This window comes from Fundulus heteroclitus, chromosome 3 (genome assembly GCF_011125445.2).
Source record: "Fundulus heteroclitus isolate FHET01 chromosome 3, MU-UCD_Fhet_4.1, whole genome shotgun sequence".
NCBI classification, from domain to species: domain Eukaryota; kingdom Metazoa; phylum Chordata; class Actinopteri; order Cyprinodontiformes; family Fundulidae; genus Fundulus; species Fundulus heteroclitus.
In genome coordinates this window covers 40,702,336-40,774,424 of record NC_046363.1, presented here as the reverse complement: position 1 = coordinate 40,774,424, position 72,089 = coordinate 40,702,336, and the positions used below count along the sequence as shown (strand labels likewise).

Genomic DNA, 72,089 nt, shown 5'->3' with positions numbered 1-72,089 from the left:
TGAGCTAAAGGCAGGGATAAGGGTAGTCCTCTGCGCCGCTGATTGTTCTGTCCGAGTCTGTGTGCACGTGACACCTGTGTGAGCACATGTTCCCACTCATTCATTCACTTATTATTCATCTGCATCCGTGCCGCTGCAGGTGCTTCAAACCCAGTCCTTCATTCAGAAAAATAGGCTGTGGTGGAAAAACAAAAGGAAGGATGTTGCACTTCACCGTGGCATTGAATGGACGCATTGTGTCGCTGCAATGCTACATCCACCGCACGTTTCTCACACTTTTCATTTTATTGTTGACCAAAGGCTCAAGTTCACAATGTTGGGAAACAATGACTGAGCTCGCTTCCACTGAGCACATAACATTAGCTTTGCAGTAACACAAGTCAGGATTATACCATTTTGTGATGACCAGCTATAACAAAAGTAGGCAGACTCAATAGATTCCAGTTGTGAAGATAATCCTTCACTAAATATATGACACCGTTAAATGTCATTTTTACCTAAAACTCCTTAATGGTGTAACAGGAAAGAAGAACAGTATGGTCTCACTAACTTACAGTACTTTACAAAAGTATCCATGCCAGCAGAGATTTTTCACATTTTATCACATTTCAGCCATAAATGCCAAATGGTGCATCATTTTGAAGTGGCGTAAAAATGATACATGGTTTTTAAATGTTTTTACAGCTAAAAATCTAAAAGGTGGTATGTGCATATATGTTTAGCCCTTGCAATACATTTATAAAGCTCTAGGTGCAAAGCTCTACCAGCTTTGCACCTGTTTTTGTTTGCAAAATAGCTGATGCTCTGTCAGTTTGAGTATCTGTGAACAGCAATTTTCCTTGATTTGACTAATCTAACACATGAATTTATAGAAACCAGGGGTCAGTAAGTGTTAAAACACAAAGATCTATTTGACCTTTGGGATTTGAAAGTTTGTATAGTTTGAAATGTCACGTGACCTTTTGGGGAAAAAAAAAAGAAAACACCTATTATATAAAATGGTAATTTATTGGTTAAATTAATCTAAATTGTGTTACTTCTTTTAGGTTTTTGAACAAATCATTCCCCAAATCTTTACTATTGGAGAAATAATCCATTTTCTGAGAGCAATGCTCCACAACTGTGAGAAAGTAAGACAAATAAGTTTGTAGTTTAAAACCTAATTCTAATTTCTATTTAAAAAAAAACTCATATGCACACATGCCATTTTGTATAACGAGTTACATTTTTGGTCTTATCTGAGCAGAGCGCCTTCTAGCACGTTTTTAAATGTTTTTTTTTTTCATCAAACTTTAAACTGGGCATCTTATAGCTCTCCTTCCCAGTGGCTTTCTTCTTAGAAATCTTCAATAAAGACCATTTTTAAAAAGTTGCCCAGCTAATAGCTACAGTTTTAAAAATCTGTTTTAAACTTCTCCACAAACCATTAAACCATTCCAGGATTTCTACCGTGTTTGCACTCTTTTATTTACCAATAAGAAGGCTTCTGAAAGCGACTGGTTCTTCCACATTTTATTTAGGGGTATCTGATTAACAGGGTATTAACAACTGTATACATGCAGGATGCAAGTCAAACGTTTCACATTTTTTACTCAAAGCCATATAAAATAAATAACCTTCTGCTTCATAGGTATTCACGGCTGTGTGTCGATCTGCTACATGAAATCACAGCAAAACACATGTACGTTGTTGGCTGTAATGGAATAAATTCTGAAAATCTCCAGAGGGAATTAATACTTTTGAAAGGTATTAATTAGTTTATGAGAGGCAAAAACAGGTCAATCTTTGCAACAACTCTGCTCTGATAAATGGCATAGCTAATGGTGTTCCTTCACTTACCCTCCTCTCATGCAACATTGCAACCCCTTATTTAGTATCTCAGCTGTCACAGTGCTTTTAATCCCCATCCAGGTGTGCAAGGTTGCGGACGGTGATGCTGAGGGTTAATATGTAATTAGGATTGACTTGGTGAAATTTGTCGTCAATGACTCCACACAAATCCAGCACTGACTCAAAGACACAAATAACACCTACCTAACATGCAGTTTTGCCTTTCCATTCTTCATAGATGAGTCACAGGTGTCCCAATCAGGTCCCTGGTGCATCCTCCTAATCTTCGTGGTCTCCCTTTCTCCACACCCAGGACACTCATGACCATATGTGCCAACCTCTAACCTCAGCTTGAGTCACCTTGCCCTGGACTCGCCACAGCTCAAACCCTCGGCTCAGCGGCCTCGGCCTCCAGAACTCCCTATGCTTAACCCGCAGGCACGCTATCCTAGGCTAACAATGCCATTAGCGGTCACTATGTGATGAAACTGAAGTTTTGAAAGGTATTACAGTAAATGTTGAATATTTTAACCCTCCTTTCTTCTTGTATCTATAATAAGTGTTTTGTAATAGTTTCGTCTTACTAATGCGGAGGATGACTTTTGTGGTCAGACTTGACAGAAAGCAACACCAGGAATTTTCTAACTTGAATTTAGCTGACATTTCTTTGTTAGTGGTGGTGTGATTTTGCTTTAAGTGACTGATGAGCTGCCACGAACATACCAGAACTGACTAATGGTCAACAGAAACTGCAGTGGCAAGTGAAAGAAAGTCACTTGATCTTGGCTGTAATACTGAGCTAATGGCATATTATGTTGATACATTTAGTGCTGAATAGCTTACATTACTTTGACTTAAAACAATTATTCCATGCAATGGACTTATTTGTCCATTTACATTGTCCAAATAAGTCACAGCAGAAAATAAATTATCTTAAAATTTAGGTTTTAATATTCCTTTTTATTTTGTAGATCACTTATAACAAATTATTTTGACATTGACAGTCATACAAACATGAATCGAATACAAATATTAGCAAACTCCTTATTTTATTAAGGGGGCTGTTTTCAAACAGAGTGGTGTAGAAATCCACATCTCAGGAGAGAAACTACTATGAACATGAGACATTGACATTATTTGCATCAGAAATTCTTATTATTAATATGTTCTGATATAGTGCTGCAAAATTTGCTTACGACAACGTCCTAATAGTCCCGTAAGTAACTGAATTAAAGAAAACTCGAAAGCTCACAGTTGCAGACTATCTGATAGCTTTCACCAGAGTTTCACTCGTTTTAAATTCTGATCAAAGCAGCACATCTTATCTCAAGAATCTATATGAAATCATAAATTAAAACAAATAATTAATCAAAGATGTTAAAACACAAACATGAGTGAAGGTATACACTCTGAGATAGAATGTTGGAGTAGTAGTTATGCCTAATCATCTTACTGTACTCAGATCGCTAATTAAATCTACCAATTAGCTCCATGTTCACATTACAGAGACAACTTACAAAAGCTTCAGGTCAGAATTAGGTTTAAAAATGTTTTTTCCCCTAAAAAGCTTTCATCCTGTATAAAGTTGATCAGTTCGTCATGTGTCAGCTTCAGAACTAGCTTTGATTGCTTTAGATTTTGAAGGCTGCAATGCTTTTCTCAGCAGCAGACACCATGACGGTACCTTAGTTCTGATCTTTGTATGGAAATCAGAATGTGGGTTTTAGGCTTTGCAACTTCCTGGTTTGACGTTTCAGCAAAATCATTTCAGTAACCTACAGCGAGTGGTGCTCAGAAATCTGCAAATGTAATGAGCACGCTCATTTATCAGGCCAATGAAAACATGCATACACAAGTGCGTCCATAAAGCAGCAGAAACGTGTTCACAGACCCAAAACGGAATCTGTGCGTGTATCTGTCTAATAAACAAGTCTATAAATAACACAAAAGGAAGAGACAAATGACATCTCTGCTGTGGTTTCATGTTTTGTCGCTTGAAGATCCTGCAGATACACAAACATCCCCAAAAGTAATTACCATCTTCACAGGACAATGATGACTGACGACTCCACTCAAACGACTGCAGACGTAAAGGGGGATGGATGCATTGTTTCTGCTTTCTGCTCTGCCTGCTCCTGATCTAAATTAAATCAGTTGAAAATGTATTTTCCAAATTTCAAAATTCCAAAAAGAAAATGAAATATTTTATAATGTATGAATGTGAATGGTAAAATAAAATTTGATGTTGAAGGACACATGTGACAACAAAATGTTTACAAGCCAAACTTTACATACCCCCAACTTAGAAAAAAGACTAAACAAATTTATTTCCAGGAAATGTCTGTTTTATATATTTGCTGATGTCACATTTTTTACCATATACATGTGTATTGATAGGCTGTCAAGGCAGCAGTTCCACATATATAATGCATTTTTTATTCACCTTCAGCTGTGGTTATAACATTTGGAGCAATTACAAAACTCTTAACATATTTTTACAATGAATGAACACATCACACTATATCTCGATTGGCATAATTGCTGTGGGTAACACAATGTATGACTTATTTTTGAGAACCAAACAGTTTATAAAAGGTGAAATATAACTTTTTCAGTACTACAATGACATTCAGTTGGACTTTCTGTTAAATGCAATATTATTATTGGTCCCTTTTCCACTGAAGGGACTTAGTATTTCAAGCCCCATGACTTTACCGGGGTGAAATCTTGAATTTAAACACCACTGCTTCCATTGCTCAAAAAGACTACGGCCATTTTAAATCAGACTAACAATGTTTTGGGAAGTTATGCAGAAAACTGCGTTTAACCTTCGATGCAGCAGGTGGCGGTGACTAGAAAACTAACGCTTTTTTTTGCTGCTAATAGGAACAGTAAAATATGCTTACAACACACACACACCCACGCACACACACACACAGATATATATGTATGTATATATATATATATATATATATACATATATATATATATATATATATATATATATATATATTACCTTGTAATATTATCACATTAAATATTACATTTTATATTCTGGTATGTGCAGTTATTCACAACAAACCTACTAAACCACCACAAACAGATAACTGGTAGCAGGAAATCCCAGGGTGCCTGGCCACTTTAAGGCAGTGGTAACTGGGGATTCCCACTCCAGCGGCCTGGTTAGCTTAGCAGCCTGAAAACGCTGCTCGAGAAAACTTCAACTAGGCTTAAATTTTCCATTACCTGAGAGCATAGATGAAGTTTAATGTGTACATTCTCTCTTATAAACATCTTTATTATTATTTTTTTGTGACAAATAAAAGGTATAAAAATAGTAATTTTCTAGATTCACCTCCTTACAGCTCCTGGTGGCGGAATGCGTTGCTGCACACAATCCTGCTCCTTCAACAATCATGAGGAAATGAAGATCTACCTCAAGCCAGTCGGTTTTTCTCCTGAACGTAAAGCCCCAGGAAAGTGAAATTAACTGAGTAAATTTATATCGAAACACGCTGTGGGCTTTGAAAACCCCGGGCTTTTCAAAAGCATGGGGCTTTCCACAAGCAATGGAAAGGCACCTATTATTCTACTCTTTTGCATGTCTTGGTCTATGTATACACGTTATAAAGCTGCAGCATTAGAACCCTAACAACAATGAACAAAACACTTTCTAGAAGCTAGCTTAATAAAAACAATATCTGAAATGTTTGCAAACTTTTGTCAAATTTTGCACAAAACTCATTCATTCATCCATCCATCCATCCATCCATCCATCCATCCATCCATCCATGGTTAGTGGGTCTTCTCCCTACAGGGCATACCCAGAAAACCTTCCAAAAGGCAGGAGCCATGAAGACATCCTGAGCTGCCTTAACTAAATCAATCCTTTAGGTGTGGAGGAGCAAGCCACTCTACTTCCAGTCTCCCTCCGGTCAGCGTGTCTCTAGGGCCTGCCATCCTACAGAGTTGCTTGTATCCAGGATCTTTTCCTTTCGGTTAATATCCATGCGTCATGATCACAGGTAGAGGTGGGAACACTGCAGATTAAGCCACAATCCTCTTTCCAACTCCCGCTTGATGCCAGCATCACTCGCAAACGTGTCACAATGGCCGCCCTACTCTTCCGCTCGAAACTAAGACTGACCCTGACCTGAACGGAGCAATCCATGGTAAGAATCATTATTGTTACTTAGATACATCAGTAATATCAGTAATGACCAAGGCCAAGGACCCCAAATCCCTTTACAGTACATTCAGTCATTCGGCCGTTGATACACACACTCACATGCTGACAGTGGTGAGCTGTAGCCACAACTGTCCTGGGGCTGACTGACAGAAGCAGGGCTGCCATACAGTCAGCGCCACCGGGCCTCTGACCACCGGCAGCAGGCATCGTTTTCGCAGTGGGCTGAAAACTGCGGGGGACGGGGCCTTTCAGTCTGTGTCTCCTACACTATGGAGTTTACCACTGTAGCTTCACTTTGCTGACTCTGTATAGACTGGTAAAAAAAACAATTGAAAAGAGGTTTTGTTTCACCAGGCTTTTATGTCCTAATTTTATTGTGCTTTTTACATATACATTTTTGTTTTATCTACATTTTAAATGTTTCTTTTCCTGTCCAGTGCCTTGTGCCTTTGAACAGGCGCTTATAAATAAACCTTACTTACTAAGTGTCTTGCCCAAGGACACAACTGAGACAGACGGAGCTGAGGGTTTTACCCGGCAATCCCCCGGTTACAGGATGAACTCCTCGCTCCTTCACCACTGAGGCGACATGAGGGGACGGTTGTGGATGAGTGGCCTTTTATCGTGGCCAGCCTACGGCCGACCTGTGCAACAATTCTGCGGTTTAATCCGCATTTTTTACCCATCTTGATCCATCACACCTGCGAGTTAGGATGAATTATTTCGACAAAGGACAAATGCTCACTAAGGCAGATTTAGACATATTTGTGAACAATATTTGAGAGAAATAGGTCTATTGTGTACATATAGAAAAAATGTTTTACATCTTTGAGTTGAGCTCATGCAAAATCAGAGCAAAAACTAAAGTGTTGAGTCTATAACTTTGTTTCAGCATAATTCAAGGGCCATAGCCTTGAGCAGAAATGTTGATTGATGTAATAATTCAATAAGCAAGAGTTGCTTTTGACACAATATCGGATCAGATTTAATGGGAGTGTGTAAGTCTGGAGGAAGAGAGAGTGACTCTGGGATATAGTGACCTGAAGGAAGGAGGTCTCATTGTTTATGACGGTAAACAGGAAACTAAAACACACAATGAAAAAAGTTCAAATCCTTTGATTGTCAAAACTGTGAGAAAGACTGGCTCCGGGCTTTCATGAGCCACCTGTGACTAAACCTTAATAGATGTATACTCATGTTCAATAAATTGGCATATGCATTGTGGTGAGGATTAAAAGTACCTTTCGAAAATAACCTTTAAGGAGAGTTTTAAACATACTTTTCATGATGCTCACATTTCTGAATAATTTCTTTAATGGTTTTGATTTAATATTGCAATTATAAACATTCATAATGACACGTGTGCATATATATATATATATATATATATATATATATATATATATATATATATATATGCACACGTGTCATTATGAATGTATATAATCATGGGATGGGATGATGAATGTGTGTTTGAGAGAGAGAGAGTATGTCTGCACTCTGAGAATAGCTCCTGAGCAGGAAGTCTAAATCCAGCCAGGACCAGGAAGAAAAGTGTGTTAGAGGAACAAACAAATCAGGAAATGTTACTAACCCCCCCAACCCTACCCCACCCCTCGCTCCACATGTTCGTCAGACACACACACACACGCACACACACGCAGACCATCTCAAAGATTCAGCGACAAGTAAGCAAATACGTATTCACTTTTAGCATCACCCTGTTTGTTTGAGCATCTATTGGATCTGCTTTGAAATATATACACACTATCTCGTTGGAATAGAAATGCCACTGGGGCAAAATAAAGTTTGCAGTCTGGTAATTACTGCACCGAGAAAAAAAAGTTATTTGGTCACTAGAACATTATCCACATGCTCTCATGTGAACGAAGTTAATGAAAAGTTGCGTGTTTAATATTTGTTGGACTCCGTTGGGGATATTTGGAGGAAATGGCTTGGTTCTATTTGCTTTAGGTATTACCAGGAGAAAAGAAAGCAGGTGAATTTTAGAGGAACCACATTTGCATACATCTATAAAAATGAGCCAAATTAGTGTTGCACCGATACCGATACCAGTATCGGCCGGGGCGCCGATACCGCACTAAAATGGTGGTATCGGTATCGGCGAGTACCAACAAATAGGTCACAGATACTATTTTGATGTTTGTATGTCACTTGAACGCAGCCTTCTCTCTCCCGACACTCACTAGTTCTACTGGATTCATTTTGTATTAGTCTTTTTTCCTGCTTTAATAAGGTAGCAGCTTGACAAAGCATGGTAGCAATTATTTTACATCCAAGTAGTATGCTGTTCTTCATATATACACACACACATAAATTTCAAAGTAATGGTATCGGTATGGTATCGGTATCGGCTGATACTGCACAGCCAGGTATCGGTATCAGGGCCAAAAAATGGCATCGGCGCAACACTACAAATTACCCAAATTCACCTGCCTAAGGTGGACTGTTCCCTCTTGGTATAAAAGCATCTTGTGGTTAAGTTTTATACATTCTGAATATGCAGCTTTGATTCCATCAGCCAATCACCAGAGCAGCCCTCCCAGTCCTTTACTTCAGCCTATAGCTGCAGGATTTTTCTAATTGAGCTGCACTGAATGAAGCGGCTCGCACACAGAAGAGGAAGTTGGGTTCATTTTTTCCCTGAGGAAGCCTGCGTGTGTGCATGAGACAGGTTCTCAGGCCCGGCCCGTACTTCCTCCTTCTCCTCCTCCTCCTCCTACTCCTCCTCCTCTTCTTCTTTTGTTGTTTGTTCCACCTCCAGCTGGACTCCAGACAGGAAACAGATGCTGTCCCCCCTCTCTTCCTTCTTTTCCCCTTTTTTTCTTCCTCTACTTTTTAATCACCCTTCCTTACTTTTTCTCTCCCACTCCATCTTCACAACATTTCTGCTTTTCCTCGGTTCTTTCTTTTCTCTCAGACCTCGCATCGTTTTTTTATCTCCTCCATCTTGTATGTCACCTATCCGTCTTCCTCTGTCCCACCCCCTTTTCTTTTTGCGGGACCTTTCCTCCACACTTTCTTCATATCTTCCTTCTCATTCCTAACCATTGTTTACTCACCCACTCCTCTATTTTTCCTTGATATAAAATGTTTACTTTTTTTTTTTAGCTTTTTCGCAACTAAATTTGTGGTACACCTATAGAAGCTTTGGCCCTACATTATCAATATACATGGCAGTTTTTGATTTCTTCTTTTAAGTCAACAAACATACTTATTCTGTCGAAAATGTATATTTACTTTGAAACGGTCCAATCACAGTCCCAATTTGAATCAGATAATCCATGGAGGAGCTGAAGCTTAGGGTGGTGGAGAGAAGGCCTTCCAGCCTCAAGGACTTGGGGCTAATTGGAAAAGGTGAAAAGTCATACAGATCAGTGGAAACATGAAGCTAAGGGGGAGTTTGATTGCTATAATGCTAAAAATGGCTTTCCTATTGATAATAGAGGCTATAAATCACTTTTACATGCACTTTTTTGTTAAAGCAGAACTTAAGGCATCCCTTTTTTTTCATAAAAATTATATCCCATGTGTAATGTCGAATTACCATTTGTCAGATGTCATTCCAATTTAAAATCTGCCAGGGATATGAATAATTTTAAGCCTATATTTAATAATAATAGAAGATGAATAGAACTGAAGTGAATTTTATTCTCTTTACTTCTTTTCTTTTTCTATGCTTTCTTGTCCAAAGTGTACCCCTCCTTTCGCCCAATAACCAGCAGAGATAGACACCAGGCCCCCTGCTACCCTGCAGCAGCAATAGACAATGCATGGATGGTTATATCCCTTCTTTCTTCAGCTCCTCTTTAGTTTCGGTTTTGACAAAAAACATTATGTTGCTAACGATAAAAAAATTATAAAACCTTGACAGCTGTTCATCAAGCTTCTGAAGCAGACAAAATTAAGTTATTTCCATTTGTATTCACCAAATACTTCTACAAAGGTTTATAGTAGGAAAGTGTTTTGCAGTGTTTGTTAAAATTGTACAAGTGTAGCACAAGATAAAATGTATTGTGATTCTCTCTTTTATGGACAGAGCAAAAGTGAGATCTATAATAAAGACAAGGAGATAAGTTGAGGGAGCTGATTCAAGGAGACATCAGATAAATTACTTTAAAAAACTTTAAATTGATGCACAACATGTTAAATGTACTAACATACATACATAAAGTGTGCTTAAAATCTCTGGAAGCTCACGTCTGTCCGAGATAGATGGTTGTTGTTTTTCTGGCACTGTGTCGCCACCTAGTGTTCACCCAATGCATTCCCCCCCCCCTGAATCCACCTCAAATGTCCTGAAACTTCCTGACCAGCTAGAATGGATGCTGGTGAGCCTGTATGCAGCTCATCAAATGGACAGTAAAGGAAATTCAGTCAGATATGTGATGAAGGTTAAATCGCTGCTCAGTGAGCATTTTCCCAGCAGTCAGCATTTTTACATCACCGTACTCTCCGTGTTTGAAAGGATTTTCAATGTAACTGTGGTACCTGGCTACTCAGTAAAATTCCATATTTAATGATATTATCAGAGAATCTCCTATTTTCATGTCTTGTAGGAGCAAAACCCAAATGCAGTACAGGGGAAGTGGGGTGTTTAATAGGAGATAACTGAACTTACAGCACCAAGCCCAAACCTACATGGAACAAGTCGCAGCAAACCGGAGGTAGGGACCAGCGAGGAGAACATGAACCCAGACTGCTTAAACACTGTTGAAGAGAAATGATGAGAACATGTGGAGGGAATCCGATAATTCTGGGACAGGAAGGAAAAACAGCTGTAACAGAAACACGATACAGAAGGAGCTAAAGGCTGGTTCACACAACGGGATTTTCAGACCGATTTTTGCCCCGATCTTCCCCTTCCGACATGCCCTGACTATCGGGTTGACTCTTAGAGATATTCCTGCCATGTGTGCTGTGGTAGGAGTGATCTGGTCCGCTCAGAAGGACGTTGGGACGGCTACAACCTCAAATCAGGGCTATTCAACATGTTGGATTGTATTTTATTTATTTATTTGAATTAGAACATTGCATATTAACTAACATGTCAGCAGTAACGTAAATATGCAGGAGTTAGCACAGCAGATCATTTTCATCCGTTGTCCTAAGGCAGTCTTGGCCCGATATCCCAGCATGTATGTTGCTTGCTGAGGATAAACGAGCACGCCACCCGCTGAATGTCAGGTGCGGCCAATCAGAAAGCGAGTTGTGGGAATCCTTGAGAAAAAGAAACACACAACTCACCTCTGCATAGTTTAGCAAATGTGGAGCCCCTGTTCGCACTGCCTCCACTCCATTAACCAACAGATTTTTAACGTATTTTCTCCCCACACAATATTCTTCCTCGTCGTCCATGTTTATTTCCTCTAAACTCTCATTTAATCTAGAGAGGTTTAGCCATATCTCCCGCCTGACACCTGACTTTTCCTGAGTGATATCTTTTCACGCGTGGTGTGTCGTGCGTGCCGTCTGACGCGACGCCACACACACACCGTACGAGCAAAACTGCTCTATCAAAGACTCATTTTATAGTTGCGTGTGGTGTCTCTCAGGCTTTAAAAAAATGTCCGACAACTTTAAAATCTGGCCGGGTGACAATTTTAACAGAATCTACTAAGCAATGTCACAAGATAAAGAATAAGCAAAGACTGAAGAGAGGTCAACTAATCCGGAATGCACAGGTGCATGTTGCAAAGGAGAAAATGAGCCATAGTGTATTCATGTAACTTTGTTTGTGTGTGTGCATGTGTGTGTGGGAGGGTGGATGAATTTTCTTGTATTATTATACCATGTAACTCTTCCAGTAAAACCAGTGGCTGAAACTGTGACAACTCTGTTGAACATGAATGAATCAGAGTTTCCATGCTTCCTACTTCAACGAGCCCCTCAATTTATCTCACACACACACACACACACACACACACATACTCGTTTATCTGCCCCGGTGGGGACAGTGGACAAAAAGGTGTCCGGTGGGGACCACCCTTTCTAAATGAGATACAGACATGGTTCCAAGTCCCAAAATTTTTTTTTGATTTTAGATTTTCATATATCGCTTAAAATGTTAAGATTTCACATTTTAAATTTTTCACTTATTGCATACGAAATTTACTAACACAATGGGGACTTAAGAAGTGGGTTGGTACCAGGTGCCGCCCATAGGGGGGGACAAAACGGTCTGTTGTCCCGGGCCCAGAGTGAGTGAGTGAGTAAGTGATTGAGAGAACCTACAACCTACAACATTCTCTCCTACAGACTTCTGGAATTTACAGCCTACAACAAAAATTGATGGAGACAAAAATAAAAAAAACAAAGCACTACTGAAGCGGCTGCTGGATGTAACACTCTTCTTAGCCTTCAGGAATATGCCATTCAGAGGCAGCGCAAAGACACTAGATGAGCCAGACAATGGAAATTTTCTTGCCATAATTGAGCTGTTAGCAAAGTATGATGTTATTTACTGTGGGAAAGGAACATGAGGTTACAAAAACAGTCTTTGCTTACTTTGTTCAATTTTGCAAAACTGTAGTAGCTACTAACAGTACACACAATTAAACTACCCAGTGTAAAAACACCATAGGCTGAGTGATACAAACAAGCTACACAAATGTTGAATGAAAAGTCTGTCATTTATTTTTAACAGCAGGCAACATTACTGATATACAGAAATGTTAATAATTAATGTAAAGATCAGTAACTGCTACAATTGGAACCCATTAATGTAAAATATTTTCAATATTTGAATGAATTCAATTCCAGTCCTCACACCCCCCTGCCCTGCATGTTTTAGATGTGTCCCTCCTCCACCACACCTGATTCAAATGAGTGTCTCGTTATCAGGCCTCTGCAGAGCTTGATGCCGAGCTGATCATTTAAATCAGGTGTGGTGAAGGAGGGACACATCTAAAACATGCAGGGCAGGGGGGTGCGAGGACTGGAATTGAGAAGCCCTGGTGTAGAGTAATTATGACTCAGAATATGAGCAATATGTGAGGGTTAAACAAACTTTTTAAAACATTTGCTAATCCATGAATTGAAGAAGCATAACAGTACAAAAAAATTTCTGTTATGTATGAAATAAATTGCATAAAATAAAGTGCAATCTGAGCAGATCACTGCTCTCCAACAGCAGAACTTCAAAAGCTGACCTCTGAGGTTCAGCTAATCAACAGATCAAATGGTGAGAGCTGCATTAACAATTGCTCTTTCAAACACAAAACAAGAGCTTGCAGTTACCTCGTAGACCGCCGCTTCCAGGTGTCTATGCGGTTTTTCACATAGTATTTCACAGCATCCCAGGTCCTACCTTTCAGTGCATCTGGGAATGCATGGATACATTCAAGACACTGTGCTTTCCCAGGAACCTTGCCAGTCTTAATGTTGTGCATTAGCTTTTGTTCCACAGCGTGGACTTCTGCTTTGCTCCACATCTTCCTCTTCTTTCTTGATGAATCTATGAAAAATAAAATAAGATGAAATAAAGGTTCGTAGGGGTGATTACTATAGATGTGTGTGTGTGTGCACTATAGACAGTCCAGAGGCTGCACTGCCACTGTTGATGGATTGAGCCAGTTTTCAACTGGAACTGGTTCTCAATTCTTATCCCTAATTTTGATGCAAACAGTAAGTGAACATAAAAAAGGCAGCATGAGTTGTTCAATCCTTATAAGCCTATTATTGCAAATTCTATAAGAAAAATAAATTGTCAATTATCGTAAATCGTAAATTGTCAACAGTTTTTCCTGTCTGTAAGCACTGTGATAAAATAATGCCTTATTTTAGTTTATTTTTAATCTGGAGGAGAGTTCATTAGAACGACGGTCTGTGGCGAGATCCTAAAGGAGAGAAACCATTCAGTTTAGTTTGTTGCAAACATCTGACCGGTGGCGACCGGTTAATGCGGGGTGCTGAGGCGCCGCCCCTCCAAATAGCTGGACAAAATTTACTTAAAGTACTTCTTGATTCTAACATCGACCAACTCGGAAAAACTTATTTCCAGAAAATGGGGCATTAAGATCGGGATTGCGCTGGTAAAGATATTTTTTTTTAACTCAAAAGTGCCCCTTGGCAACCGCTAGGCGGAAAATCCACATCTGGGTCACGTGGTACGATGACGTAGTTCGTTGACTTAGCTCCGGCTAAGCTACAGAGAGTGCAATGGAGACACAACGACAAGTTCACATGTGGATTCACAAAGTGATGATTTTAACATGAAATACAGCGCAAGCTTCTGTTACAATTCGGCTATATAATAATAAAACATTTTAGGAGATTAAACGAAATGGGCTGGAATCAGGTTTTATAATCGCGGTTCAGATGTAAACACGGAAACAACTCGTCAAAGCCCGACTGCCTGGCATCGTTTATCACGGCCGCTGAAATTCGCCAAAACAGCACATAAAAGAAAAGGATCTTTATCAGAACAAACCACAGTGTCTCAGCATTATTTGTTCCCGGAATTTTACTTGATAATCTAGACGTAAGACCGGACGCGCATTTATTAGTTGCGCCGCGGCGCTTATATTCTCCGGATCGGGGGAGCAGCAGGATGGCAGCAGCGTAGCAGAGCGGCAGAGAGAATACTTGGAGCGCCGGAGTAGCAGACCGATAGACCCACAACCCAAAGGGCTGATATCCCCACCGCGGATTTAAACATCTCGGGGTTTTGCGGGGTAGCAGGGCTGTGCTGAGAGGAGGTGTGGCTAACGCGTCGCTCCAAAGCAGGTTGCTATGGTGACAGCCAGATTTCTGCACTCCCACGGTGTGAGGAGTGAGGAAGAGGAGCTGCAGCGTTAGTAAACCCAGGCTGAGAGCTTCTCTGGGCTCAGGTTGCTCAGAGATTGTCTCGGCTGGAGTGGGACAGACACTCCACTCAGGACTCGTGAGGCAGCGCTGCGTCTGAGGCTAAAGCTTAGAGGCTACCGGCTACTGGGCGGTTCCATTGAGCGAGGACTTTCTCTCCTCCGGGACTCTTCGGGTTCTGAAATGTGTGTAAGGAGACGTTCTCCTTGTTGGTATCTGAACAACCATCAACAACACACATTTTAAACATGTTTTATCCGTCTATTTTAATTTGAGAAAAGCGAGTTTTGCAAACAGGAAGTAACGTGTTGCCATGTAAACAGATCAACGCTTGTCAACGAACTACGTCATCGGTCACGTGACACGCGGCGAAATTTTTTAAGGAGGCTTGAGATAAAAAGCCTGAAAAATACAATTTGTCATCGAAATTTTTAATTTTTTTTACTCAGGTCATATTGATATATGAACTTTATAATATATAGCAACTTGTATGATCTCAGAATCAAGAAGTACTTTAATCATATTAAACATAAATGATTTAGAAAATGCAAAATAATTATGAAATAAAAAGTATTTGTTTGCAAAATGCTCCTGTTAGTCTCTCCGCACCTGTCAGCATTCATTATAAATCAATTCCAAATGGTATTTTACTAATGTATATGTACTTCCTGTGTGCGGTGCGCCGGCCTAATGAGTCAACATAAGCCCTCAAACTTTGACAAGCACATGACCCGAAGCTGCTCTCTCATTGGCTTCCGTCAGTTTTCCCACAGGGCGCAGCTCTTCAGTGTTTTGAGAGCATACGAGACTCAATACGTGTATCAAGTGGATTGTTACATACACTGAAACAGGTTATTGGTCAAATACCTTTTCTTGGCTGTGATGAGGTATCAGACTCAGGGTCCTCCTCTCTAGATGTCCTCTTGGTGGGTTTCATCTTCTTCACACGTCTTGACTCGTCTTGAAAACAGAGATTCAGTGATAGAAAAGTTAACTTAAAGCACTGCATCTTTGAAGACTTTAAAGAAAGCACATTTTCAAATACGTTTTCAAAATTTAAGTTTTTTCTCCAGGTATGATGAGGATATTGATTTGTGTATCTTGCATCAAATTACATATAAACACATAAAATTACAGAAACTTTCCCTGGTGCAGACATTGAAGACAGAAAGTTGTGGTAAAAGTTAAATAGACAAGTTAGAGCACAGCTTAAAAACCAATAAATGACAAAGTAAAGTACTCCAATATTAAAAGAAATTTATAATAAAAAATTCTGAATTGTGTATCAAGTGGATTATTACACCCACTGAAACAGGTTATTGGTCAAATACCTTTTCTTGGCTGTGATGAGGTACCAGACTCAGGGTCCTCCTCTCTAGGTGTCCTCTTGGTGGGTTTCATCTTCTTCACAGGTCTTGACTCATCTTGAAAACAGTGATTCAATGGCTGTGATGAGGTATCAGAGTCATGGTCCTCCTCTGTCCAGTTCCTTGATCTACCTGTAGGCAAACAGATTGACAGAATGATGTTTTGAAAAGAGTGCCGTGGGGAATCCCACAGCATTCATCTATATAACGGGTGGTGATGGTAACAGTTACAAAAAAGCCTATAAAACTACCCTTCATACTGCTTGTCCGCTGCAATCCAAGTGTCTCGAAACCATGACATACACAGTTGACTTCAAACATAATTCAGTATATTTTTGTAGCCTAAATATTAACTGTAGCCTGTTCGCCTGTAGAGTATTAAAAAACTAGAGGATTTCTCATCAGCTTGAGGGTGTATAGATAATGATTGAATATTGACTTGGGATGAACTATTCCGTTAAAATACCTCTGGTTAGCTGTGATGAAGCATCAGACTCCTGGTCCTCCTCTGTAGGTGTCCTGTGAACGGGTCTAGTCATTTTCACTGGTCTTAGACCTTCAAGGAAAAACATAAAGATGCAATGTTAGAAAAGCTCACTTGAAGCACTGAATATACTAAATCATCCTCTCCATGAACTATGAGAACACAAGCCATGGCAACATTGACCTGTTTTGTTTTTAACTATATAGCAGGGTTGATAACCCACCCAAAGACGCTAAAACTGACAGAGATTAGACTTCAGACCCCCATTAGATAAAAGCTTTAGATGTTTTACATACATAAAGTTTATTAAACCCATGACAAAATAGTTCTGCAAAACATTCTGTAATTGGGTTATGGTGTGAACAAGTGAAAAAAAATGAATCCCCTTCTTGCTGTGAACACCCAGGAACCCCTGGGAGTGCCCAGACCCCACTTCGAGAACCACTGGTTCAGTGAATGATAGTTCGTAATTTTGTCATCACAACTGATTTCAAAATACACACTGGTTTGTCTGCAAACTTACAAAGACACTCTCAGTTCTCTTCAGTGGAGGAACATCTGGGTCTGAAGGGCACTGGTCCATTTCCTGAAAGAGTTACCAAAAACATAGTCTCAAATACAATTTCCAATTACAGAATAATCCATTTTTACTTTGTGTTAAAATAGATCTACAGCTTATAAATACAATAACAACTATTAATAAAAATTGAGCTTTCACTGTTACAAAGAAAATAAAGTATAATAGGTAAGAAACGGAGAACCAGCTGTGTAACAACCAAAAAGTCTAATATATACAGTGGGTCATGAAAGTATTCAGACCCTCAATTTTTTAGTATTTCTTATGTTGAAGCTTTGTGTCAAAGTAAAAAAAAAAAAGTTTCCTCAGGAATCACCACTCAGTACCTCGCGAGGACAACCCAAACCCAGAATTTTAGATTTTTTTTGCAAATGAATTAAAAAAGAAAATCTGAAATATCACATGAACATAAGCATTCACATAATTTCTGATCAATATCAAATGAATTTCACTAATAAAACATGTTTAACTATCCAACCGGGTGCGCTACTACATTTTTTAACGTGCTAGCTCCAGCAGTACAACCTAAAAAAGTAAGCGTACAGCCCTGATTAGTGTTCACAACCATATACGTTTTCTCTCTCTTTCTCTCTCCCCCAATTTGAGTAACCTGCTTTTAACCTGCTAATTCTAACCTGCTTGCATCTGTGGCATCACTCTTTATGTGCAACATCCCCTGCACTTACCTCCTCTGGCTCGTCTGTCTCCTCTCCATCCTCCTGATCTTTTGACTTTTCAGGGAGGGTTTGGCCCTGCAAATGAGGTCAGCACATGCAAAATACCAGTCAGTCCTGACATGCCTGAAAAATGTCTCATGCTCAGACTTTAGGTCAGCCATAATATTTTGGCCATCAAATGTAATTGACAGGCCAATGAAAATATCAACGGCCGTTGAGGCCAGTAACACCACATAAAAACGTCAAGCTCTTCTGCTCCTCAATAAACAGAGAATGGGACAGCAGCCTATCCAAACACAATGTTTTAAACCAGAATGGCAGGAGAAATTAAAATGGTTAAGTCATGAAAGTGTAGACGGAATAGACAAAACGTTCTGCAGTATTTGTGAGATGGCAGGTAGGACTAAAGGTTTTACCAAACGATCTATCAATCTGACCACACATTTGACACAGCAGGAAAGTGCGATGAAACAGCACTGTGATTAAGCTACCTGGTCCAAGAAAGACGCACTGACCTGCAGCTGAAAGCTGTTTACTACATGGCTACCGTATATTATTTTTAGAATGAAGTGCCTCTTCATTTCATGGCTGTTTAGGCTATTTACATCTCAAAAAACTGCAATTTTTTTTCACAGAAAACTTCAGATGGTTATTCAGACTTACACTGATGGGTTTGTTTACATCAAACAAGTTAGTCTGAAGCTCAGTGCATTTACAGTTAGTCTGAAGAAGAGTGCATTTACAGTTAGTCTAAAGCTCAGTGCATTTACAATTAGTCTGAAGCTCAGTGCATTTACAATTAGTCTGAAGAAGAGTGCATTTACAGTTAATCTGAAGAAGAGTGCATTTACAGTTAGTCTAAAGCTCAGTGCATTTACAGTTAGTCTGAAGCTCAGTGCATTTACAGTTAGTCTGAAGCTCAGTGCATTTACAGTTAGTCTGAAGAAGAGTGCATTTACAGTTAGTCTAAAGCTCAGTGCATTTACAGTTAGTCTGAAGCTCAGTGCATTTACAGTTAGTCTGAAGAAGAGTGCATTTACAGTTAGTCTAAAGCTCAGTGCATTTACAATTAGTCTGAAGCTCAGTGCATTTACAGTTAGTCTGAAGAAGAGTGCATTTACAGTTAATCTGAAGAAGAGTGCATTTACAGTTAGTCTAAAGCTCAGTGCATTTACAATTAGTCTGAAGCTCAGTGCATTTGCAGTTGATCTGAAGCTCAGTGCATTTACAGTTAGTCTAAAGCTCAGTGCATTTACAGTTAATCTGAAGAAGAGTGCATTTACAGTTAGTCTAAAGCTCAGTGCATTTACAGTTAGTCTGAAGCTCAGTGCATTTACAGTTAATCTGAAGAAGAGTGCATTTGCAGTTAGTCTAAAGCTCAGTGCATTTACAGTTAGTCTGAAGCTCAGTGCATTTACGGTTAGTCTGAAGATCAGTGCATTTACAGTTAGTCTAAAGCTCAGTGCATTTACAGTTAGTCTGAAGCTCAGTGCATTTACGGTTAGTCTGAAGATCAGTGCATTTACAGTTAGTCTAAAGCTCAGTGCATTTACAGTTAGTCTAAAGCTCAGTGCATTTACAGTTAGTCTGAAGAAGAGTGCATTTACAGTTAATCTGAAGAAGAGTGCATTTACAGTTAGTCTGAAGAAGAGTGCATTTACAGTTAATCTGAAGAAGAGTGCATTTACAGTTAGTCTGAAGCTCAGTGCATTTACAGTTAGTCTGAAGATCAGTGCATTTACAGTTAGTCTAAAGCTCAGTGTATTTACAGTTAGTCTGAAGCTCAGTGCATTTACAGTTAGTCTGAAGATCAGTGCATTTACAGTTAGTCTGAAGATCAGTGCATTTACAGTTAGTCTGAAACTCAGTGTATTTACAGTTAATCTGAAACTCAGTGCATTTAGAGTTAATCTGAAGCTCAGTACATTTACAGTTAGTCTGAAGCGCTCCTGTACCTTAATTCAACCATGTAATATGAACTCAGAGGCACAATGTTTTTGTAGCATACTGGTAAGTATTTTCTCAATAATGGCTGAATATTTATATGATATGGAAGATGACTTTGAATACAGTGGTCAGCCATGTGACTGAAACGTGATTGCTACTTTTAATAAGCATGTCTGCTTCTTTGAAGTAAACAAACCCATCAGTGTAACTTTGAATAGCCATCTGAAGTTGTTTGTGCAAAGAAATTGTAGTTTTCTGAGATGTAATTAGCTTAAACAGAAGATCCATCCGCTCACATTAAAGCTGCAGTGGCGGTGCAAGGACAGAGGGAACTACTGCATAATAGGAGCATTTCAAAAAAATCTTCAGATTCATTCTTTTAAACCTTGAATAAAACAAGGCTATTTGTTATATTTTATTGTTGTATGCTAACTAAGGTCGTAAAGTTTGTGACGAGTTCATTCTGCTGAATATTTTTAATAAATATAATAGCCTACATTTGTTGGATAATAGCATTTGTGTTTTTGTTATATTACTGTTTAAAGAGTATTAAATTGCTATTTAAAATATGACTTGTAGGTATTGGAATATTTGCAGGCCTCCATCTCACCTCACGCTTCTTATTCTTCGAAATGAGCAGGTCCATGTCTATCAGCTGGTTTATGTTAATGGTGGTAGTGGTCGTCTCCTCTGGGGGTAAATCCACCTTGAGCTGCCGAGACTTTTGGTGGTTCAAATCTCCTATCTAGATGAAAGAGTGGAAGAGGAAAGGAGGCAAGGAGATGAGACAAGGAGAAACTTATATATAACATATAACATAACAGAATCAACACTTGGGAACAGCACAAGACTTTTGAAGAATAATTTGTCCTGTGTGATCTTTTAGTGTTTACTCTATATGCTTTCAAAAGTGGCACAGTGCTGCAGCTGATAATGCCACTGCTAAAATTTTACATGAGTAAGCATAACAAACACAAACTACTGTTTAAAAAAGCTACAGGTCTTTAAACTGGTTAACAGCTCTGTGGTAAAATGCATCCTCTCTTGCTGCTGCTCAGACTCACTGCTGCTTTTAGAGGAGGTGCAGGCTGCAGTCAGCCTCATAAAAAAACTTATTTTAATATATTTAGCTAATTAGACTCAATTGCTACATACAGTAAATGTCTGCTTTGAGTCTGTTCATAACAGTTCATTATCAGTATAATAAGCTCTGTATTGTTTGAAAAACTTCATCTCAATGACAGATTTTGTTGCCAATGACAGCAAGGAGCTCTACTCGACTTGATAACGTGAAACCTAAAGTCTGTTTCATCCTGTCGGCCTGTTGTATGTGTGGAGCTCAGCCTCACCTTCCACAGACAGAGCAGAGGAGAGAGACAGAGCTCGCTGCAAAACTCCCATTTTAGTTTGCATAGAATAATTTTTAATAGCATATGCAGTCAAAACTGTCGCACTGTAACGTTACAGCCCTGAATAAATGGTGCAAACTGGAGCAAGTCCCAAAAAAATAATTACATGAATAATTACATTGGAAATTAGGTTGTTGCTTGTAAACAGAGGCCTTAGGAAAGGAGGCTATATTTAAGAGGTACAGTCCGATAAAATACCTGTAGTTTACCGTATTAGCCGACAGCAACACCAGCCTGCAACACCAGTGTGTTAGCAGGGTTAGCTAACCCTGCTAACACACTAGCGTTAGCAGGGTTAGCTAACGCTAACTGGCTTATGCTAACTACTCTGTTAAGAGAAATATCACTGTTTATCATAACTTATCGAGTAATATCACTGTTAATCGTAACCTATCGTTTAAAAATCATGCCAGATTAAATCAAAAATAAGAGAATTTAAAACTTACCAGCTGCTGGTGTCGAGTCGGACAGCTCCCGCTTCTTGAAACTCCTGTAACTCTCTGCTGCTGCTGCGGTCCCGTCGCGCCGTGTGGAGGGGAGAGCAGGAGGGAGGGGGCGGGAGCGGGAGGGGGGGAGGGGGGGAGGGGCTCACCGTGCACCTGCAGAGCTGCAGCTGGCAGGGCGTTGCTCTGCAGAGGGCGGCCCCTTTGAAGCTGATGGGCCATTAACTGAGGCTCGGCAGAGGACCACACAATATTTCTCCACTTCTCAGCTCACAGGGGAGATTTACAGACTAGTGCTGCAAATAACTAATGTTTTATATTTAACACTAAACTGCAAACTAGAAAATTATTAACATTAAAGTCTCTCTCCTTAACCAAAGTTTCACTATACTAGTGGTGGACACTAACTAAGTACTTTAGCCCACTTTACTAGTATTTCTATTTTATGCAACTTTAAACTTACAATCCACTACATTTCAGAGGGAAATACTGTACTTTCTAAACCTTTACTTTTTATTGACCTAAATAATCTAGATGCAGTATAATTACTACTTTGGCTGTACTAGATATTTGATATATTCAGTAGATTGAATATATCAAATACCTAGTATCCTCAAGTTGTTGACTAAATTAATAGTAACCTATAATTAAAAGTATTTTCCCATTTCATGGACACAAGCCATTCCTGGCCTAGTTTCAGAGAGCACTTTGGAGGCCCAGTATATAATGTGAAGCTTTTTGTTAATTTGTTTGTTTGTTTGTTTATAGTGGTAATAGTGACAAAAATGAGTAACCCTCAGACAATACTGCTGACAACCTCGGGCATATGTTTGGAGGAAGGCCTGAAGAATGTTGGTTAGGGTTGGGTTCAAATGCAGCGCTTTAAAAAGAGCACTATGAGGGGCATAGGCTCTTGGGGGCTCTGAGTATTCAAAAAAACTCCTTAAAAACCAAAAAGGGCTCATGAAAACCCAATTAAAAAAATGCACAACAGACAACACTACATAAAGAAGCCTAATGTACAATATCAGCATTTGACTTACCTATTACCAAAGCTAAAAAAATATGTTACAGTTTTTATCATACAGAATGAAGACTTTTAACAACTGAATTGCAGATATGCTCATACACTGTCAACTCACAATCTAACTCATACCCTTAGATTAAAAGTTTTAACAAATTTAAGACCTCACATCTTGTCTCTGTCGTGCTGCTGCATTGCTGCTCTAACACATACAAAATGGCTTCAGTTATGCACATGTGTAAGCTACAGCTACAGCAAGTATAGAGATGGCCCATTTTAAAATTAAACAGGAAAAGTCCACTTATTGTTCCCTATGCAGTAGTATTTGTGCAGAACACTAGTGGGTTGTTCCATTACAGCTGATAACCTAATCATAACCTAACCCAAACCTTATAGCACTGTGGGAATAATTAAATAATTATTGAAAATGTATCTGCAAATCAACTGCAATGAACCGTGCTCTCCGTCAACACTGTGATAATCAGAAACAACAGCAATTGATAAGCTTAGAACTCAGGAAGACAGTGAAAAGAGTTTGGAGACAGCTAAATTAGCTTTGATAATACTGTGTGAGCATGACAGAGGGGCCTACGTTCTCTGGCTGTGTAAGGATGCTTAAGTTTGTTAACAGAAAAGTGCTGATGTTAGCTGTTAGCTGCTAGCTGTTAGCCGCTAACACTGACAATGACATACTGATAAAAGATAAATGCTAGCCGTTTTCCACTACAGTGATCTCTGGCTGCTGTGCTGGTACTGGAACCCAGTGGTTATCTAGCAAGTCTGTTATTCAGTGTCAATAGCCACACTCTTTAAGAGTCACAACAGTAAGCTCTGCTTTACGTCTGCAGAGCAGCGACCTCAGAGCAGGAAAGTTCATGGGTTAGCACTAGAATAATGCTGAGAGGGGAGAAGACATGGCCAAGCTGTAGCCAGTCTCTACTAGCCATCTTTCACATCAAGTCACCACTTCTTACACTGTTTTCCTGCTAGTGTGGGTGGACCAGAGCCAGGCAGAGACCGCTGTGTTCCTGGACAGGAAAACATTTTCTTTCTATCGAGCTCTATAGTATTTTTTGGGGGGTATGCAAATTTTGTTTCCTTTGCTGGCACTGTATTTAATTCTCCTGGACTGAGAAATACCAAATTGCTGCTCTGAGTATTCAAAAAAAATCCTTAAAAACCAGAAAGGGCTCATGAAAACCCCATTAAAAGAATGCACAACAGACAACACTACACAAAGAAACCTAATGTACAATATCAGCATTAGACTTACCTATTACAAAAGCTAAAAAAATATGTTACAGTTTTTATCATACAGAATGAAGACTTTTAACAACTGAATTGCAGATATGCTCATACACTGTCAACTCACAATCTAACTCATACCCTTAGATTAAAAGTTTTAACAAATTTAAGACCTCACATCTTGTCTCTGTCGTGCTGCTGCATTGCTGCTCTAACACATACAAAATGGCTTCAGTTATGCACATGTGTAAGCTACAGCTACAGCAAGTATAGAGATGGCCCATTTTAAAATTAAACAGGAAAAGTCCACTTATTGTTCCCTATGCAGTAGTATTTGTGCAGAACACTAGTGGGTTGTTCCATTACAGCTGATAACCTAATCATAACCTAACCCAAACCTTATAGCACTGTGGAAATAATTAAATAATTATTGAAAATGTATATGCAAATCAACTGCAATGAACCGTGCTCTCCGTCAACACTGTGATAATAAGAAACAACAGCAATTGATAAGCTTAGAACTCAGGAAGACAGTGAAAAGAGTTTGGAGACAGCTAAATTAGCTTTGATAATACTGTGTGAGCATGACAGAGGGGCCTACGTTCTCTGACTGTGTAAGGATGCTTAATTTGTTAACAGAAAAGTGCTGATGTTAGCTGTTAGCTGCTAGCTGTTAGCCGCTAACACTGACAATGACATACTGATAAAAGATAAATGCTAGCCGTTTTCCACTACAGTGATCTTTGGCTGCTGTGCTGGTACTGGAACCCAGTGGTTATCTAGCAAGTCTGTTATTCAGTGTCAAAAGCCACACTCTTTAAGAGTCACAACAGTAAGCTCTGCTTTACGTCTGCAGAGCAGCGACCTCAGAGCAGGAAAGTTCATGGGTTAGCACTAGGATAATGCTGAGAGGGGAGAAGACATAGCCAAGCTGTAGCCAGTCTCTACTAGCCATCTTTCACATCAAGTCACCACTTCTTACACTGTTTTCCTGCTAGTGTGGGTGGACCAGAGCCAGGCAGAGACCGCTGTGTCCCAGGACAGGAAAACATTTTCTTTCTATCGAGCTCTATAGTATTTTTGGGGGGGTATGCAAATTTTGTTTCCTTTACTGGCACTTTATTTAATTCTCCTGGACTAAGAAATACCAAATTGCGGCTCTGACTATTCAAAAAAAAAACTCCTTAAAAACCAAAAAGGGCTCATGAAAACCCCATTAAAAGAATGCACAACCGACAACACTACATAAAGAAGCCTAATGTACAATATCAGAAAAAAGCTAAAAAAAATATGTTAGTTTTTATCATACAGAATGAAAACTTTTAACAACTTAATTGCAGATATGCTCATATACTGTCAACTCACAATCTAACTCATACCCTTAGATTAAAACCACAATTTGTGATGAGGATTGACTGTTCATCAAAAGGATTGATTTACTTTTGATAAACACTGAAAAGAGACTGATGAGACTGATTGAAAACAGACATTACACAAGATTTTGAGTTGTTATATTTCATTTATATTGTTGGCATCTATTTGTGTTGCTGGAATAAGTCTATTTTATTATTTTATTTTTATTTTTTTTAGTGCTTGTGTCACTACAATGAAATAACATATTTTGAGTTAAACAAACAGACACTGATTTAAAGGGAAGGTATGTTCCAGTCCATAAAATCTTTTATTTTATTGGCCTTAGGTAGGCCATTACTGCCAGACCCAGAATAAATTCCTGCTGATTACATTTGAATCTGATTTCATCTTTGTTTCTTGTTATTGAAAGAAGGACAAATTGATACTTGGTTACAGTACAGTGAAACATAATTTGAGTAGCTTAGTATGTGGATGTAGCTGATGTATTTAAGTGTGTTGCAAAAAATGATGCTTTTTGCAGAGTCTGGCAACCTACATTTATACATGAGAGTACTCGCATATATGTTTACTTTTAACACAGTTGAACAGGTCATAGTTATGTTTCTCCCACAACTGAGTAATTTCTTCTGAACCACTTCACTAGTGCTTACTAGTACAGTCAAAAGAAGTGTTTATCCCATTCAACAGTTCTTTTGACTGTACTGAATCACTAGAATCCGTCCATTAAAAAGATTCATTCAAAAACTGCATTCACCGGCTCATTTAGTGCTTAGCAGGAGCCCTGACTGCATAGTGCATAATTCTCTAACTCCCTGAACTGGTAAACAGCAAAATGTTGCGTCATTCATTTCATGATTCAGCCCTGATTGAGGTTCACATTCACTCTTTAACAAGCTCACCGTGAGTACTGAAGGACGGTGCATTCATGGACCATAGTATATAGTCACTGGCGGGAGACACAGTGCTACTTTGAGTGGTATACATGTATTGCACGGGAGTCCTCAGCTCTGTACACTCACTGAACACGTTACATGGATGTTGGCAAGTTGACACAGCACTAATTTTAGCAGTAGGCTACAGTTACAAAACTTGAATCAAGTCCTTTGCCCTGAGTGGCAGTTCTCTCTGTGTACAGTACGCAAGTGAGCGTAAGTTCACTGAACAAGTCAGCGCTGACTGGTGGTGCGTTCACTGTTTCACAACTGCGTTTCACAACTGAAAAACAGCACAAAATGATTAAATTAAGATAACCACAAGATCTATAATTATCTAAATGCACAAATGTTAAACTTTTAGGGGCTAAACCCACCACCCAATACCTCACAAACTCTGCACAAAGAAAAGAGAACCGTATTGAGCATACAAAATTCAACAAATAAAAAACAATGTGAACTCGATTAAATTCTCATGAGATATGAGACCGAAAATGTAATAATCAGGTAACAAAAAGTGTATAAGAGGATAATAAACACATTCTAATGACAAAAATGGCATTCAGTCGCATAAAAAGTGCTGGTGGGGCCTGTATGAAAAAAAAACAGTACTGGTGGGGACTTAGTTCACACACTGTAATACCAGGTTTGGCCTTTGGTAGCGCTCTAGAGCACACACACAATTTCAGAAAATGAGCCTGCTGGGGACTTTGTGTACACACTGCTATACCAGGGTTGACCTCTGGGGTTGCTATAGAGCAAACACAAAGTCACAAAAAACAGCCTGCTGGGGACTTCTCAGGAAACTTCACCAGCCATATTAGAAAGTCATTTTCTATTCACTGGAGTGGTTCGCACCGTGGGGACCATGGTTTTGGTCCCCATGGTGTTTTTGGTCCCCATGGTGTTGGTGTGTATTCATGCCAATGTCCCCACCAGGATAGATAAACGAAAGCACACACACACACACACACACACACACACACACACACACACACACACACACGCTCTCACGGTCATGCCCTCTCGTAAAGCCAGCGTAGCAGTGAGTGGAAGCAGTCTGCAGTAGTCGATTATCATCCAGTGGTGGTTTTACTCTACTGGATTAACCCGGATGCGGGGCAGCTTTTACCTTCCTGACATCTTTCTTTTTTTAATTAACTTTCCTCCGTTTCTTTTCTCTTTCTTCCCTCTTGCCACCCCTCTCCTGCCTTCTAACTTTACAGCAAGGTCCATATCTTCATATCTCTCCTAAGATATGAAGAGGGAAACTTTGGGTGAATAGCATTCTCAAGAAAAGACAACTACGTTTGTATATTGTTGGATCTTCTTACATAGGTTTGCTTCAGTAATGTCAGTAAAATCAGTCCTGCTGAGAACTTTTTCAGCTCCTTTGTTTGTTTTAGGTAGTTTATGTGATGTGCGTTTCGTAGGACTCCAAAGGGATTTATTTGTTTGATTTATCATATTACTTCAGTCAGGTGGAGTCTTTCTTTCTGCCCTGGCTTTGGGGTTACCTGCTGGTCAGGGGCCGATCACAGAACTCATATATCAAGTCTTTATTAGGAGGAAGTCATTAGGTTTCTGTGATGACCCAGCCTTGACCCTGCTAAAGCTGCATTAAAATCCCAGAGTCAGAGGGTCAGGGCAGGAGGCGGGTGGCTCACACCTACCGACGGCCAATCACAAATGACAAGGCCTCCTATTTTAGCGCTTTGGCACAGGTTCCAAAGTTCTCCGTCGAGTGTTCATCCGTGATGTGTTTTCCAAGTCTTACAGCATTTTTATACTTGGGTCTAACCCACTTGCTGGCTTAACTATTTTCAGTGCTTTCTGCACTAAAAACACTGTGAGTAAAGGTAGGCTGTGAGAAGTCAAGAATGTGAAACACTTTTAACCACTGAGAGAAAATCTTTTAAAAATAATAATTTCCTGCATCCACAATTGAAAAATAACTTTCACCAATATATTGTTTAAAATACAGATCAGAATCAAACATGTAAGCATTTGACTCAACGTTCCAGTCCAATACTTAATTTTGGTTAACATTATGTACACTCCTGGTCAAAATCTAAAGAACCTGCAAGAAATTAAAATGATCACTAGTACTAGAAAGTTTAAATCCTAGCCAGGGCCTTTCTCCATAAACTTTGCAAGTCCTCCCTATGCCATCTCACAGTCCAAATGTCACATGAATGGTCCTTTACTGTATTTTTTGGACCTTAAGGTGCACTGGATTATAAGGCGCATTAAATAACCTTCCAGAGTATGTAATATCTCTCTTCCCCTTCACGTACACAGTTCTCTATCCGTCTATGTCGGGAGGACAGAGTAGTTACTACACGGCCCTGTTTCTAACATAAGGCCAAAATAAACATGACTTTTATGTTGAATTAATTTACAAGGTTTATTGTTGCCAGCGCATACTCCGGGTGCAGGCTGCACAAAGGCTCCCACATACTCGGCGGACTTCGCGCTGACTCTCCACGGACAATTTATCCTTCATAGTCAAGCGTGACGTTGCCTACATTTTTTGTGGTTAATTGCAACAATTCAGTGGGACAAAGTGGTGGAATGGATGGTAAAATGTGTGATTAGCTAGCTTAGCACCTAGAGCCGTTTGTTTTCCAGCTGGATCCTGTATGTCGTCTATGTGTTGCCTTGTGATGGATTTGTGAGTTATTCAGGGTATACCCTACCTTTTGCCCAATGGCTGCTGTTGATAGCTACCAGTAAATCCTCAGGCCTCTGCAAGGATAGGCTTGAATAGACAATGTTTAGATGGATCAGTCCCAATTAAAAAGTACTTTATTAATCCTAAAGGGAAAATCAAATGTTGTTGTAACTCTTATGATGGAGATTTCTTCAAAGAGATGTTATAGATGGCTGTGAACAGGCAGGATCTTCTCTAGCAGCCTGCCTTACAGCTGATCCTAAGCAGCCTCTGACTGAACAGGAGGTTGGGATAAAAAAGTCACAAAGTCATAAAGTGGGAACCAAAAAATGTCCTCTATAAAGAGCTGGATGAGTCCATGAAATCAGGGCTATATCCTGGACCCACATAAAGGCACTTACTGGTGCTGACTATAGTCAGAAAATCATAAGAAGGAATAACTATCTTCAAAGGTCACGTCGTCTCTCAAGCCACAAAATGACATTAATGGACTTTGAAAGGAGGCTCCAAGCATGGACCTTTTAAACTGGAAGATGGTATAATTCTCTGAACAGAAAAAAATAAATACTGCCGCTCCATACAGCGTCCAGTGTCACTGGTGTTACAAGGAGACCTCACCATGCGGTGCAGCAAAGGAGGCTCCATCATGGTGTGGGAAATGTTTTTCTTTCAACTGAACAACAGAGCTGCAGGGCTACTGGTGTGCAGGAACATTGAATCATGCCTGATCATGTGGGGACGTTGCAGCATGCATCAATCTTCACTGAGAGCCCTCGTCTGTGCAGTGATGATGACTGGATCTGTCAAACCGTACAATTACAGTTCACAAGCCCAACCGAATAGGCACTTCTTATTTCCTTCCCGGTCTTAAAAGTTTGATTTGATGTGTCTGCTTAAAAACTGCAGTATTACCCAGTGGACTTCATTAGTGTTACACTTATTGAGTTCAATTTATTTATATAGCGCCATCTCACACAACACGTCGTCTCAAGGCACTCAACAAAACAAAGTAAACCAAATCCAATCCTACAGACAGACTAAGACACATTTACATACGCAGCACTAATCATCAATAAACTCACGTCTCACCCATGTCTGACAAGGATTTGAAGTGCTAGGCTAATGTTAGCCTAGCATTAGGCTAACACGCTTATGTTAGCCTAAAATTACCGTGTTCCCTCCATCGCTAGATATGTCAGCTTATAACATTTTCTATTCTTTTTCAATTAAACATCCCTACTTTATACTTTTGACACTCTTTCAGCTGCTAGACACAAAGTATTACATCAACATCAACAAGAAGAAGAAAAATGCACACGTGAATTATCATTCTATACACAGAAGTGCTTGGTTTCATAGCAGACTTGTCTGTGTGGGTATCATCCATCTCCGTCGTACATTCCATTTGAGTTGCTGATAAAAACCAAGTCACCTTTGAAATTTTACTTTATTATCTGAATTTGGGGTTTAGCCCTGACCTCAGCATAACTCGCAAGGAAAACAAACTTCTGACCCGTGGTCGCCTTGCAGAAAACCTGACGGTTTTTGTTGGATGGGAGTCACTTTCAGTGGATGATTCTGTGTTGGATACAAGCGGGGCATCTGGGGGTGTGAGCTTGATTGACAAGAGGCATAATGTGGCGCCGGGCATCCACTTACCCTCCATCTCCCCTTTTCACCTCTCTGCTCAACTTCCTTTGTCCGGATCCCCTTTCTGAGGGTCAGAGTTCATCACTAGGATGCCCTCCACTCCTGATAGTACACGCATTTACACAGAGTGGGTGTGAGAGTTCTGCCCAGCATCGGACTCTGGCAGGGGTTGCGAGGGCCGCAGAGGTTGACAGCCTTCATCAGTCTTTAAACAACCCTCTAAAACCATTTGCACTGGGCGCGCACAGAAACTTTTCCCCCAGGGGTATTAGTGTCCTCACTTTGCCCCGAACGAGAGCAGCGCTGACCGGTCACAATGATGACAGAAAATGGGATCCTCCTTCGGTCCTGGTCTGCTGCTTCGGACCGATGCATTTCACACTCTTCAACTGCTTCTTGACGTTTTCCCCTTAAGGTCACGCTCAACCTGAGCTTCCACCATTTGAATAGGAAATCCAGTTCCTATGTATGTAGATGCGACTATTCATGGTAAAATGATCAGATTCTTAGTAGGTCTTTATAAGATGCATGTACAATCTCATTGATTTAAAAAAGAAAGGCTGCTTTTTCTGTATTTTCTGGTCATGACACACATCTTATTTTTGAAAAAAAAGTTAACAGGACATAAAAATAAAAATTGCTGAACTGTTTGAGTTAATTTGCATTTGCTTAAAGGAAATAATAGCGCAGAGGTTCCCAACATTGGGGTCGGGACCCCATGGGTATTTCTTTATTTGTGAAACCGATAAAGTATAACTTTACAAAATGTTCAACATTTCTCGTTTTAACGCAGGGGGAAAGCTGCACTTTCCTGCAAGAGTTCTTATAAAATACTACTTTATTACGATAATTTGACAAATTTATTCTCGAAAAAATGATTTTAATTTCATAATTTCCCCCACCCTCCTTAAACAAAAAGCCAAAAGGAGGTCAGCAGTCTGTGCTTGGGAACCCCTGGAATAGAGAAACTGACAATTAGTGCAAGCGAGGTCAACACTAGATGGTTTCACTAAATAGTTTTCTCAAGTTGTCTCTGAATGGTAAAAGAAGAGACATTAAAGAAAAGACATTACAACACCATGTTTCTGAGTAAAGGAGATATGACAACATTGTCTTACCCCTAGTGCTTAAAATAAGCCTTGATCAGATAACTTTTTGAGGAAAATACATCATTTTTTAACTTTTCTGTAAAAAAAAAAAATGTGTGCGTGTTTCTTCTTTATATAAACTAGGTGCAGTAGTTAGATTTCTAAACCTTTGCACATATCCTCTGCTATTCATATCTAGTGCTATCTGGGCTGGTTCAAAATCACGCTTTTATGCATTTATAAACCTAAAATTAGGTTTATCAGAATTTAAAATTAGATATCAGCTTTTGAAGCCTTAACCGGGTGTTTTATTTCATAAACCCAAAAGAGTGTTGTTCAAATGCAGAACAGGTAAAATAAATAAAATAACTGTCAAAACTAAAATCTAAAAATCTATTGAATGCAGTGTCATGGAAATGTATTTAGCCCTTTTAGCCAGATTTCATGTTGTTGCTCTTTTTGTCACACTTAAAATCCAAATCATTACAAAAAGTCAACATCATAAAAAAATAACCTGCGTAAATACAAAACGTAGTGTTCAAATGATTTATATGTAAAAAAAACACACAAAATAAAAGCTGGGCAACAGCCTATGTAAAAATATTAATTATTTCCTTGGTAAATTACCAATTAATGATCATTTTTCCCTTTGCTTTAGTTTAATTTCACGGACCACACCCAGGCTTGATCATTGCACGTCTTGCAGATTCAAGAAATAACTTAAAAAGAACCTGTCATATAACATGAAGAAGGCGAAACAATCTCAAGAAGCAACACATCATGCCTTAGCAGAGTCCACAGACCTCAAACTAATAAACAACAGAACACATGGGTCATCAGTGAGCCCTCTCAGGTGTGACCTGCCTCCTGAAAACACTTCAAGAGGATGCTGACAACTCATCCAGGAGGTCTGCAAAAGAACCCAGAACAACATCTGAAACACTGCAAGAACAGAACCTTAATGACGTTAATTAAAACACAGATTTTGTTCTCTACCAAGATATCCTGACAGAAAATGCCAGACTATTTTGTCAATCTCAAGTGAACTTCGGTTTTGTCACAGGACAAAGCGACCCAGCAAATTGACCTCTAAACTGTTTAACAAAAAAAAAAAAAAAGACAATGAAGGTTATAAAGGCGTTTGTCACCATATAGACCAATCAGATTGAAATGAAGTGGCAAGACCTTAAAAATGGTTGTTCACACCTGAAAACCCCTGCAATGTAATCAAAAGCATTCTGCAAAGACGAGCGGGCCGGAAGTCCTCCGCAGCGGTCCATTAGGCTCGTTTTGGGTTATTGTGAACAATATGGTGACTACTGTTATCCCAAAGGTGGCACACGCAGTTTTATTTTGTTTTTCACATAAAGCCAGACGGGTTGAGATAGTAATTTTCACTTTGTACATGAGATAGTCTGCACACTGCAAAAACAGAGCTAAAATAAGTTAAACCTTTCTTGAAATGAGTGCATTTTTACTTTATTTGAGCGGGTAAGTAAGATAATCTGCCAATGGAATAAGATTTTTGCACTTAAAATAGGAAGAACTCCTCTCCATCAACTTATTTCAAGTGCATTATATCTAATTATCTTATTCTAGGGGTAAAATTACTCTTTCCATTGGCAAATAATCTTATTTAGCTGCTCAAATCAAGGACAAATACAGTAATTTCAAGAAAAGTTTACTTATTTTTAGTTCTGTTTTTGCAGTGCATTTCCTATTTACTCTGCTTAGCAAAAACAGAAGAAATCGGTATAAATTAGTAAACACTGCTTTTTCTGGACATTGTAATAAAAATAAAATAAAATTTACACATTGAGGATGTAAAATATTTTGGAACAGACACTGCACAGTCTATGATCAGAGTTTGCAGGTTTTCACTATCTCTAAGATATGATGGGCTGTTAGAGGAGCAAAATACCACTTGGCTCAGTGGAAGGTTCCCTAGAGTCTGGTAGGTTGTGCGTTAGAATCTGCTCGGTTGAGAAGCCGAGTGGTAAGAATGACTAGAAAAGTGCTTCATTCCATTCACCCACAACCACAGGTTTAACAAACCTGATTGTTCTCACAGGACCGGTTTGTCACTTCCTTCCAACCAACAACAAGGTCATGAACCTCATTTAAGCATTAGCAATTGTGCCACATTTGCCTTCTATCACACAGAAGCAGTTCCCAATAATTCTGAGAACACGTACTGATTCATACGCGCAGCCTTATTTGGACAAAGCAGATACAGTCGCCGCTGAGAATCTGCGTTTCTCTGGAAATGTCTGCGGTTGGGATGAATCTGGTCAGTTTCGTGACACGGGTTCATAAAGTCATTTTAAGGGCTAGGCAAAACCTTTTTCACATGTTTTATTCGTCTCTTGTTGATAAAAAAATATATGGTGTCTAAAACATTTACTTCACATAATTTTGCTGTTAACCCACAATTGGCAACACCATGAAACAAAAAGACGTTGGCTTATTTGTTTCATCTTTTAAAACTTCAAAAATGTTTTGTCCCATTTATGAAATCCCTCTAAAGGGGAAAGTTATGAGAAAAGTACAAAAGCAAAATGAAAAGAAATGCTGGAAGTGAATCTGTGTACTAGTTTTGAACTTGTAAAACAGAAATTTTCAACCGGTTTGGAGAACTACAAACATTCAACATTTCTATAACAGAACAGAAGTGGCAGATCTTTAAGATCAGATCAAACTTCTCACCAGCTTTAGCTGTTATTGTACTTTTTAAGTCACCAATGTATTGAATTTTAAATCTTGGTCTGGTCCAAAGTGTCAGGTTGGTATTTTTTAAAAGATCGGTAATGCAGTAGTTGACTGCAGTAGAGTCATTTTTTGTTTCGCTGTCCTCTTGATGTTTTAAATCCACTGTAAGCTGTTAAAATATGTCTGCTGTGGAGGATTTTGATGAACCGTCGCTGAAACGTCCGTGTTTTTTTATTTCTGTAAAGCTTCTCTTTCAAACATAAATGAGAGTAGGTCAGACACCACTTGTAGACCGCTTTGGGTATTTCTCAACGTGGTTTTGAAGCAGCTAAATAAACCAGTTTACCAAGCCATTTTGGAAAGTGAGAGCAAAACACTTCTCTGATGAGAAATGATTCATTTCAAAGAGACAGAGATAATGCAAAAAAAATAATCAGAGGATGGGTGTGTCATCTCTAGATCATGACGCTTGCGCAATGGTGGTGCAAGAGTTAGGAAGGTTGTTGTTTAATGGGTGGGTTGCTGGTTTGATCCCCTGCTCTGACTGTTTTAGTCGTTGTGTCCTTAGGCAAGGCACTAAACTTGCATTGCCTGTGTGAATGGGTGACTGACTGTGGTGTGAAGCGCTTTGGGGTTGTTGGACTTAATAAAGTGCTCTACACACTATTTATCCTTTAAGTTACCTGAGAACTTGAGTTTACGTAGCCCTGGGGAAAAAAACTAAAGGTCCAGGACAGGTTATTGCTGTGAAAGCTTTGGGATTGATAATCACATAGATTAGCTTGCAGGCTGTCAACGCTTAGCCTCACAGCTAACCTGAGTCCATATTTTAGTGTGCACTCCCACCCCAGTAGTTTTATGGAGCCCATTCTCCAGATGACAGAAACAAGCACTGAGGAACACGTTAAACAGACAAAAGCTTGGGAACACCTTGGGATGCCCCAGAATGAGCTGGAGGATGTCGCTGGGGAGAGGGAAGTCTGGTTTTCTCTCTGGGACCTGTCGCCCCGGCGAACCGATCTCTGATAAGATTAGATTAGATTAGATTAGATTCAACTTTATTGTCATTACACAGGTACAGGTACAAGGCAACACAATGTAGTTTAGGTCTAACCAGAGGTGCAATAGCAGCAAGTGCAGGATAAACAATGGTTTCATAAGTACAGGACATGGATATGTACTGAATAAATATAGAGATGAATACTATTATAAACACAATTTTACTGATAGATTTGTCCTAGGAGTATAATATATAACTAGTACTGTGAACTAAATTTACAGCTGGATATGTACTGAATATAATATACAGGTGGATATTCCTATGAATAGAGTTTTACAGATATGTACAATAGCATAATATACAGATGATTATTATTATAACAGAGTTTACATGTACTATGAATATATGTACAGATGGCTTTTACTATAGGCAGAATTGTGAGCATGATATACAGGTGGCTATCCCAATAAAATTAATAAATAGAGTTTGGACAGAAGCTATTTAAATTAAAGTGCAGTGGAAGGTAATTGCATATTACGGTTAAAGTACAGTATTGCAAATGTATATGTAAACAATGGGTACTGTGAATAAACAGTCAGCAGAGCAAATCAATATTCAGTCATAGTTAGTAGTGCAAGATGAATGTAAACAGTTGTTACAATAGTAACAGTGGAAGACAATGGATGGATGCGTGGATAGATTATTGCAATATTACTTTATTTTCAATTTAGATATGCGTTCCCTTTCAGTTTTAGATAAAAAGCAATTATAATGTGTCATACATTTTTGTTTTAGATTGTTTTTGTCTAAACACTGTAAAGCCCATGGTGTTTTTGCTAATAGTTATAACCATACCTAGTTAGAAGTTACCGTTTTACCTTCATACCAAAAACCTGATGCGTGAACTCCAGTCACTGGTTCTTTGATGCACATTCGGTATCTAACCAAGGCTAAATGTGTAATTTTTTAAACCAGTTTTACACACGCCTACCCACACACCCACACACACACATTTATTTCGCGCCATGACATGTAATAGTGGCGCCGCTAATCCCAAACCTGAGTGACACACATCCGACACTTTAAGTATGACCTTCCCTTTCACCTTTGCGTCTTCATCTTGTTATTAACATTTTGTGTTTAGCCGGTGCTGCATGCATTGTCTGAGCTCACTGTGACAGTTTGATGAGCCATTAGTCTGTATAATTTATCTGCGTTCACTCTGCCTGCAGACTCGCTGTCTGCAGTGGGATGGCATGCCTTTGTCCTGACTGCTTGGCTTTGTCAGACAGACGCTTGCAGATGTAGAAACAGAGTCTGGCCCTTGCTGACGTAAAACGCGGCAGGTTCTGTTGTTGTTAAGAATTACATCAGGACTGTCAGACTTTCCGAATATTAGAAGTTCTAAGTTTACTCAAAGTGACGAGTGGTCAGGTCCGTAATGCAGGCGTCATCTTCTATCCTAGTTTCAAAAACAGTATAACCGTTCGTTATACTGGTGCTAGTTTTGATGGATGCTTTTCCACCGTTATTTATTTTCTGTTTAACCTACAGTCAGTTCAGGGGAAACAAACGGTCACTGCCTAAACCATTGTTTGAGAGAAGAAACAGAGAAAACATGAGGAATTATTGAGATGGCTTTAAAACAAATATTCTAAGTCAGAGGCTGTTTTTGCAACTTTTGTACAACAATTATATGCACCTTTTTAATTGAGCCTCTATATTTTTATTGGTTGTTGCTGGTATGGCAACAAAGGCGTACATAATGATTGCATGTTGCATTGTTTAGAAAATCATTTTTTAAAATCCTTCAAATACTTAAAGTATAGTGGCTAGAACATCAGGCATGTCATATAAATATATATTCTTTATGCAATATTCAGTCATGACTGCATTTCACCAACAGCATAGTCAGGTTTGTTGATAAAGCCCTTGTTGTAGGTCTGATTTTTGATTAGAATGACTCAGCCAATAGAGAGGATGTCCAGTACATGACATTAAGGTGTCAGAAAAATAACCTAAATCACAACATCTCAAAGATGTAATCATGAACTTCAGGAGATCTACCCTCTCGATACATGGCGAAGAGGTTGACGGAGTTGAGAACAGCAAGTTCCTGGGTGTCCACATCTCTGCTGACCTCACCTTGAACACACATCTCCCACCATGTGGGGAAAGCCCGACTAAGACTTTATTTCTTCAGGATTGTGAAAGCGAGTTCATCGCCCTGACCAGCTGGTCTCAAACCTCTACCGATCAGTGAGAGAGAGCCTCCTGGTGTTTATCTGCTCTGGGTTGTTCTCCAGCTGCTCTCAGGAGAACAGGCAGAACCTTCATTTTTTTTGTTTATTTCTACATTTAAGTAAATACTTGAAAAGTAAATTGCTGTTTTTGGAATAAAAGGGACAATAGCTTTCTAAACTCAGTGAGCAATTGTTTAAATAATTGTGATCATAATTTTTTCCCATACCTCAGCAGAACTTGATGGAGTACTAATCATACTTCTCCTGAAATAGTCATGAATGACTCTTTAAAGGATCTTGAAGTCAGTTTTTTTTATCACAAATAGTGAATTTATATTTATGATACTAGTTTTAAATATGAATTTGGGTTTTTGCACCATAGATATTTACAATTATGATAACTTCCTTTTTCCCCCGCCTACTCAATTTTTAAAAACTTCTCCGATGACCATATCAGGAGGGTGAAAATGCTCTAAAATTCAGCTTTATTATATGCTGTAGCCATAATGGAAATATTGGGATTTATCGCCACCTAACAGTTAGTTTACGACAGAAATTAGTCTGAGAAGATCGAATCCTGAGGAAGGAGTCACACTGACTTTTTTAGGAAAATCTTTGGGGGAAATACGAAAGATGCAGCTCTCCTCCCATTTAACATTTATTTCTGTTTAACATTTTTTGTAATGTTTGAAATCTTGTAACATTTCAATTCAGACAATACTTCACCAAACAACATAAACACAGATTTGTTTTACTGTATTTTGTTTGGAAATAAATCATTTGATACCTATCAGTTAAAAGGAAATGCATTGACTGTGTGTACAATGTTAAAATATGTAATCCTTTTTTTTTGAAACATAAGAACCAGAGATCTTTTGACTGAATCCATAAACTGGATAGAGTTTGCAAACATTGGGTTTTTCTTATGCATTTAATGACTTACATTGGAAAGCAATAGCAGGCCACATACATATGTTATTTTAATAGAAATGTAAAGATAGTTTTATATATTTTTTATCTTCTCACTAATAAACTAAAACACTTTCTGTATTTAGCCCAATTTGATGAATCCTGTTTATTAGGAAATTGAAATGAAAGATGTAAATATCAATATTTTTTGTTGTATGTACAATTTTCCATTTAAGAAAAAAAACATTGAAATTTCTCAGGGAAAGTCTTGCCCTAGTTGTACTTTTCTGATTTAATATTAAAATGAAATACATTTATTGCCACTTATATATACCATTAAGTTGAATCTTTGACATTTCCTGGCAGCAAAATGTATTTATCTCCTAACATTCCTTTAGTTTTGCCACAACACCCACATAATCAGTAAGCAAACAGAAAATGTATGATTGCAATGTTTAAGGTGGATTTCCTTGATAAAGCAACAATGCCTGCTTTGAGAGGACATAAATGAGGGATGAGTCCACAGGACGGAGCCAGAAAAAAAGATAAGAACCGTATCGTATCAATATTAGTTGCATTTAGGATTAGGGTTGACCTTGGTGAAAAAGGGTTAATAGGCGCCAACACAATGCTGAGTCCTTCAGGTTCATAATAAATACATACATGTTATACACATAACATCAATGGCATTTTGTGTCTCTGTGGTTTTGACCTAGCGTTCTCATACATCGCAGTAATCCGTCTGTTACTCAACAGCTGAACATGCAATGAAGAGAGAGAAAGAAAAAAAGCCGGAGTGCTAAAGCAAGCTTTCTGTCTGGGTGGAGGGCAAACTTCCACCTCGATAAGAAAGGTGAGAGGTAAACATCGACTTATTTCCTATCACTGCTTGTCCAAGTCCGTCTTTCACTGGAGGAACTATGCAAACAGAAGGGATGCTCTGATAACTCTCTTTTCACTTCGAGCAGTTTTAGTTTTATTATCGTCTGATAACAAGAAGCCGAACCCATAAGTCAAACTTTCCATCTGCCTGGGGGGGTGGAGGGGGGGGGGGGACGCTTAATTTTTTAGCTATTCTGCTTTTAGATAGTATGTCTGTAAAGGCTTTGAATACTTTGCCCCTCATTAATTTATTGGACGTAATTCCCATCAGTTGTCCAGGGCTGTCTTGATGCCAATGAGCCTTCACATGCTTTAAAAAAAAGATAAATAATAAAAAGTGATTTCTGTTACTATTAAAGTCTAAAATGTCCTTTGTGTTATTGATAAATTGCATGTCTAAGCACAAAGACGGGCACATAGCAATCTTATAGTCAAATAATCATTTTGTATCACGGTGCTGCAGTGGTCAATAAGTCCACATCCGGTTACCTATAAAGAGTCGGTGTTGCAGGAATTTGCTGACTAATTCACTTACTTTTTCCACCTACTTCACTTTGGAAAATAGATCCTGGTTTTGTGAGACTTTTGGTCATTCGCTCAAAATGAAAGAGCTGCTCCTGGTTACAAACGTTTATATCACAAAGGAGAGTTTAAAGCAGTAAAACCCCAGAAGAAGGTTTGACCTCCAACAAAAGAAACAAGGTAATACAAGATGACCCAGTCAGCCTGTTAATGGGTAACTGGATCGGGACATAGTCTGGCCTTCTGCATGAGCTTAATGCAAACTTGTAAGCAAACAGATGCATGTGCAAATAAAAACTCCAGGTTGTTAAAAAAAAAAAAAAACAACTGCACTCATACCGTGAAACTTTCTCAAAGACGGTCCAGCTTGCCTTTTATGGTGAACTGTTGCTTTGCAGTTACATTTTTCTTGCTTTTTAGATGCAGTTTTTCATCAGAATACATGCAGCCCTTCAGGAACTGCACATAAAGTCTATGTCAGTGAGGTTTATTGAATTTGTAACTTGCCATTTTTTTTTAACCTCTCTTTATCCGTGACCGTACAAATGAGTTTGACCAACATGTTTCATTTGATTGGACGTAACATCCAGATTTTGGAGGGAATGCACATAACTGCAGCAAATCACAGACAGTCGAGCCTAGGATTCAGGAGAAGCAGTGGGCCTTTTGTTGTGGCCGTGGAACAGTGGGTCTGATGGATGTGACGAACACGGGAGTTTGACGGTACATGTGTTTTACAGATCGGGAGAAGGCTGACTACCGGTTGCAGAAGAAAGGCAATAAATTCAGAAATAAAGACGAGTCCTAATGGCTCATTGTATGAATGGAGTAAATTTTTTGTCCACCTTTTTTGGCACAAAGTCGAGCTTCATCTTGTCTTGGTTCCTTTTTGTGTTCAGTCAGAATCTGAAGGTGTAGTCATGGAGAAGAGGCTGTCTGGTTTAGGAACTTTTGGGTCTCTTCTTTTGCTTTTTGCAGCAGATGTGTTCCTGTTGGCATCTTTAGGTCTGGAGCCTGAGCCTGCGTTGGAACGGTCCACAGCTGGGTGCAGTGTAGTCAGAATGAGGTTCAGTTCCTCCAAATCTGAGTCCATGTTTCTCAACTTAAAAAGTAGTGAACTGTTTTATTCTGCGCTTCAAACCGAGGAGAGATATCTTGGTGTTTTGTTTCCAGGTGACTTTGGGATGGAGCGAGAGATGGTTAGACAACCTGGGCTTCGGTCCATCATGGCGAAGACCGGAGTCAGCTTTAGAGACGGGGTGTGGAGCTCCGTAATCTGGAAGCTGCTGCTTTTCTGCATCAAACAAAGTGAATTGAGGTGTTAGAAGTGTGTTTGAGGCATCTGGGTTGCCTCCTGGTTTCTCTCCTCTGGAGGTTTTCCAGGCTTTTCCCAGTGAAAGGAGACTCGTAGGTGGACCCAGAAGTACCTGGAGAAACTATATGGGGTTTCTGACCTTGGCATGCCTAGGGAACCCCCAGGATGAGCCGTAGAGTCTCGCTCGAGTGGAAAACTGTTTTAGACTTTTAGACAGCTTTGTCATTTTGTATGCACAGAGGGTGTACAGAACGAAATTTTGTTTGCATGCAGCTTGAAAAAAATCACAGTAAATTGCACTAATTTTAGGATAAAGGTAAAGATGCAGCAGCGATTTATGTAAACAATTTGAAATGTAAACAATGTAAAACAATGTAAACAATGCAGGGGAATGAGACAGTGTGCTATTCACACTCATGTTTCATAAAACATTCTCTCACATGGTTTTGGGAGATTTTAATTTTGTTTTAAGGAAGAGATGGTTTTGTTTTTCAGCTCTACTCCTCAGTTCAGACACATGGAGAATACAAGACGGTTATCATAAAATGCAAATGACAAGCAATACTTGCCTGAGATGTAGTGTTCATGTCAGCCTCATGGTGGCCTTCCCTTACTAGTTTTAATCGTATATTTTAATCAGGAATGGAGAAAGGTCCAGTTTATGTAATACCATTGATTTTCAGCATTTTCCCAATTATTAATGACTGCCTTTATTGTGTCATGGTAAATATCAGTTCTCTAAAGGATATTTTTCCAGGATCATTTTGAGCCTTTGTTACACGTCTGAAAACTATGGTTTCAGTACATTTTTAAAATCCATTGTAATTAAATCTAACAACATTTTGTGTTTAAACACGTCTTCTGTTTTGTTTACCTCATTGGTTAAGCCATCAGATGGTAGCGTATGTTTCCTGAGTTAAGGTTGATTATAACACTTCTCTTACCTGTCCGAACACAACTCAGGATACTGAACTTCTTTTTGACAACTTATTGAGAGAACATTTCCTATCGATCAATCTCTATGAGCATGACCTGTTTTACTATAAAGAGACTCTGAAGCAAACAGTAGGAAATCTTCACTTTTACAAGCAAAATTGGATTCACAACTAACATCACTATCAAATAAAAACCAGAGAAAGGAAGAAAAAAACTGTAAAGCAGTACAGAAGCAACTTAAAGCAAAACACAGAAAATTAGGAAATCAGAGACCCGTATCACAGGAAAATATACTTTGTAGGTCTTTTTTTTTTTTTTTTTTTCTCACCTATGAGTCTTTATTCATTGAAATGTCAGAGTGGCAGGCTGAGTAAAAGATTCCCATCTAGGAAGATATCAGACATGAACTATTAATGCATTGCATGAATGACTATAAGTGAGATGACAGGTTAATAAGTGGAGTAACGCGTAGAAAGCACGTTTTATCATCTTCAGCTTTGACTTAGCATAAAGTGTTTGTCGCCATCTGCTGGCCACACAAGGCAGGTGTTGACTGCAGTAACCAGGGTAGAAATCTGCCCCAGAGAGGCAATATGTCTACAAACACACAAATAAAAAAACAGTAATAAACCAGAACAGACAGTCCTGGATTACTAACCAAGAGGTTCCGGATGAAGTTTTTTATTGCCTACCTGGAATGGGTGACAATAGTTGAATAAACATTCAGCTCTCAAAAGGCCAAAATAGTGCAACATTCGTGAAATTATAACATGTATAATAGTAGTGCAACAGTAAGACAGTAAAAGTACATTAATAATTGAATAATCTCTTTTAAACCCTGAGTTTTGGCTCTCAAATGCCAAAATAGTGCAACTTTCATGAACTTATATAACATGTATAATACTAGTCGGGTGAGGGAAGGCTGCGTTCAAGTGACATACAAACATCAAAATGGTATCAGTGCCCTATTTGTTGGTACTCCCCGATACAAATACCACCATTTTACTGGTATTGGTGCAACACTAATTTCTACCCTTGTCATCCTCAAAAAATAAAGTGTCCAAGCTGAGAAACCAGCAGATCTGTCCTCCTTACATTTCTATATATTTATTTATTTTTTTTAACCATCCTTTGCTCATTATCAGGCCCAGCTGTCGTCTCCAGTGTTTGTCATCACTGCATTATTGGCCACTGGGGGCATGAACACCCTAACCTGACTCTCACCAGATGTATTTTGCGAAATACATCTGCCGAGAGTCAGGTTATGAACACCCACCAAGGTCTCAGAAATCTAGGATGCATGGAGACGACCAGAGAAATTCTTTTTGGACCCGAGTGAGTGAAGTTTCCATCGCACAGACATTCAGCAGCCAGCTGAGCGGATTTGGAGACACACATCAGACATTTAGAAAGGAGGTGCTGCATCATTTGTGGTTAATGTTCCTCTGAAATATCTCTCTGGCTTCAACTGTTAGAAATCTGTGACGTTACAAAGTATTTCTGACGTGTGATTTTAATGGTTTCAGAGTTTAAAAGCTTTATGATCACAAGTTAAGCCTTTCGGACTCTGGGCCGTGATCCAAACTGGAGCTCTGTCTTGATGAAACCCTTTAAGATTAGTCATAAGATTCAGCAGATCTTTTTGCTGTACATCTCAGCTTTTTATCTTAAAGGGAGACTCTCTCTCCCACACTCGGGAAGAATAATAAATCAGTCAGCACTTCTGCAGAAGCCTTTGCGGTCCGGTTTTATCAGCAGCACTGTTTTGGACTTCACATGCACTAGAATCGACGCACGTTAATTGAAAGGTTCCAGGGAAATACATTCATCTACTTAAAATGTCTTTACAAAACAGCTTTCTCTGGATTTGAGAATGGAGTTGGTGTGGAGGTAGTTTCTTCACTTTACAGGTTGTCCAAAGGGACATTGCTTCATTTAACAATATGTCACTTCAATTAAACAGATTACATTAACATACAAAAATAAACTTGTCCTATACCACTACACCCCATCATGTCACACGTTGAACCACAAATGATTCGTCATGCAGCTTAGTTTATAAACTTTCTGCCGGGATCCTATTCAAACGACTTTAAAAAGCCATGTTCAACTGTTTAGGACCCAATATTTTAAGTTTATATAGCAATATCTCCACCCAGAAATATTACTAAGAAAAAAAAATTGTTCATGATATTCAAATTAAATGACCACCTCCTGTAAGCCACATACTAGATATAAACAGTGATGCTGAAACTGAAGCTACTCTAAAACAATATATCTGGAAACCTGCTACTGAACTGAATCAACTCAAATGTATATAAAAACTAAAAAGTGGTCCAAGGGCTGAGCTTTAGGGTGTATCATTTTTCAAAATGATCCCTTTGCAAGCCAATATTTGATATGTTATTTTAGATATGCCCCCCACCCCCGTTCCCAAAAAAAAAAAAAAAAAAAAGTTTTAGGAAGGTCTAGTTTAAATTTGTCTTCACTTGCTTTACCCTAGTCAAGGAATTAAAATACAAAGATCTGTATGAGCAAAAAAAAAAAAAAAAAAAGCAATAGAAAAGCAAAAAAGAAAAACTCAGCTAATATCTCTTCAAATTTATGTCGCTGTATTAAACCAAACTAATGGCCTTTTGACTTGTTTAGCTAAATCTGGAATAGACTGCAGGTAAGTTGCTGATCTTCCAACAGCTAAAGAAATCGGATCATGTTCTGGTTCTTGGACCGCTGCGCTGTTACCTGCTGAAAGAACGTTTTATAATTCCAATCATGTGAAGCATTAGGCAGCGGTACTCAACATAAAGGCCGATGATAACTTGGTACGCAGCTGAAGATCACTTATACAGGCCTAAAGTCAGTTTTAGGCCTGCTCCATTAAATGTGCTTTAAAACAGACTACATTAAACCTTTGGTCCGTCAAAGTTGTGCATTTTAGGAAATAAAGCTCATGAATCTACAAATACAGAGTTTTACAAATTCACCCAGAGCCTGAAGTTGTGCATTAGTAAACAGCAATATATTTTATCAACAGGGACTGAGTTGAAGTACATATGGAGAAACTCCATTTCTACACTTTGCTAAGGGAACACCTGGCCATTAGTCAGACAAATCCCATTTAGAAAGTTGGAAGTATAACCTGCATCTGAGGAACATGTTTGGTGCTAACAGACTAAATGTTGGCCCATCTTCTCAGAATAAGACCACAAACAGAGTGGTTCTGTTAACAGTCCAGACAGTCTGTGCCATCAACCTGCTTCAGTACGCAGAAACCCGAGACTGGCTACAGAGAATTTTTTCCAATGATCTGATCATTTATACAATGTTAAATTAGTTTTAGGAAGACCAAATCACATTGCAGACATGGAGTTATGGCAAAGTCAGGCACTTTCAGAGAAGCCCACTGCTCTATAAAAAGGGGAAGGTTGGCAACAATTTTAACCTTCCTTTACCACCAGGTGGTGCTCAAGGTCATCAATAGGATTAGAGTTTTATAGGCTCAATTAAAGTGCATGAACAGAAACCAAGTTTTTGAACATCATTCCCACCAAGAAGAGTCAGCATCACGGGTTAAATACTACATCTTTATTACAGATGGCAGACTATAGCTAGACAGATCAAGGCAGACCATTTGTCAGATTACAAGACGCTATGGGTGGGTCACATAACTGATTTTTTTATTTTAGCACATTCAGTGTACTGAAGCCACTTCCCACATTACTTTGAGCAATCCTCGCTTTTAAGGTATTCCACAAAGAAACTATTGCAAGCCACGGTCAGCGCGGCAACCAGAACCACGAACTCCTGGAAGTCCACCTCGCCATCTTTGTTTTCATCTAGGTCATTCATGATCTTCTCAACCATAGAGGAATCATTTGAGCCCTTAAGAAAAAAAAAAAAAGAGAAAAAAAAGCCGTAGTCACACAGGACAGTAAACATTAGAAAATGCCAATTTAAAGTGATTAAGATGTTGCATTTACTAAGCTCCAATAACTCCTGGTGGTTTAAATTTTCTTAAAAAAAAAAAAAAAAAAGAAAAGTCACATTTGAATGCAAGAGTAATGCAGTACTTACTGGGCTCTCAGAGCTAAACATTAATAGCCTTCCTTTTATTTCGTATAAAGCACTTTGGATTGTCTAGAACGTTGTTTTACTGATAAACCTGCCACGCTTTCAGAGCAGCAACGCCATATTGATGACGATCTTTACTACCATAATATCCTGATAACGTCACACCTACCCACCCAGCTGCTTGTTTAGAGATCATAGCATCTCTGATTCTCCCACTTTCAGGATTGCAACATCCAAATAAAAAAAAAAAAAAAAAAAGGTTTAATCTTGTTGAACTCACATTCAGGAACTCTGAGAGCTCCACCTGCAGCATGTTCTTCAGCTCCTTCTTGTTCAGCTTGTACTTGTCACCCTCCTTTCCTGAATAGTGGTAGAACATCTTGATCAGGTCTTCCATGGTGCCTTGCAGAGTGGCAGACATCTTTGCAGTCCTGTGATTAAGGGATTGTAGTCAATTCTTTTTTATTTGTCAAAAAGAGGATGAGGGGTGGAGGGAGAGAACACATGCTTGAGATATTTGCAGTTCTCTTTTAGAGGGGGAGAGAAAAAAAAAAAAAGTAAATACAAGACAGGTCACAAAAGGGCCAACTTTAATGCCACCTCAACAACTTTATGCAACAATTTAATAAGAAAATTTACTTTTATCCATGAAGCAGCAACACCAAGAACACAACCTTTGAAATTTTTGACAAGATACCAAAAGGAAATCCAGAAGCAACTGCTCCCTCCGCAAACAAAGCTGACAACTGGGCCATAAACAAGAGGGGAACGATATTTAACAAATATATTAGTTTGGTTTCACCAAAACAGCCTTCTACAACTTTCTTGACGAAGAGGTCAAGCAAATAATAGCAACTTTTAAGATTAGTCACTAGTTAACACTCTTACTGTAAACATTCACAGCCGTGAAAACCAGGTTCACTAACGAAGCTAAAGACTTCCATCTACATATTCAAAGCAGCTAATCCATATAAACGAGGGTCACTGATGTCAAGCAAGGTCAGAACAGGTTAAATGTCTAACCTTACATCTGCCTTCACCCTGACACCCGACACTGGGGTGCAGAGACACTTCATCTGCATGAAAGACAAAGACTGGACCCCCTGCAGAGTGAAACTGATTAGGGGAGGGGGGAGTATAGCCTTATATTTAACTGCAGACCTGATGCATCAAGGTACAGACTAATGTTAAAGAGCCATTTCTATCATCTAAACGGTTAATTATTATGCACTGTATAATAAACCATCTAAACTGTAATCATCAATTTGCAAGGGAGTGTGTCTAAATACCAGTTTCAGAGCCAAAAGTAGCTACATCGCTGCTTTTCTGAATTATGCAATATTCTGGCTAATTATTTGCAACGATTGCGGTTAATTACTTATTCCTGACGGGTCGAGGCAGAAAATAAAAACTTCTAACTGTGAAGCGCAAAGCCGGTGATAATTAAGCTGCTCAACATTAACCGATGCAGATGGAAAGCAGAGGAGAGGAGAGCCATAACTTACCTAAACAGAGGCGCAGACAGTTTCTGAGCGCTGGTGCTGCTCTCATCACTTTATAAGGGATGCCACCTGCGCAGAACAATCAGATAAGCGCCTCCCCTGCTGCCCAGGTGCGCTGCAGGGCCATTTAAGGTGGCTTCTAAGCGCCCCCTGCAGACGCTGCTGTCTCTTTTTATCACCAAATAAAGACACCCAGACGAGTCCTAGACAGGTTCACTTTAAAGTGCGGAAGTTTAAATTAACAAGGTATTAAATGGGCCAATTTTATAAGTTTATTTTTCTTTTTTATATTATTTTAGGTACTTTAATTTCATTTATTTTATTCATTTTTTGCTTTAATCATTGTAATTTTTCTTGCATTAAATCAATTCTCCAAAGACAAATTCATTTTGGGAATTTTCCCTTTTGTCTCCATTTTAATCACTGTATAAAAACGATAGAAAATGTATGCGCTATTTTTATTTATTTATTTATTTATTTTTGTTTTATTTTTTTAATTAATTAATTTATTTGCTATAATCATTGCAATTTGTCTTGCATTAAATCAACTGTCTAAAGACAAAATCATTTGTCCAAGACAAATGATTTTGTCTTTTGTGTCCATTTTAATCATGTGTCTATAATTAAAATGGACACAAAAGGGATTTCCCCTTTTGTGTCCAGTTTAATCACTTTATAATAATGAAAGAATACTTTTTATTTATTTATTTTATTCAAATGTTACATTTTTTTTGCAGTTGGCATTCTTTTAACCTAAACTTCAACAGTCAAAAAGCTGAATGTGGGGCAGTGGTGGCCTAATTAGAGCAGGGAACCTGCATCCTAGAAATGACACAAAGTTTCCCGGTTTGATGCCCGCAGACTGCGACTCTGGGTCCCCTGAGCAAGACATTTGGCCCCAGAATGTCCCCTGGGGACCTGCCAGAGCCAAACTACTGCTTCCTTACAGGGATGGATTGAATGCAAAATTCACTGTAATGTGTTTTGCAATGACAAATAAAGAGGATAATATTATACTAAATGACTTGATACAATGAATGACACTAATTTAGAAGATGACTTCACCGTTTCCTTACATCTTCCTATGTTGTAACTGCTTCCTTTAATTTACATGAGGGAGGATTTTAGTGCTTCACTGAAGGACACAGGGTGCTTTTCAAGCAGCTGCAAACCCTTGCTGAGGATTTGCATCTGTATTTGCATCACTGCCCTTTAAGGTTTTATATCTATTTGCATATTTTCAGATTACAGTTAATGTTGAAACCAAACTAAAGTGGACCTGATATCCTTAACAGCAGTGCTGTAAAAACATCACACAGCCAGTGAGGTCATTTATGCTCTTCAGCTTTCCCTCTGCAGCTATTTCCTTTAAAGTCCTGGGAGGATGCACATTGTCTTTTGTATTTTAAGGGTATAAAACTAAAGTGGCTTGCCTGCTATGTACAGCATTGGAGGAAAGTGTGATGGACTGCTTTTACTTTAAACTAGGGTAAATACAGCAAGAGTTTTTAAAGAGAGTCTGTTTTTATTTCTGAGAGTAAATTAAACAATTTTCTGATTTTTCAGTCAAGCCAAAAGGTTTGCAAATGGGACGGCTTTCTTTTAAGAAGGCAATCATGTAAAACCCATTTTAAGTTTTGGATCTACAATGATTTACTCATCCCTTTCCTACCAAAACATTGGATGACATTATTTGTCAAATATTCCATGTCTAGTATATTGTTGATGATTTAAAAAAAAAAAAAATCACAATACATTTCTTGAAATTTTGACTTGACATCTTGATATCTTTGGCCAACGTGACAACATTTTTGGGCTCCATAGGCTTAAAGGATCCCAGGTTGCTTTAATCAGCTAATCTACATTTTTAGCTCTGGAGTCTCTCATCTTCTTGACATTTCTTAGAAGATTCTGTGTCTGGTCATTACAGCAGATATTGATACTGCTGGCAGTGTGGACTGGTGCTGAATTAGGCTTGAAAATGGAATCGCTACCAAAATCTTCTTAGCGGAGACAAGTGCTCTAAAATGTTTTGGGTCCAGCGGGTGTCATAGAAATCAACACTGAAAAAGGAAACTTCCCACTGGATCCAAAAAACTTTTTTATGCCTCTTCATTCTTTCTCCAAGCTCTGCCTCTTGGATTTGAATTGAAATATTTACTTTCATCTGGGGCACAAGGAAGTTGGATGACTGAATAACAATCCAGTGCATTTTCTTCTTAGCCCAGTTCAGCCACTGCTGATGTTACCTCTGGTTCAGAAGTGGCTTTACACAGTAATATGTTGGATATCTGGTCTGTCTGTGGTTGGTACCCCTCGAAGCGCTGACTCCAGCCCCGTGAATCTCCCCAAACTCTTGAATAGGATTGCTGATATTACTGTTGCTTGGGTATCATTTCAATCACCAACCATCACTTAATACGGTTTGATACAACACTCTTGTGCTGGGTCCAACATCCACACTACAACGCCCTTTATGGCTTACACTCCTGGAGCAGCATGCCCGACCGTCTACTGGACAACTGTCAAGTCAGCAGTTTTCAGAAATGTTTGTTTAGGAGGTTAAAATATTTGCAGTCCGTCTCTCTATTCAATCAATGTGTTGGCTTGTTAACACATCAAGAGTCAGTTGTCCAAAAGGTTAGGAGTTTCTAATTTTGCAGGCAACTGTGATATCACTTCTTTGTTATATTAGTTACTGTTTAATTTTTATTCTTGTTTAATAATTTTTTACTTTTTGTTTCTTCATAGCTTATTGGTTTTTCTCATTCGCTTCAATTTTACGCAGTAGTTTAGTTGAATGTTTCTAACTCAGTTAAATAGTTTCTTGAGTAAAGTATTTTAACTGTAAGTTAAAGTATTTTGTCTATGTATCTTTGTATTTTGGACAGAAGTTGTTTGTGTTTATCCTGGATGTGTGTGCAGGGCTTGCTTTCTAAGACCACCAGAGTGAATTAACTCCATCTATACTATAATACCACACCTCACCATGCAGGTATTCATAAAACCATAAGTTGCAAGGGCTTGGCTCTTATTTCCTGATTATCACGACTTGGTAATTTTGATGAAAGGTATAAACTTTGTTAATAATTGCCTTTGACACTTATTAATAGGTATTCATAGCCCAACCAAACTTATTGTTGCCCAAAAAATGCTTGTATAAGGAAGAAACCATTGTCACGTGTAGTGTGACATTGACTCATTTCTTTATCTCACTGACAATGTTTAAACATGATGTGAACTGTGTTTGCAATGTCAAGCACGGAGGAAAATGGAGACCAACATTTATGTCCAACCATGAAGGGAAAATTACAAAACCCATATGTACAACGTTCATCATCACGCCTCTGATTCAAGCTCATCACAATCTAAGACAATTGAGAAACAGCAGCCGCATATCAAACAAAAGAAAACAGTGAACATTTGGAACGCTGATATAAAAAGGCTTTATTGACAACACAATGTAAAACTTTACATCTGTTCAGTGCTCAAAACAGGAGACCGGTTCTCGCTCTTTATGTTTTGTCAGAGAGTATTATCTGTCTGGATTTTTGGTTTGATGCTGGGTGGCCTGGCGGGACAGCAAGTTACTCCGTTCCCTCTGAGCAATGGGGTCATGTGATCAGACCTCAGCTTGGAAATCTTATGGAGTTTGCAGGTTTGATGCTCTGGTCTTCTCCATCAGTCCACTAACATGGCCGTTAAATAATTAATGAAGCTCGATTCGGTGTCTTTGTGTGGGCCCTGTAATGGGCCGAGCTGGCAGCCCAGGGTTTGTCCTGCTTCTCAGCTGATGACTGAATCTTTTAAGAGTCTTCTCAGGGGTTGGTTGTTTAGCTCTGACTAGTTGTGGTTGTTAGACTTTCTAGACAATTTCACATCTTAACAAACTGCCCCCCCCCCCACCCCACCGGCTTTGAATGAGTGCATACTGTATAATCGCAGTGCAAAAGCCTAAAATGTCTGTACTATAGGTGCCTCTGGATTATAAGAGAAGAAGTGAAACAAGCGATTTGTACAGCAAGTGTTCAATTACATCACATTTCACGTGTTTTAAAGAAAATAACAGACACAAATTGTTCCTAGTTAAAAAAAATAAGCACAAACAAAAAAAAATCTTCCTCATACCAGCCAATTGGAAACTCTGATCTACAGTGCAATCAAATCAAGTTCAAAACAAAAAAAAAGTCACATCATAATTACACCCAACAGAGGGGTAGTGCCCCTTTCCTTCTGTCAAAACAGTCCTGACCCATCGGCATGGACTGTGACCCTGAGGGTGCACGGTTGCTTCTGCCACCAAGATGTTAGCAACATGCCTTTTTTTTTAGCCCTGTAAACACGTGGCTGGGACTTGTTTGTCCGTCACATCGAGTTGCTGCTGTGCCTCTCAAACCATTCCAGAATAAGCTTTCCTTTGTGGCAGAGTGTGCAATTCGGCTGAAAAAGGCCAGAGCCACCGCAGGAATTCCTTTTTCTTCATGACATTTACTGCAGTGGTTAGGTAGGCAGGGCAGGTCGAGGTAACGTTACAATGGAAGGCAGGCAAAAAGGTTTTATACACTGCCTCTACAGGCTTCCTTTCCTCCCATAAGGCATCCTGGTGCCCTGTGTACCTAAGACAAACGATGCACACATAAACAGCCATCCACTTCATTAAATCAGACTCCATGGTAACATAGCTCACATGTTGCTGGTTGGCGCCTTTGGTGGTTTACAGGTTTTAGCATCACTGATCTGTAGCAATGCAAACCCATACAACAAACTGCGATGCACTCTGTATTCTGATACTTTTCTGCATTTGGCTCTTTGGGAGTTTTAGCTAGATTGTCCGTTAGAGTGGACCACAGGGGCCAGGCTTTGCTCCCAATGTGCATCAATTAAGATTTGGCCCTGTTGTTATTGCCACTCGCTGGCCACCGCTCCATCCTCGGACCAGTCTGGATGGGTTCTGACCAGTGACGTGCGGTAGGGTTCATAGCTGGTGAGGCACTGACGTCATCAGAGTCAGATTTACAAATAAATACACTCTACAGAGTAGACTCATTGCAAAGTGCTGAAGGAGACTGATTGAGCCAAATAAATTCACCAAGAGACGTGGAAGAAATATTGATTCTTTGATGGAAAAAAAAAATAAAACTAAAGTATTTTTGTCATTTGATTGGTAACAGTTTATGATTTATGATGGATTTCTGCATTTGTAACACATTCTAAAAATATAACATTCATTACGCACATTTTATTACAAAAACAAAACATGAATAATTATCGCTGTCTTACCTCTACTCATAATTTAAGTCCATGCGGCGCTCTTTCTGCACAAAAATATCGGTCATTTTCAGGTAAAAGATCCAGATTTAGGATCAGGAGCGGTGCTCCTTGAGCGCCCCCTGCCGAGAGGCCAAGGAACTGCCGGCCTCACCTACAACCAGTTCTTTGCCATTTATGATCGCGCAGCAGCACGAAAACATGTTACCTGCACACAGTAAGATTACCAAAACACAATTCGTAATCCACTTACATTAAATTGTGGAAAATCAGTTCATAACTGTTTGAACAATTGAATTTATGATCTAGAGACGCATTCACGGAAGATGCATTCACAGAATGGAAGCCAGCGCAGTTAACATGGGATTGCGCAATCTCAGGGGAGGCCAAGCTCGCTGCGGCCTCACCGGCTTCGCTATGAAGCGCCACCAAGGATTTACATGAAAAATAGCGAAAAGTCTGCGATTTTAAAGAAAATATGATCAAAAATGAGGAAATTAGATAAAAAAAGAACTTTTATTACAAATGACTGAGTGAATCACAATTTATATTATGTTATCATCATTATATATTTTCTTTCTTTCCATGATGACAAGTGAGGCCTGGCCTCACTTGCCTCCCCTGACTGCACGTCACTGGTTCTGACGTCATCTGCCCGGGTACACCATACAAAAGCTTCTGATCAAGAGATGTGTCGAAGTAGACGTCATGTTGGCTGTTGATCCCCAAACACATCAACTTTGAGGAGAAATGTTCACCTGATACCCAATACTTCCATCCACCAACAGATACTATGATAAATGTATCAGCATTTTTCATTTTAGCTCCCTGTGGTCATAATATCAGGCTTGATCAGTGCAACATCCCATTAGTTCAATCAAATCATTATTCCTAATGGTGTACTGCGCACACATTTAAACCTAGAAATGTTGGGGAAAAAGTTTACAACAATCATGATCTCATACTTCTGTCAAACAAGGAAGTAAAGTTTACACAGACCTTCTTCATTATCCAGCAAGAAGATGGAAGCTCTAATTGGAAGTGACCGTTGAGGGTCTGTCAGCAGAGAACAAAGCCAGTGATAATTAAAGGTAAAGCAGAAAAGGGACACCACCTTGACCCTCAAGGGCTTTCTTTTCTTTTAATCTGTCATCAAAAAAAAGTCAGGCAATAATGGCTCCTGCTACTTGGAATTAAAAAGACTGGGAAGGCTTTGCCAAACATATACTACCATGGGAGTGTGGATAGTTGCCTTATGTTTTGATCATTGTGCCTCTATAATTATTCGATCTTCTAGTTCAATGTCATTTCTGTGAATATTTTCATTATTTATTTCTTCAGCGGCGTCTTCATCAGGTTTGCCTACTTCTGGCCTCCTTTCTTCAACAAGAGGCCCAATCACAGAAATTCCTGTAGCTGAATTTCTGCTCCTGATACTGTTGGTCCCCTCACGGGTCACGGTAGGTTTACCCAGAACACTCCTCAGCTGCGCCCAGAAAAAGGGCTGCTGGTTGACCTGTTGGGGCCACTCCAGGTATGTTTTGGTACTCAGCATCTTTTTCAGCTTGCAGTACTTGCTGGGCAAGGAGCTTGGATCAATGGGCTCCTTCACCACCAGGATGACGTCGCTGAAGGTCTTTCCCATTGCTCTCTGCTGAGCGAAGTACAGCTCGTAGTTGCACCATTCGCTGTTCACAAAGTGCCGGGACAGGACAAAGATAACCTAGAAAAGAAGAAATTAAAAGGTAATGAATATACATTTTGCTTAGGAGGTGCATGGTTTATTAAAATGACTATTTTTTGATTCAATTTAAGGTAGAACAAAATAAATTTAGAACATACTTTAAAATCCAACAATTGTTATTTGTGCTGTTGTTATCGTCAATGTGGCGCAGGCTAGAGTGTGAGATTCATGTGGTGTAATAACCTCTAGTAAAAATCCCATGATTACATGTTATCAAAGTTTTTACACAAAACAATAAGCAACACAATATATATTTATAGTTCTGTAGTATATGTGCTATCATTTCACCGTTAGAAAAAGTTAAAGGACCCTTCATTCTGTTTAATATAAGCAACAGTCCCTAAATATGGGTTGGCTGAGGACCTCTGACTTGGTTGGTCTTCCAACGTCCAGGTTTCATGTTTAATTTTCCTGACTTGAAACTTGGCAAATCTGACAACAAACAGAATGCTGCATATCAGCTTGTATGTCATCAGGCTAAACATCTGGGTAGCTAGCCTGCAGTCAGCTGATTAACAAGCACACAGTTTATAGTTTGCCAGCTGTAATTTTAAAACACAGTCACCTCAGTGATAGTTGCCAGCCCTTTATTTTTTTTTTATCTTGACTAGCAATGTTTTTTTTCTGACTGAAGAAAATTAAAATAGCTACATTTGCATTGCTTTTGCGCGATGGGACATTATACGATCCTTCTTTCAGCTAACTGACCAGATTGCAGTAACAGATTGGGGAGAGACAGCACTGCAGTACTTTTTAATCATTCCAGGTGCAGAAAACTGCAGACACTGCAGTACTTTCTAGCATAACCTCTGGAGGACCTCATGGCATGTTTTGTAGCAGTAACCAACCGAGTGATATGGCTTTGCAATTTGTTTGTGCAAACATCAAAGCAATAAACTCAATTTTAATAACACTGAATGCTACTCCCAACCACTGTTTGACCTTAAATGGATTACAGGCATCACCCTTGTTGAAATTAACATCCTATTTCCTTTAAGTGCCTTAGATGTCAAGGGAATTTCCAGAGAGGAAGAGCCAAACCCAATTCTGTAAAAGCCGGTGATTGCTGCACCCTGGACTCCAAACTATTACCAGTTAACAAAATGCAATTTTGATTACCTGGCCATACCTTCTGAAGCTGTAAGGGGCTGAATTAATTTATAATTCTATTGAACAAAATAATGAAAATAGAGCAGATAAACATGCTTGCAAAGTTGCTAAAAAGCTTCAACATCCACTAATACAAAAAGTGTTTGGTAGAAATAATTCCCCACAGTCTCCTTATTTTCTTGCAAAGCCATTCACAATTGTCAGGATTTTCTTTCTTACTGTTTTAAGTTGAAGAATATATCAAAAGAACTTTTTCGTACCTTACGGCTGCTTTCGATGTTTTCAATGATGTTGTCAATGATCCATCTTCCTGGCATAAAGTCCCGCTCATGAATACACAGACGATAGGGGTTCTTGTTGTTCTCCAAACAGGGCAAGAGTTGCTCCCTAACCCAGTCAGCATCCGAGTGGCTGTAGGATATGAAGGCATGATAGTTGAAGTTCCCAACGTCCCCTGCTAGATTTTCCTTGTGAGCTCTGTATTTGGCCCGTATAATCTGATACGTGGCTTTAGTGTACCACGGAAGGTCAAAAATATAGCAAATTAGAATACATATCAGGATCACGGCGGCAGTGGTTGCAACAGAGATGATTATAACGAGTCTGATGTCACACGCCACTTGACCAGGGAAGTATTTGGATATCAAGGTCTTCAGGAAAGCTTCTGGGTGATAGCATCGGTAGTTCTCAGGCCAGTCAGTAAGATTAACCTTGGCTTTCGCTATGGTGTCCTGGATAAATGTGTGAAGCTCACAGGTGCAATGATAAGGATTGTTTCCTGCCCTCAGCTGAGACAGCTGAGGCATATGCTGGAAGGACGCCATGCTTATCAAACCAAACGAATTTCCATCCATAGCTAAAAACCGAAGAGATGGACTCTCCCACCTAGATGGGATGAACTTGATTTTATTCCCACTCAGTAAGAGATGTTTCAGATTAGTGGCTTTCTTAAAGTAGGTCATGTCCAGCTGGTCCAGGTTGCATTCAGACAGATCCAAGTAATGCACCGTGGTAGGTAAACAATTAAAGGTTTCGCTAACAAACTGATTGTGGTGAGCAATGAGACGAGTTATGTTTTGTGTCCAGTCACAGTTTAGGCTTTTATTTGCAGCTCCCAGTTTGTTGTTGCTCAGATCCAGGACTCGCAGCTTCCTGAAGTACTTTGTCAGAGACGATATGTCTGTTAAACTGGTCAGTTCATTGGTGCTCAGGTTGAAGGTGTGTAGATTTGGCATGCTGTCCCTGTAACTACACCGCTTGTTGTAGAGAACGTCATTATTCAGTCGATTGTTGGAGACATCCAGTAACTCCACACCTTCCATCTCCGTCCAGGAGTCACAAGGCACGCTGGTGAAATACACATACTGAATAGACAGCTCCTTTATTCTCTTGAACCAGGTGAAGCGCCAGTCAAATCGCAGCACATCAGGATTGCTGATATACCTGGAAGAAAGTTAGATTTTTTAAATCACAGTACCTTGTGTAGAGTCATGACATTCATTGATGAACTTTTTGCGTTTTGCCACATTACAAACACAACCTTATGTGTGTTTTATTGCTATTTAACGGGAAAGACCAACTCAAAGAAGCATTTAAATTCTGAGTGGTGTGCCTCTGTATCCTGTATCATGCATTTCCACAGCATGATTCTGCCACCAAGGTGTGTTCAAGACAATGTGCAGTGTCAGTTTTCTGTCATTCAGCATTTTTTATGGAGATTAAAAACATCTATTTTGGTCTCTTCTGACTCAAGCACCTTCTTGCTCACGTTTGCTGTTTCCTCTACTTGCCTTGAGGAAAGATGTTAACAGGACCTCTCATGGTGTCAGCAATGGCTTCTTGATCTCCACTCTTTAATAAACTTTAATAAAAGTGCACAACTTTACCCAACAAGAGCAACAACCTCTAACCTCCAGTTAGTTTAAGTTGATACTCATGCATCAGTGGGTTTGGATAGATTAAAAAGTGCCTTGTGAGAGGTTCAAAGCTTTAGACATTGCTTTAAACATCTCTGCAACTTTCTCAATCGCCTGTCTACCGTTTACTTTGGTCTTTATAATACTTTTTACTTAATAATGCTCTCTAATCTCTGATACCGTCAACGATAGCTGTATTTATACTGAGATGTATCCAGACAAGGGTAACCTTTATTTATCAATTGGCTGACTTCTTAAGACAATCGGATGCACAGGGTTGTTTTTAGGAGGAACAGAGTGAAAGAGGCTGAATAGAAAAGGACACCGCAACTATAAAAAAATGTTTGAATCAAATTTCTATAATTATATTTCACTGTTTTTACACTACACAACTGGCTTATAAAAAGGTAAAATAAAAATTGTCACCATCTATTCAAATGTATTTGATTCAGTTTCTTGTTCTATTGTTGAGTAGCTTTGTCATTAATACTTTTTCTAATGTCACTGTTTATTATAATTTGCAAAGCCTTTGGCTTCTATTGCTTCTCCTTGACCAGAAATAAGCTGGAGAGTGCATTAATAACAAAAGGTCGGACTTTTAATTTGTCAGCATGAGCTTTTAATTGGTCAGCCTATTCATAAAATACTCCATAATGTAAACAACATAGTGCTTAAGTTTCTTTTTATATTATAAATGTTTAATGCTTGAAAATACTCACCAAATGTCCAAGTTATCTAGTGCCAAGTTGGTTATGCTGGAACCTGCTCCATTGTCGACAAATGTTGGTGAACGGGCAAAGTCAATGTACTGAAGTCTAAGTTTTTTGATGGGAGTTACTTGCAAGTTCAGTAAAGCCATCCTCAGGAGATTTTCATTAAACTTTCCTCTGTGAAAGATGAGCTGAGACGCTCTAATGTGTTTTAAATGTGAGAAAATATCGTCCTCACCCATGTAGTATGTGAATTCAAAGAGGTTACGAAACTGAATGACGCTGAACGTCTTGTTGGCGAGATCCTGTAGCATATGGTGTAGAACATTTGGTCGCTGATCTATCGCCATGTCAAAGCCCATATTCATTGTCTGGATGACTTTTAGACTTTCTGGCTCATAGTAACTTAAATTTGATGAGCACTTGATAGCAAAAGCTTGTAACTTGATGTTCCCCAAGGGGTGGAAATCATTTTTCTTTAGTCCCATCACTAAAGGGCCCCCCATAGAGAAAACTTGGAGTCTGACTAATTTCGAGAAGCTCTCAGCTAAAGTTGCATGTTTATAAAGGTTATTTGACATGTAGAGTCTCTTCAGATTCAGTAGGGATGTCAGAGGTGATGCAGGAATTTCCTGCAGTGAGTTATTAAAAATGTTCAGGTCCTCCAGTAATGGGTTATTTTTAAAGGCATCGTTGTCAATGTGTGAAATGTTGTTGTACTCCAGCAGAAGGATGCGAAGCTGAGGGAGGTTCTGGAAGTCAGCAGCGCTGATAGACTGAAGCCCATTATAAGAGAGATCTATGCTTTGCAGCGTATTAGGAAAGTGGGTCCATGGGACAAAATCCAGCTGTTTTCCGCGGCAGTCAGCGGACAGGCCGGAGTTGAAGATGCGACAGGGTCCTTCATGAGAACTGATGGTGGGAGGGGAAAATGGAGATGACACAGCTCCAAGAAACAGAGCACTGCAACTGAGCAGTTCCCAAATCATGGTTACAGATCTGAAAAGAAATAAAAGCATGATATATTAACTTTAAACCTTTGTTGCTTTAAAGTAGAAAGTACAAAGTTTATTTTTGAAGCATAGGTCGTTTTGTCTTTAAATTTGCTTTTAAGGACTGAAAAGAAATGGTAAGAATTTAACTGAGGTCAGAGGTCAAAATAGTCTCCACCCTGAGCAAGTTACCAGCACTCAAACCTTCAAATTCAAGTTTATTTTCCTGCCATCCCAGGTGACATGTTTACTAATGCATTTTGCTTTGGTCTAAACATGAAGAAATTAAACACATTTTATTATGAAATCAAGCCCTGTTAATATAAATAGTGTTTTGCTAATATGTTCCTCTGTTTTGTTTAACATTGATTTTCATGACACTAGTGAATTGTTTTTCCAAGGCAGGCTGAGAGAGGGGGAAGAGATGTGGTAAAGGCCCGTCCCTCTGTTTTGTGTACTGTGTGTATTGAGGTGAAAGGTGTAAATATTTACACTATGGTTACTTCAGCCCTTCAGTGTTTTCTATTTTAGTAAATGGCTTGTATTGTCAAGAGGACTCCAAAGTGCGTTACATTACATACAGCTGCCCTGGGGCAGACTGATAGGAGTGAGGCTGCCAGACAATCTGTCCCCTCTGACCACAACCAGCAGGCAAAGCAGTCGAACTCTCTTGCCCAAGGACACGACGACTGAGACAGTTGGCAGAGCGGTTTGAACCAGCAACCTGCCGGTTACAGGGCAAAGCACCCACAGCTCCTGCGCCAGAGAAGCCCCTGACATCTAGTGATAAAAACGAATGATCTCCTGACCCCTTTAGGCTAAAATGTAAAAAGCTCCATACTCAGTACTTAAAGGGCCACAATAGTTAAATATCATATTAATCATTAAATAAGGGTTCTGCCTCTTCAGCCACTTCAAGCATTCAACAACCTGAGGTGAGTGAATTTTCATCAGTACAGACAGAGCATCTGCATAGCAAAGCCTGTAATAAAGTAATATTATGGCATCAATCCTGCAAATTTTGCAAGTATTTACAGAAAATTCATAGCAATGGCAATCCTGTATGGTATAAACCCCTTCTCTCTGTTGCAACAATCATGCAAGAACATTCTTTGACATTTTGAAAAAAAGCTGTGACTAGCTACTGTAGACGGAGATCAGATTGGATGTGCTCCAGTAACATACTCTGTTTTAGACCACTGAAGATGGTCTAATTTAAATGATCCTGTGTTCAGCCTGTATTTATATTGAGACACTAGGCATTTATTTGTATCCTCACGTGAAGTAACAATAAAACTCTGTGATTACTTCCTGAACAACCAGCGTTCATTTTATCAGGTCCAGGAGTGACGTTAAGTCTAATGAGGAGGGCTGAAAAAGTCAAGTCAAGTATTATTTGACATTTCAGCTGCAAGGCGGTTCAAAGTGCTTTACTTCATGAAAACATAAAAACATTACAACACATCGAAATGGCCACTGGTTATGAGACCAGTAACAAATATGAACTTTTATTGAGTGAAAACATCAATATGCATCAAATATGTTGGTCAATGAAAATAATCTGTGAGACTAGCCACTGTAGATGGAGATCAGCTCGCATGTGCTCCAGTAACAGATTCATGAAAAGACGATGCTGGATCATGATATACTTTTCTTTATGTACAATTTAAAGGCAAATACACCACATTGTGATGTGGGCATTACTATTTATTCTGACCGAGAAAAATCAATTTAACATATTTGGTTTTCTGAAGTCCCTCCAGTTTTATTGACGTGGGACGTAAAAGCTAAGTCAGGTTTTTCCAAAAAAAGCTTCTTCTGGAAGCTTTCTCAATTGAATTGAGAAAGCTTCCGGAAGAGGAAGCGAAACATCTTCAACTACGGAAACCAAGTCCAGTTGCTTTGTTTTTTACTTTTTTTTGGAATGACCATGACCTGGATGACTGGAAATCTTCACCAGCATAAGTCAAGTTTATTGGTATTGCACATTTCAACAACAAGGTGGTTCAAAGTGCTTTACTTCATGAAAACATAAAAACATCATAAACACACCGAAACAGTCACGGGTTGTGAGACCCGTAACAAACATAAAATTTTATGAAGTAGAAAACATCAAACAGCAAATATGTTGGTCAGTGTTCCTGTTATTATGGCTGAAACCAGCTCTAAACAGGAGAGTTTTCAGTTTTGGTTTGAAGGAACTCAGTGTTTCTGCTGTTTTATAGTTTTTCTGGAATTTTGACCTACATTTCTGGAGCAAAGAAGCTGAATGCTGCTTCTCCATGTTTGGTTCTGGAAATGCAGAGTAGACCAGAACCAGAAGACCTGGTGGTCTGGAAGGTTGATACAGCAACAACAGGACTTTAATGTATTTTGTTGCTAAGCCATTCAGTGATTTCAGTGATAAAAGGAGATAGGCAACAGTACCACCTGCAGGAGTGAGTTCTTCCACTGTCACAAAAACATGCTTGTTTGTCTAATGCCCATCACTGCCCACCCTGATGAGGATCACAAGCCAAGACACACTGGTCTGTTAAAAAAAAAGTTGTTTCCTAGTTCAAGTGTTGCTTAACCGGTCATTTGTTTCTTTTCATGCACGTTGGGAGTCTGAAGGTTTCGGGTGAGCAAATGTCTGTTGGTTAGACAGGTCCACTTTTCACATTCTGGGGTATTCAAGGTGAGGAGTGGGGATGGGGGTTGGGTCTGGAGCAACCAAAAACTGATCACTGAGAGCAGATCTACAGCAAAACATGCACGGGGAGACAAGCAATTAGAATGAAGATGACTACAGACTGGAGTATAAACATTTGTTATATATGGGTCTTTGTGAGATTGCTGCTTTTTTATTATTTCATGGAAAAGAAAAGAATACTTATTTTCTCGGATCATTATTTCAGATTTGTTTTTGTTTGTCCAGTATGACTCAGAAAATTAGCAATTATTGCCACAGGATAATTTTCTTATGCAGAAGAATCATTTATTTTATCATTATTTAATTTCAGATTCTCTAAACCCAGTTTTATACTTGTAGATTTATTAAAGCCTATCTGCAGTTTTGTTATTTAAGTATTCTTTTTAACCACACAGAGATGGGGTTCTTTATGTATATGTAAAAAAGACTTCTTCATGTAAATAGTCTTGAAGTGTTTCACAACTGGGCCTCTTTTTTGCAAATCAAAATATTTTCACTCTGGTGATGTTTTTTAACCACCAGATAATAATTATTAATAATTATAATAATTAATAATAATAATAATAATAATAATTATTATTATTATTATTATTATTATTATTATTATTATTATTATTATTGTTTGTTTTTTCTGAAACAAAGCTTCAGCTTTTTGCACTGAATAAAACAAAAAAGTTTCAAAGCAAATATGTCTTAATCATTTTCTTACTCAATGATTTTAGTTCCGGGTATTAACAAAGATTCCTGGAAGATATATCATTCGCTTAAACTGGTTTGACATTAACCTGAAAGGACGTTTGTTTTTCGGCATCAGTCATATTGGTTTTTGTGCCCGACTTGTTCACAAATGAAGAAAAGCTCCTGTTCTTTGGCATGCAAGCTTATCTGTGAAAGGAATGTGCAAAGGCTTGCTGCAGCAGACCTCCCGCTGTCCCAGGTTTAAACGGGCCTTTGCTACTGAAATGAGGCGCTGCCGTCACAGCTATTATGTTGACCATACAAACAAAACACGTGGGATGTTATCTAGACCAAACTTTTCACGTTCGGTTCCCCGTCAGGTTTATAAAGCCAACAAGGAAACTACCTGAGACCAGAAAATATATTTGCTTTCTCTGTGTCTGAAAAATGGCGATGACATTTCATGTCATGTTTCTAAGTTGTTTGATTGATTCTGCCGGTGACCCAGAACAACCTTGTCCATCTTAAACACTGATAAAGGAAGATAACACTGTAGTCTGACTCGCTGATGAAAGCGGAAACATCCATCAAGCCATTTTCTATGCCCATATAATCCTCGCAGGGTCAAAGGGGGACTGGTTCATATATCCAGGGGTCAGTGGGCGAGAGGTGAGCTACACCCTGGACAGGTTACCAGTCCATCACAATAACAGCCTCACACGCACAGACACGCCCCAAGGAGAATGTAGACCCTGACATGCATTGTTTTGGACTTTGGGATGAACCTGGAATACTGGAGAGAGTAGCCAGAACCACAGCGAGATAACAAGAAGACTTCATAGAAAGAAAACAGAGTATATCCTGATGGACCTTTGGCACGCAACACCATGCATGGCGGCAAAATGGCAACAGCTTAAAGAAAATTATAACCATACTCTGGAAATTTGTTCTCTGTCCTGTATGGAATAATGAACTTACAATGTTGTTACAAACATTTGATACATCCTCAAACCAAAGCCATTGGAATGCATTCGCTTAAGACAAACAGAAAAGAGTGTTTGGTCTCTGTGCAAACAGTTTGGGGAAATGGTGGGAGCAAACGTAATCAACCAGTAGCTCAGGGAGGTCGCTGATACAAGTGGGTTTTCTTCTTAATCAACGAATGAATATAGAGACACACTCACCGGCCACTCTTTTAGGTATACCTTTCTAATAATTTCAGTCTATTACTGAATTTCATCATGGATTTTCAGCCCACAAAAATGCTGAAAATATGTGACGCTGTCGTGTCAATAAGGACCAATTTCTCTCAGGAATGCTTCAGATACATTGTTGATTTTATGCGACCAAGAATTAAGGCACTCAAATGGCGGTCCAACCTGGCAAGGGGAATATCCTACAGCAACAAGAAGCAAAGCTTAAAACAAAATACACACAATACTTGTCAACACAATAGAAACAATATCTGAAGGTAAAGTATAAGATTTCACTCTAAAAAAAAATTAAACGAATTGCTTCAATTGGTAACAAATAATTATATCATGTTTATCGGTATATAAGCTTTTTGCTTTTATCCTTTTAGTTAGTTTAGTTAGTTTAGTTGCTTTTATATTTTTAGTTAACTTTTTTGATTGCTTTTGTGTATTTTTTATTGAAATATGTATTTTGTGACTGAAAAATGAATTCAAATTCAACACTACAAAAGGAGTGGGAAGAAGTAAAACCTATTGAATCCCACCCGAAAAATAAGTGCAGTCAAGTTGTGATTGGTTGCAATTGATCATAAAAAGTTTTCTTGAAAACAAACTACAAATTATTTGTACATTGTCATATATAAGGCATATAAGTGAAGCATCTCTATGTTTAACCTCCGCTTTGCTCACAGACTACCTCATGAACAAGGTTAGATTCTATTTACATTAGTTGATTTAAATGTTAACTATTGAAATAATTTCTGCCAAACCAGACGTAGTAATGATTGACAGGTTTATCACTGAGTCCAGTTTCACCTATTGCTGCTCTCAACACTTTCTTAATGAAGGCGTTCAAGAATAAAATCGGCTACCATGCTATGGAAGGAATAATAAGCAAATGGTTGATAAATGATTAAACGGTTGCATCTGATATGCGATGAAATGCGTCATTCCTGAGAGCCCAGATCTCTATTAGTGCATCTGCTATCTAGTTGTCAATAGGCAGTGGCAAACAGTTCTGTTGCTGACATGTGTTAAGAGCGTTATGTCATCAGGCCGACTTCCTCTCTTACAAAATAAAGATTTAATAAGGCTACAGACTTGTGCCACTGCTGTTGTTTCCTAGTTTAATGAGACTCAGTGTTTACATGCGATCCACAAACACAGCTGGGCTTACGTGGGACCGGTGGACACCGGAGCGCCGGAGCGCGGAGCTTTTAGGTCATGATGTTCATCCTGGACAAGCAACAGAGGCTCAATATGTTTATGCCGAGCTTCTTCCTGTCGTATATCAAGTTGTTTTTTTAACTTAATGGCCTGCTTGCAATATTGAGTGAAATCAAAGGGACAAAGAATGACAGAGAAGCGCGCCATGCAGTATATGGAGTCCCTTAGGCACAACCATTTTTTTTTATGTAATTACAATTACATGTGTTTTGATGTATCTCTGCCAGCTCTGATTTAAATCTTTCCACAGACTGGATTTAGTTCTGGACCTCGTGGTCATTTGAACAACCGTGTAAGATTTTATTGAAACCATTACATTACAGCTCTAGTTTTCATTCTGGTGTTGATGTCTGGCTGGACATCAACACCATCAACAAATCTCTGACCCTTTTTTCCCGTCTCGAAACAAGTTTTATTTTTCAATCACTGTGCATTTAGCTAGCTTAACTATTTTCCAATCAACTCTGACCAACGTCTGCCTGCTTGCTGCAGAAAAGTATCCCTGCATTATAATACTGCCACCACCACAGCAAGGATACAAGGGTGTGGTAGGTTCATGGAGACCCGCAGCATTAGTTTTCCAGCAGGGAGCATTTTGCATTTAAGATCAGCAAATTCAATTTTGGTTGCATCCTTCTTCCACATGTCTGTCTTGTTCCCAGCATGATTTGGCAGGACCTATTTTGGCTTTCCTTCAACAACAGCTTCCTTCCTGCCACTCTTGCACAAAAGGCCAAAGTTGTTGTGTGTACGGTTAATAATTTCCCTGTCAACAGGTTCTCTCTTCTAAGCCGTGGATCTCTGCAGCTCCTTCACAGTTATCCTGGGCCAGTTTCTTATTAAAGCTCTCCTTGCCCGGCCTGTAAATGTAGGCGGACAGCTTTATCTCTGTGGATTTGCAGCTGTGTTAAAATGGTTCGAACCCCATGTGAGATGTTTGGATTTCTGACATTGCTACTGAATGAGTGACCTCCTACGGCAGGCGGTTATATAGATGATTATTTAAGGGGTATCAGATTAAGGAGGCGTAAATTTACTTCTGCATCACACTATTCATATGTTTGTGTGTAATAAAAACTCAAAACCCATTTTTCCTTTTCCTTCTGTTTCAAAGTTGCGGTACTTTGCAGGGGCGTATCATGTAAAATTTGCTACATGTAATACTCACTAGTTAACTGAAATTCGTAAACGTGAAAGTGTGAAAAAAAAGATTTCAAGGGATGTGGTTACTTTTGCAACAAACTGTGCAAGTCTCTAGTATTGCAATCACTGCACACCTAGTGTCTGGTGTACTGGTAAATAATTAAAAGTTTCATAGCCTCTTACGGAAAAGAGTCAGTTGCACCGTGAGCGATGAACCGAGACAGTTTTGTTCCTGAATCTTATGCCTCGCTGCCTCATTGCCATGACAAAATAACAATCCTTCTCAGGTTACACTCTGCCATTTTTTCATGACATCATCTGAAACCTATAATGGGGGTAACGCATGATATAATACTATTGATATAATACTATTGATATAATACTACTTCTGTCTTTAACTGCCAGAGATTTGCAGCTGCACAGTCTGGCTCATTGTTGTGACTGATAGCAGCGCTTTAATGAAAACTGCCTCTCCGACTGTTATTTGTAACACCTGAGCTTGTTCTGCAGTGACAAGGAAAGTTCCTCTTAAGAAATCCCCAGTACTGAATATGCTGGGTTTTTTTTGGATATTTACAATTTTCCCAGCAAGTTTAAAAAAAATAAAAATAGCTAATTAACAACAATAAAAAAACAGGTTCACAGCCTTAAAAAGGAACAAAGATTTGCCATGTGATGCAGCTCCTAATAGGCTGTTGCCTTTGTGTCCTGGTGTGTAAATAACAAATTGTTAAACGCCGAACAACTGGTCACTGAGTAATTTTGATTTATTCAGCAAAGGGCTAAATAGCCCTCTTCGGATTAATCTGTTATCCCACTAAAGCTACTGTTTTTAAACTGGAAAGATCCTGGAAAATATTTTATGGTCTAAACTAAACATGGATGTTTGAGATTAATTTCTTGTAAACTGCTGAGTGGTGCTATGAAATCAACCCTGTTTACCACATGTAATAGCATCCTGTGTTTTCAAGAAAAGCAACACTTAAATTATATATATATATTTTTACTTATGTCTGTGTCTATCATCTTTGTAAAACATTATAGATACTAACTTTTGCAGAATATCTGCTTCCTGATAAGGATTGAAAGTGTTGTGACAGGAAACATTTTGTCATGATGTGTAGGTTTATGGAGGACTAGAGTGCAGACAGAATGGAAAAAGCAAGACTTTTGCAATACAATCAAAAGAAACATACAACAGGCACAAGAAGCACAAATGGAAACCGGGGTAGGGGAAAGAACAACATCAGTCAGATCAAGAAAGAAGGCAGCGAGGAGCAGTGAAAACCAGGGAGCTTAAATCCAGAGTGAAGTCTGGAGAAAAGTATGGCAAAAACAGGTGAGAGTAACTCGGTAGAAGTGAGGAGCAGCTGAGACCAATGAAGGCTAAGGAAACAGAGAGGAGGGGTGTAATGAACTGAGCAGTGGAAAATACAGGAACAAATTTAACAGAAACAATACAAAATGTACGTAGAATAAATGAATTGTGGATGAGGTTCTCGGTCATCCACAATTACCATACATGGAAATGATAGCAACTACTGAACGTGAATAACGGGGAAGAGCAAGAGACATAATTAAACCCAAAAACTCAAAAGTCTGATTACCGTGACACATTTAGCAAATTTGTCACTAAAAAACTTTTAATTTTTTTTCTGATTTCTGAACTAACATTTGGAAAGGAGGCTCATAATGCAACAGAAGCTAAAACTGTAATCCAAGCAGATGAAGGACTTTTCACTCCCTCTCCACATTGTGACTTTTCCAGTTCTGTTTTCTTTATTCTCTAAATCTTTTGGGTATAAACCAAGCCATGTTTGTACCAGTCATGTATCTATTAGCCTTGGGGACATTTGACAACCAACAATTTTGATGCCTTTTCTAAAATCTATTGTTGGTCCACTGGAAGGTAATATTGATCAGATATCATCTACTCACATTTTTTTTTTTTTTTTGGTTTGGTGAAAACTTGTATAGTTATGCATTGACACAAACTGGGGATACAATGCAATACATGGTAAAATGGCCAAGAGCTGGTCACAGCAGTGCTTTTAAAATAATAATTGTTGCGTTTGCTGTTTAAGGTAAATTACTTGTACTTATACAGCACTTGAACTAGTCCGACACCCCCAAATCACTTTACACTCCAATCAGCCATTTACACTCTGACGGTGGTGAGCTGTGCTAGTAGCCACAGCTGCCCTGGGGCAGACTGACCGAGGCGAGCCATACATCTGTGCCAGCAGGTAATCTTGGGTGAAGTGTTTTGGCCAAGGACATGAAAACATGAAATGGTCAGAGAGAGGGGGGAGTCAAACCAACAACCCGCGCCACTGTCTCTTCCACTATCATTTTGCGTTTTCTCAAGATGAAAAGTTTGGAGCTACATGCTGAAAGTGAGACATGCCATGAATAAACCAACCAACCAAGAATAAATCACGTCTTGCTTAAGGTCCTCACTGGATTTTCCAAAAGATCAGGCCCATTACTTTAAATTTATCCTCACATGCTTGATAGTTTGTTTGAGTTTGTCTTTATCTGCCAGTTTTGTTTTGTTTTATTTTAATTTTTTTGGTTTGTTTTTTCACTCGAACCTTTGACGGATACTGAACATGCTATTCTAAGTTATGACTAGTTTTTTTGGGATGGTACCTTTTTTCAGAATTGCCTGATTGGTGCAAAACTATAATTTTACATAATTATAATTTGACACTAAGGGGGTAAATGGCCAAACCCATGTCTACTTCTCCTTGACTTTATGTGCCATTTTATGATTTAAAGTTATTGTTGGAAGGGAAGCAACAAAAAAATAAAGAAAAACAATGTAGGGTCAGGGGAGCTACCTGAAGGTCCTAATTTGAAATGAAAGGCCTTTCAGTAAGCTTAATGTGTATTGCTCAAAGCGTGCTGTTAGTCTGCTAATAAAGAACCCACCTCCTCAGAAATAAGCTGCAGCATTAATTTAAAAAAAAATCTGGTTTATCTTATTTATTTATTTTTTACACAGCACTTCATTGTACAGGAAGCACAAAGTTAATGAAGCTGCATTTCTGCCATGGTGATCGAAAATTAGCTAAATTCAAACAAAACTTTTCAGTATCTGTTTAACAACTTTAGTAAAAGCCTTGTTTTGAGTTTGGCAACAATCAACCGAGACCCCCCCCCCCCCCCTCTGCTGTTTTGTTCTTTTGAAAGCCTGGATATTATTGCCAATGGTAACCCTTTTTTAACTGCATGGTTGGATAGGAGAAGTGAAAATGGCAAACCTTTCCATTTACCAAGATTGAGGAAACCTTGGGCAACAGCCTTTTAATCTGAAGTTGCTCAAGATGGCATGTCCAGAGAAGAGAAAGGGAGTGTTTGCTGTGGGCACTTTGTTAATCAACATATTGCTCGGAAGTGGGCCAATGCTAAGTAACATTGTATTCCAACAGAACAGAAGTCAAATATTTAGTCAATAAATTAACCACCATCTGCCGTTCTACTCTGATAATTGTCATTTTCCCCACTTCCAGCGGGTTTCTTGAAATTAGCCAGACTTTTGGCTGCTTAAAGAAACCAGTAAAAGTGCATCATGTAAGCTTCTATTACCAAATTAATTTTGCATTAAGGTATTATTTTGTTAAATTTGTGCATATACGACTTGAATCTGGAGCCATTGAAGTTATATTTTATTGAATGCGTGCTTGATTGCTGTCAGACTTGCAAGATTCTTCAGCCGACCTTAGGCTTCATCCATTACCCAATAATCTAATGCTGTTTACTATCAATTTAAAATCCTGCTCATCATCACATCATTTTTTTTCACCAAAAATGCAAGGATAATGTGAATAAAACTTTAATGCCAATGTGTTTTATAGATGACAGTTTTCAGGGACAAAAACCATGTTCGAATAACAAAAAAATTAACTCTTATAGGCACTTTCAAATTGAAGAAGAGCGTGTCAAAACAATATAAATTAGTAAAGAGATCACCTCAGCACATAGGTTGTTGAATTCTCTTCAGCCAGCACACATGGGTTAGACACCAAATATTATTTACATTTCACCATGAATTTAATTTGAGCTGCACACTTTCAAAAGCTTCTTTTTAAAGCAACGATGAGCTGCTGCGACAAAACATAACAAAACCAGCATGTGGGAAACGCCCATCGACAAAGCCTCTGACAAAGGTCTTCTAGCAAAGATAACAAGCAAAGTACACTAAACTTAAAATAAATCAAAGCCAATGGTGTCACAGCTGTGGGAAACCTTCAACAGCTTTTGCTAGAAAAGTTTCCTAAAGAGGGCAAAAAATAAGATAATAACTACATTTGTAACATCAGGGAGAAGGCTGAAAGACACAAGGAGATACTACTCACCAGGTAGTCTGACAGATTTGAACCTGTGCTGTGTTAAATCTCTGGGTTAGTGACTCAACCCTGGAAGAGTTAGCCTTTAGCCGCTGTCAGCTCACTAGTTTTTATTTCTCCCTCTCACGCCCCCTCCCACTGCCTGCCTTTTGCTCTCCCCTCAGTTTGTGTGTGAGTTGCCCAGGAATGTGGGAAGTATCAGTGGAGGAACTGAGCCTCTCCTCCCGGAGCTCCAGAGTTTTCTGGCAGTGAGTTTAATTTGGCAAAAACAAAAGGGAGCTGTGGCAAGCCTTTTTAAAGTCAATGTTGACCGGAATGAATTGTCTCGTTTTAACTCTTTTTGTTGAGCTTTGACTCTTTGGCAACCAGACACGCCGTGCTGTTTGCCAAAGCTGTCAGGACAGGACACGTCAAAGAATTTGGAGTTGAAGTATTACTTAATTAACTTATTGAAGCTTATTGAGAAGTGAATGTGCAAAACTTTGCAAGCCTAAATGAATTTAAAGTCATGTTGAAATCTTTAGACTCTAGCCTAACCGTGTGCAAATGTTTCTGGTTATGTTTTTATGGAATATTTTAGTAATTTTTGTATTTTTGTACCATGTAACTGTAATCTTAGCCAGGTCTTCTTTGTGAACAGCAACTCGATTGGATATAAATGGTTAAATAAAGAAAATAAGAGAAATACTATGATAATTATAGTGCTACTAAACAGGGGACAAGTCCCAAAAACAAAAAAGGGACGTAACGACTTATATCAGTATGCCAGTATCATAATAATTCAGACTGTGCTCTTACCTCCAGGACATACTGGAAAGCTTGAAACTTTGGGATGTTCTCAAAATAGAGAAAATCAGAGAGTGAGAGCGGGGGGTGGGGTGGGGGGGGGGGGGGGGGAGATTACTGTGTTGTTGACACAACAGGACTCTTCTACTAACTTGTGACAAATCTGCTTAAACCAGTGAGAAGTATTAACAGAAGGGGGGAAAAAAACATACCGAGACTGAAAAAAAAACTAGCTGGTTTATTTTTGCCACTTTAAAACCAAAATGGTTTGATCAAAATGGGATTTTCAAATTGTGGTGATTCTAAAACAAAGTTAATTTAGTATTAAATAAAATGAACACATCTCTGAGGGTTACAAAATCCCAACATCGCCTATATGATTAGCGTCTCCATTGTATCAAAATAGTAGATTTTAGTAAATAGGTCAGATTTTACGATTTGCACAGATTCTAC

At 39.0% G+C, this 72,089-nt stretch overlaps 2 protein-coding genes across 3 annotated transcripts; both read right to left on the bottom strand.

The window, feature by feature from the left end:
* Positions 1–12,285: 12,285 nt before the first annotated feature.
* On the bottom strand, positions 12,286–22,646 carry LOC118562680 (conglutin beta 7-like). 2 transcript variants are annotated; one of them, XM_036135397.1, is made up of 8 exons: positions 21,753–22,646; positions 20,508–20,642; positions 17,960–18,025; positions 17,220–17,282; positions 16,679–16,768; positions 16,177–16,344; positions 15,713–15,805; positions 12,286–13,496 (listed from the first exon to the last, which is right to left on the bottom strand). In XM_036135397.1, exons 1-5 carry the CDS (start codon positions 21,969–21,971, stop codon positions 16,763–16,765), a joined length of 489 nt encoding a protein of 162 aa, XP_035991290.1. In that variant the 5' UTR covers positions 21,972–22,646; the 3' UTR covers positions 12,286–13,496; positions 15,713–15,805; positions 16,177–16,344; positions 16,679–16,762. The 2 variants fall into 2 exon arrangements, with proteins under 2 accessions (XP_035991290.1, XP_035991289.1); XM_036135396.1 differs by lacking the exons at positions 17,220–17,282; positions 17,960–18,025; positions 20,508–20,642; positions 21,753–22,646 and having other exon boundaries at positions 16,679–17,128.
* Positions 22,647–45,815: 23,169 nt separating this feature from the next.
* Positions 45,816–59,572, bottom strand: LOC105936646 (toll-like receptor 2 type-1). Its single transcript, XM_021324047.2, has 6 exons — positions 58,583–59,572; positions 56,208–57,390; positions 54,359–54,816; positions 47,829–47,876; positions 46,604–46,754; positions 45,816–46,134 (listed from the first exon to the last, which is right to left on the bottom strand). Exons 1-6 carry the CDS (start codon positions 59,560–59,562, stop codon positions 45,970–45,972), a joined length of 2,985 nt encoding a protein of 994 aa, XP_021179722.2. The 5' UTR covers positions 59,563–59,572; the 3' UTR covers positions 45,816–45,969.
* Positions 59,573–72,089: the final 12,517 nt, after the last annotated feature.

Bases quoted from the DNA above. Each gene is read 5' to 3' on its own strand.
- LOC118562680 (XM_036135396.1), bottom strand. From the start codon at position 16,784: ATGTTTTTCCTTGAAGGTCTAAGACCAGTGAAAATGACTAGACCCGTT. The intron at 16,345-16,678 runs GTATTTTAACGG...GTTTGCCTACAG, and splicing joins TTCATCACAGCTAACCAGAG to GTAGATCAAGGAACTGGACA. The intron at 15,806-16,176 runs GTATTTGACCAA...TCTGTTTTCAAG, and splicing joins CTCATCACAGCCAAGAAAAG to ACGAGTCAAGACGTGTGAAG.
- LOC105936646 (XM_021324047.2), bottom strand. From the start codon at position 59,562: ATGATTTGGGAACTGCTCAGTTGCAGTGCTCTGTTTCTTGGAGCTGTG. The intron at 57,391-58,582 runs GTGAGTATTTTC...ACTTTCTTCCAG, and splicing joins CTAGATAACTTGGACATTTG to GTATATCAGCAATCCTGATG. The intron at 46,135-46,603 runs GTGAGTTCAACA...TTTTTTCTTAAG, and splicing joins AGCTCTCAGAGTTCCTGAAT to GGCTCAAATGATTCCTCTAT.